The sequence below is a fragment of the Vipera berus genome (assembly GCF_964194415.1).
Source record: "Vipera berus genome assembly, chromosome: 2".
NCBI lineage: Eukaryota > Metazoa > Chordata > Lepidosauria > Squamata > Viperidae > Vipera > Vipera berus.
The window spans coordinates 221,821,643-221,893,731 of record NC_138203.1 but is presented as its reverse complement, the minus strand read 5'-3'; the positions used below and the strand labels follow the sequence as shown (position 1 = coordinate 221,893,731).

The window sequence follows — 72,089 nt, the reverse complement described above, 5'->3', positions numbered from 1 at the left end:
AGCTGGATGTGGTCAAAAAAGAGATGACAAGACTGAACATCGACATCTTAGGTATCAGTGAACTAAAATGGACAGGAATGGGTGAATTTAATTCAGATGACCATCAGGTATACTACTGCAGGCAAGAATCCCTCAGAAAAAATGGAGTAGCCTTCATAGTCAATAAAAGAGTAGGAAAAGCAATACTGGGATACAATCCCCAAAATGACAGAATGATCTCAGTTCGAATCCAAGGCAAACCATTCAATATCCCAATAGTCAAAGTCTATGACCCAACCACTGGTGCCGAAGAGGATGAAATTGACCAGTTCTATGAAGCCCTACAGCACCTATAATAATAATAATAAAGTTGGAAGGGACCTTGGAGGTCATCTAGTCCAACCCCCTGCTCAGGCAGGAAACCTTATACCATTTCAGGCTGAGCACCAAAGAATTAAGGCCTTTGAACTATGGTGCTGGAGAAGACTCCTGTGAGTCCCTTGGACTGCAAGGCGATCAAACCGGTCAGTCCTAGAGGAGATCAACCCTGACTGCTCTTTAGAAGGCCAGATCCTGAAGTTGAAACTCAAATACTTTGGCCACCTAATGAGAAGGAAGGACTCACTGGAGAAGAGCCTAATGCTGGGAAAGGTTGAGGGCAAGAGAAGAATGGGACAACAGAGAATGAGGTGGCTGGATGGAGTCACTGAAGCAGTAGGCGTGAGCCTAAATGGACTCCAGAAGATGGTAGAGGACAGGAAAGCCTGGAGGAACGTTGTCCATGGGGTTGTGATGGGTTGGACACGACCTTGCAGCTAACAACAAAAACAATGCTGAAATAAACATTCTTAGATTTGTATTAGGTATAGGAGTTGGACAAAATAAAGAAAAGGCCCATTGCTTTTAGAAACTCAGAGGCCTTTCTTTATGTTTTCTATGGAGAGAATTACAGAGGAAGGAAGGAAGGAAGGAAGGAAGGAAGGAAGGAAGGAAGGAAGGAAGGAAGGAAGGAAGGAAGGAAGGAAGGAAGGAAGGAAGGAAGGAAGGATCCAACAAGACTTCTTTATAGATTCTGTTTTAATTCATTAACAGAATAACAGAATTAGAAGGGACCTTGGAAGTCTTCTAGTCCAATCTCCTGCTCAAGCAGATAATCCTATACCATTTCAAACAAATGACTGTTTAATCTCTTCTTAAAAACTTCCAGTGTTGGTGCACCAAAAATTTCCAAAGGCAAGTTGTTCCACTGATTAATTTTTCTAACTGTCAGGAAATTTCTCCTTAGTTCTATTTAATTTAATTTAATTTATTAATATTTCTATACCGCCCTTCTCCCGAAGGACTCAGGGCGGTGTACAGGGCAAGAATAAAACACAAAGCTACAAAAATTAAAAAGTAATTAAATACATGCCCATAAAAAACAATAAATACATTAATAAAACCCCAATAAAATGATAGTAAAAACCCCACCAATCCCCCCTCAGGCCAGGCCGGCTTGTTCGAACAGGTATGTTTTCAGATCGCGGCGAAAGGAGCGAAGATCGGGCGCCGTCCGGAGCTCAACCGGTAACTGGTTCCATAGCTCCGGGGCGCCCACAGAGAAAGACCTCCCCCTGGGGGCCACCAATCTACATTCTCTGACCGGTGGCACCCTGAGGTTGGTTCTCTCCTTAATTAGTTTCCATTTTTCTTGATTAGTTTCCATTAATTCAGTAATTAATTCAGTAATTAATTCAGTAATTAATGGAAACCATTAATTAGTTTTCATTCTTCTTAATTAGTATTCCACTTATTCAGTAATTTTCAGAATTTACTTAAATTGGTTAATGATTACATTTAGTTAAATCGTGATGATATAATTCTTTAAAATGAAGTTTTTGTTAGATGTCATATGAATAGCACTTCCTGCTTTGTGTCTCATAAACTCACTTCTGCTTGATTTCATTAGATGTCTTTTAGCTTTTTATATAATAAGACCTGTAGCTTCTTTTATGTACAACATTCATGAACTTTTTTGTGCATTGCATTATGACCATAAAAGAGGACTAGAATTTTGTACAAAGCAGCTGTTGAAGCTGACTGATGAGCTTAAGTACAATATGCTAATCAATCTCCTCCTACTTTCTTATAGCTTCATTAATATTTAATATCTGGAGATTAAAGATTCATCTGCAATAGCTGCCATTACATAGGCATTGTGTAGGTCTTTTTGTGAGACAATAAACTTATAGGAAACCACTAGATGTCTGCTTAGATATTGGCTGAACCTCCAAGCAAACTGGATCATCATTTGGCATCATAAATGAAGCAGGATTCTCTTTGAAACAGCCAGAACCAAACCTGGATCTTCTCAAATATTTTTGACTGTTTTATATCTGAATTAGGCCTGAACTAATTCAATAGTTTGTTTGTTTTTTCCTGCAAAAAGAGAAAGACTGTTTTTGATTTGTGGTATACTGAATATGTCAGGCTAGGGAGGATGAAGAGTTGGATTAACAAATATGTCTTCTAGAATTAGTTCAGGCCTAATTAGTTCAGGCCTAATTCAGATATAAAACAGTCAAAAATAATGCAACTTCTGCACTTCAGTATATTATCAAGTACATTTTCCCCCCATATATAGTTGCTTTTGAAAAGTTAGTAAATGCAGTGCACTATTTGACATATTTATAGAGTGGTAGAATGGCATATACCAATTCACACTCTTCTGATTTATAAGAATAGCAGAATAATAGTGAAAGTTGAACGGTTGTATGCATCCTTATAGTGCGGGCACATATTCAAGCTGTATCGAGCACTGCAAGAGAATGTAGTGCTGCTGCTCTTCTAAGTTGTTTCTTCACTCTTCTCAATCTCGAGAAATTGGATAAGGAGGCTTGAAATTACCCATTAGTCTGTCTGTCTGTCAATGGATCAATACCTCCAAAATGGCATAGGACAAAAGCTTGTTAGTATGGCAGGAGAAGCCAACAAGAGAAAGATGGAATTCAAAACTGGGTTAGATCCCATTGATAAAAAAACAAATACAATACAATAAATATTATCCTATGTATTTCTCTAGGAGAGGCAATTGGCCAAGAGCTCAGAATATTAGTAACTCCTTCATTTCATGCCCCTTTCTGTTCATTTGGCATACATGGAGCTGCTATTAAGGGGTTGAAAGCAATTCCAGAAGCCGTGTCCTGCATGGTTTCTCTGCCTTATTTCTAAAAATATGCAATGATTATTTGTGCAGCTTTGCAATTACAGAGAAACCTGTTTTTAAAAAGTATGAACTTGGAAATAGCATTTAAAAATGGCTTCCCTCTTTGCAAAATGAACTGTATGGCTTCTAAAAGACATAGGCTGGTAAGAGTTTTTTAACTTGGCAATTTTAAAATGTGTGGATTTCATCTCCCAGAATTCCCAGCCAGCATTTTATTAGCAGAAGAAAAGGGACTAGTTGAAGAATGTATCTTGCATTGCCTAGAATCACAGGATCAGGATGAAAAATGAGTGTATATTGTTCCTCAAGAACAGTAGTAGTAATTTTATTACTGTCACAGACCAGCATTACATATAAGAAGCATTAAAAGATAAAGTCACTTTATTTTTTGAATGCTTACTTATAATGCTAGTCTGCGACTATAATAAAACCACCTCTAGAAAAATGTTTCTTGATCTTAACAACAAGCATGGCTGGGAGATTCTGGGAGCTGGTCCATAAATATCTTAAAGTTGCTAAGGTTGAGAAATGCTGGTCTAGAACACAAAATCAGAATCTTGAACAAATGGTGATCTCACTTATTTTCTATAGACAGCCATCTTTTATCAGCTATCCAGCATCCTTTATTGGCTATGTTGTTCTCCTCTGCTTGAGGTTACTGCAGTAATAGATTAACTCATGCGTTTGGGTTTCTACCTGCTACTCAAGTTATATTTCTTTTTGTGTCAAGTTTTCATTTTATAATAATCTTTCTATCTGGCATAGTTCTAATGGGGGAAAAATGTGCATGCTCCTTATATCCAGTGGAAAATAATTTACTTCATTTTCAATATTTCATTGCCAGCATAATTATACATCTCAAAGTGGTTTCAAAATTTAATTACAAAAAGTATAATAATAAATGCCATAATAACTATTCAAAAATCAGTAAAATTTAAAATAGCCCACTGCCAATCAGGTAGGGAAGTAAATCTCCATAGATTGACTCAAAATTCCATATTTAACTGCTTTTCAAAAAGAACTAAAGTGAGGAACAGCCAGAACTTGGGGAGCAATAAAGAAGCTTTGCTTCTGAACCTGCTTCCCCATCTCCACCTTTTTCATTTCCAAATTAAGAGAATCCAGAACATCTTGTTCCAAGCAGAACACAATCAGTTTGAAGGAGATGGTCCTGTAGATATTCCTGGTCTTTGTACTGTAAAACTCACAAATTAAAACCAGTACCCATGAACTGAAGTTGTAAACTGTAAAATAGGTGTTGTGTTACTTGAATTGGATTATACAGTACCATAAGCATGTGGGTTAGCTGCATTTTGTATCAACTGCAGTTTCGGTACAGTCTTCAAAGGTAGCCCCAGGACAGTGCAACGCAGAAATCGGGTCTAGAAGTATTGAGTGTAATGGTCTGTGAGAACGTCATTGACAGACGGGAGGAAGAGGAGCAGGAGCAGCAGTTTAGGCAAGAAAGTCTGAAGAATGGGTTTCAGACTTGCAAGATTCTGTTACTGTAACCGTGCAATGAACTCATAGTTTTTCATACACTTCTTTTTCCTTTTTTGTTGTTAGTGTTGGATGTTTCTTAGTCTATTTTTTTCCCTTTTCTTTGTCTTGTATTTTATCTTTTTTATCTTTTCTTTTTTTAAAAAAAAGAAACTTCCTCTAGAACCAGCAAGCAAGCCATTTTGTCTCCCCACAGTGGCTGGACAAATCATCCTCTTATTTGTTTTGTCCCATCCAAAACCTTATCGCCTCCAGATGTGGGGTGTCCATAGCATCCTCTACATTCCTGGTGGAGGTATAAAAATGGTTATTATCAGCATACTGATGATTTCTCTCCCCAAACCGCTGGATGACTCTTCCTGACAACTACGCTGGTATTCTCTCTCTCTCTCTCTCTCTCTCTCTCTCTCTCTCTCTCTCTCTCTCTCTCTCTCTCTCTCTCTCTCTCTCTCTCTCTCTCTCTCTCTCTCTCGCTCTCTCTCTGGAGATTATCTGGATCTGATTGTCAAGCAAAGATAAAGCTGAGGAGACTCCTTGGGTGGCGGTGAGCCAGCCATGTCTACAAGTTACTTTCATATAGGGGAAGTTTTTAATTATGTAATCACAATTTATGTAATCACAAATTTATAGGATGCCACAGACAAAATCATCTCTCAGTTGTAACTCTTCTGTATTTCCTTAGCAGAAAAAAAAACTATTAAATGGAGAAATACAGAATAACTGCACAATATGTTGGTTACACAAGATTTTCTCTCCTTCTGAAAATACCCATTGTCTCTGCTTGCTTCCAGATCAGCCTTTTATTGTGCAATTTCCACTTCTCTATTCATACAAATGTATTGTGCCTTTGATTTGTAAGCCCTTACCACAGAAAAAATTGATTAAGGTATTCAAGTGGAACAGCTGCACACTATCCTTTGATTGATAGCAATAGAATCTGTGCATCTGAAAACAATGGATGTGTTAGGGATAGTCAAAGCTATTTCTGTAAAAGGCATAAGATATCCTTAGGATTTATGTCTACTTATAAATATATATGAAGGAGGAAAACGTGAATTACTAACAAGAACTTTGGAACTGCTCTGAACAAAAACATGGAAACAAATATTATCTTGACATATATACATATACATACACACACACACACACACACACACACACACATATATATATATATATATATATATATATATATATATATATATATATATATATATATATATATATATATATATATATATATATATATATATATATATATATATATATATATATATATATATATATATATATATATATATATATATATATATATATATATATATATATATATATATATATATATATATACACCCTGATCAGCAATATGTTTGATGGCTAACTGGTATCTTGCAGACTTTTGGTGAGTACAACTGTACAACTCACAGATCTTTGGAGACAAACTGTAGTTTTGGATGGCAACTAATTAGGAAAAGTTGGACTACAAAGTGGAGAAAGAAAGATATAAATCTGGGTAATAAAACATTGTGCTATTGCAGGTAGTCCTTGACTTACGACCACAGTCGAATACAAAATTTCTGTTGCTAAGTGAGACAGTTAAGTGATCACATGACCATGGGGACACTGCAAAGGTCGGAACTGTGAAAAACGGTCATAAGTCACTTTTTCCAGTATTGTTGTAACTTTGAATAGTCATTTAAATGAACTGCCGAGGACTACCTGTATTGTTAGTTTTAATTATACCAACAGTCTTTAAAGAAGGCAAAACTGAATAGTTTTCTATACCTTATTTTGCACCCTAACAAACACTGAGTCTGATGAGGTTTGCAAAAGGTTCCATCTAGATCAGGGGTAGGCAACCTTGGCTCTTTTATGACTCATGGACTTCAACTCCAGAATTCCTGAGCCAGCTGGCTCAGGAATTCTGGGAGTTGAAGCCCATGAGTCATAAAAGAGCCAAGGTTGCCTACCCTTGATCTAGACCAAGCCATTTAACTACTATTCAATGCTGGCCTTTCTGTCCAATGTTCCTATTTCAGTCAAAACAATGTCCTAGACAGGGATGATTTGCTTGCTTGAATTTAAGCCAAACATGGAAAGAAGTGGCCATTTTCTGGTCCAAAGTTCCATCAGGAGAAAAAGTTAAAAGAATGAGCTTGTGCTATGCACAGCTTCTTACGAAACAGGAAGCAGAATGTTTAAGCGGATTAGGTGCTGCCAACCCAAACCCCAATATTTCAGCTATTATAAACAAATGATTTCAAAAGTGTTGTGTGCTTCAAATCCCATACACTTTGCCACTAAAGTGAAGGTCTAAAGGTCTAAAGTGAAAAATTGAGAGACCCTTCCCATGTGATATATTCCATGTGGCAAGAATCATAACTATTGTACAGAAACTGTGTACATTCAAATCCATTAGTGCATATTAGAACTTCTAGAACTCTGATTTCTAATCAATTGAAATTATAGTATATAGCACACTGGGTTTTGTTTTATTTTATTTACTCACAACAAAGTGTAAAGGTTATATTAAAATGAATTATATAATGGAAAAGCACCCACTTTTTCAGCTCATCTGACTCTTCCCCATTCTTCCATTCTTTGCTGTGGAAAGAAGGCTCCACTCATGTAATATGATCTGTTTTCTTGGATAGGCATTTGACAGATTCATTCAGTTATTTATTAGGATTTAAAAGGAAATCATGTAATATTCTTAGAGAAAGAGAGTAGAGTATAAATGTAATTGTAATTTATGTTAAGAAGATTGGAAGAAGCTTCTTTATAACTTTTCTTTCCTTTTTTTCCTATGTCTTTCTTTGCACTTACTTATCACTTTTCATTATTTTCCTTACTTTTTCTTTCAAAACTTGCATGGCTTTCATTCTTTTAAACATTTGTTGAATAAAAATCAAAAAATTCTAAAAAGGATTCAAAAGAAAAATGCAGCATGTCAACTTTAGAAATTGTTGGCTATTGGTTCAAACATCCTTGCATGTTAAAGAAACAGTGCAATAATAATGTAAATCATTTCCAGAGCATCAGTATTAATTGCCAGTTACAGAGACATCTGATTTATTTATGTCACATTGAGCAAATATTTTTCCAGAAGGACAACATTCATTCTCAAATAGAGGATAGCAAACACTTGTTAGTAAATAACCATTCACATACATTCCACACAACACTAAAGTTAAAAAAAACAAAACACCAAGAACTTTATCAGTTCTGCCAAACCATATGTCTCTAAAACATTGTTCACATAGAAAAATACCACAAGTCTCAAACAACTTTTTCTGGTTTACAGGCTATAGAGGAAGTTTTAAGTGGAGAATAAGCTTTATAGGGCTTAGTGTCAGAAATAATTTAATAAGGAGAAGCACTTTCAAACAGGGGACTTCTACATTAAGAATTGCCTTTTATAGGTCAATATGTGGACATGAACAGCTGGAATTTGGCTTGCTCACCAACCGGCAGTCAGTATAGCTCGTTCAAAATAGTGATCATACATTGGGGAAGGGGCTATCTTCACCAGCTCAGCAACCCCTGTGCCGGGGTGGGCTCAGGAATTCTGGGAGTTGAAGTCCACGAGTCATAAAAGAGCCAAGTTTGACTACCCCTGTCCTAAGCAAATCTCAAGAATAGGCCCCCAGAAAGTCCTTTATCTAATCTTGAAGATTATCACCATGCTGATTTATATTCCACATTTTCTTTTGTACAACTCAAGGTGGCATACATCATGCTAGTTCCTTATATTTACCCCAGAACAACCTTGTGAGTTGGGCTAGCTAGCCTAAAGTCCACCAGTTTCCATCCAACAGGAGGAATAGAACCCAGTCTCCTGATTTCCAGCCCAGCACCAAATGAGCTATTGTCTTATACTTCTCAGACATAGCAATGTCTTCAAACAACTACAGCTCACGTTGGCACTGTTGAGTTACAGAAACTGCCAGGACTAAAATGTGTGAGCAGTCTTCCTTTCATCATCACTAATGACTAAAACAAGAAGACTAAATTTATATCTCAAGGGAGACAAAGAGTAAAACCAGGGCTCTCTTTAGAGAAATGAAAACATTAGAGCATTGTTTATTACATTAAAAAAAGTTCTGGGCTTAGTGACAAAATAATTTCATTTTATTGATAATAAGGTACATCAGGTCTAGATTTTCAGAAGATAAATAGATATTTTAGTTGTGTCCAAGACCAGGGATTTTTTGTCAGACATAAATCTGAGAAGTTATTCAGGACATGTACATTTTAATAGCAGTATCTTTGTGAGAAATAATTTCAGAAGAGAAACAAAAGAATGAATTTTGCAAAGTGAATAACATGCAGCCCTATAGAACATGAGAGCTGAATTCAGCAGCCTCTGAAAGGGATATAGTACTGGGTACTTACTATCACATTGGCTGTAGTTAATACTTAACCATAGTAGCATTATAATCTTAATACCTAGATGGGAAAAAACTGAATGGAGCACTGAATGCTGAATAACTGGAGAAAATCCTAGATCTGCTGAGACTTTGAAGTGGGCGTCTATTAATGGCTCATGTTCTTTTTGCACGGGATAGGTCTGCAAATCTTTGAGCCAGCATCACAGGGGCCTATCAGGAGATAAGCAAGCAAAAGGAAAATAGCAGTACCGAGTATCCTTGCCTTTGAAGATATGGTTCTCTTTAGGGTATTTATGTAAAGTGCGATAAGGCCCTATAAGTAGAGCAAAGGCAAAGCGAGTCCTGAAGTGCAAGGTATCTGGATATGACCCAGGCTCGGGCCTTCTGAGTGGCAGATAAGCAAAAGTTCTGTGGTTGAGCCTACACCTGGAGGTGATTCATTCTTTAGGCATGAGATTGGACAACACAATGCATTCTCAATGAGCAAGAAACTGACTGACTCAGTTGAGAAAATAATTGGAAAGCTTAAGCTATTTTCTATTTCCTAGACGTAAGATAGAACATAGCACTACAGCACTTAGGTTTATATACCGCTCTTCAGTGCTATAACACTGTCTTGAGTTGTTTACAAATTTCAGCATATTGCCCTCAACAATCTGGGTCCTCATTTTACCAACTTTGGAAGGATTGAACTCCTGACTGTGGGCAGAGCTGGCTTGCATTCTAACCATTGTACGACCACAGCTCCTATGGTTTCAGCACTGGTACAGCTAGCTATTCTGGCTATGCAATGCTGTCAAATATTTCAAGAAATTCAAGAAATACCTAGCAGATGTTTTAATATATTTTCTAACAAACCACATAGTGCTGTATTGTAATCCATAATCCAGGGGTCTGCAATCTCAACAACTTTAAGACTTGTGGACTTCAGCTCCCAGAATTCCTCAGCTGGTTGCAGACCCCTGCCATAGTCTAGTGAATAATACTGCTGGAGGAAAGGACATAAGAGCCTTGGTGGAGCGGACTTCCGCTGGCGGCGCGGCGCTGAAGACAGCCTCCCCTGGCTGCCCGCGGCTCAGCTGTTTGTTTTTTCGCCCAAAACAGCGCCGATCAGCTGTTCGGGCGAAATTGAAGCCCCCTCCTCGGGAGAAGAGGAGGGGGTGAGGCCCCAGGTAGGGGTAGAGTTCTCCGAGGCCGCCTGAGCTTCGAGCTTGGGCGGCTGAAGGATCGAACTCCCCCGAAGCCTGGGTTGCTCCCAGCTGGCCGTCGTCTCTGCTCCGAACTTCCTGGAGCAGAGCCAGGCGTCTGCGAACCATCCCTGCCTGAAGAAAGGACTATGATTTAAAGGAGCAGGCAGAGCGGTACAAGAGGAAAAGGTGAAGAGGACTATTTTACTGTACTCTCTAACTTGTTGGACTTTTTAAACTTTAATTGAAAGTGCGTCATAATTGAGGATTAAAAGATGGCGGCTAAACCTCCCTCTAAAACTCTTCGGAGTGGAGGATCCTCGCCGGTGCAACAATCATCACTACAGGCATTGCACCCTCCTGAAGTGCTGACATCGAAGGATTTGCGAGATGCCTTGGATAAACATGCCCAGGTACTTTTGGAATCAATTAATCAATCAATTGCTGATAAATTTGCACAGATGGAGGAGAAATTGGAGAAATTTGAGGAAAGAATGGAAGAGAGGATGGAACAGAAGTACAGCGTGATGAAGGTAGACATTTTGACTTCAGTGCATAAAGTGGCGGAATGTGTGGAAGATTTAGATGAAAAAGTGGATGATTTGGCTCAAAGGAATGCTATACTAGAAGTAAAAGCACGGGAGAATGAAATTGAAAGAGGCAAGTTGGAAAGGGAGTTAAGCCATGCCCAATATTACCAGATGCAGTTTGCTGTCAGAATTAGAGGCTTAAAAGAGAATGTTAAAGAAGATTTAAAGCAGCTGATCTCTGAGGCTCTCGAAGGGGTATTGAACCAGCCAGCATCTGAAATAAGAGCAGCTATGGATAAAGTGTTTTGGGTGAATTCATGGATTGCCAGACAGAGAAAGTTGCCTAGAGATGTGGTGGTTTATTTTGCAAAAAGAGAAATTAGAGATCAAGTTATACAAGCTGCCTATGATGCTAAGGTTGTGATTGCTGAACAAGAAGTCTTGGTTTTAAAAGAAATTCCTCCAAGGATTTTAAGGGGAAGAAAGGACTATACATTTCTTGTGCAAGAGCTCAAGCAAAGAGATATAAGGTTCAGATGGGAGATTCCAGAGGGGCTGATGGTGATGTATGAAGGTAAAAGGTATAGGCTGATTACTGTGAAACAAGCACGTGATTTCTACAATAATGTCTTAAAAGCAACCCCATTAACGCTCCTGGAAGCTGGAAAGGGATCTGGAGAAGAAGAACAACAAGAGGAGGAAACAGAGGAAAATGGTGCTGGAGGAGATCAAGCTACAATCTCTTTGGATGATCCTAGAGAGCAAAGAGTGACGCGTGCTGCTTTAAAACGAGCAAAGAAAATAAAAGAACAAGATCAGCAAAAGTCTTCAGATTCTTCACATCGCATTCATAGCCAAGCTGTGGGAGGAGCACGGCCTAAAGTAACCAGTCCTATCAAAGCTGTGGTCCAAGAGCTTCTCGAGGATATACATGGCAACTAAATTTTTAACCTGGAATGTTAATGGACTAAACTCACCGCAGAAGAGGAAGAAAGTTTTTCAATATTTAAAACAATTTAAGATAGATGTTATATGCCTGCAAGAAACGCATATTAGAGTTTTGGATCAAAAGTATTTATTGAACTCGAGGCTGGGTACGCAATTTGTTGCTTCTGCAGAGAATAAGAAAAATGGAGTGGTTGTTTATGTTAAAAGTGCCTTAACAGCGGACCTAATTGAAGCAGATAAGCATGGAAGATATGTTATGATCGAGCTGTTGTTTGAAGGTAAAAAGACGCTTTTAGTTGGATTATATGCTCCAAATCAACAACAAGCTGACTTTTTTAGTTTACTTCATACAAAGTGTTAGGCATATGGTGTTAGCCTACAATGTTGGGTTGAAAATATATTAACCATAATGCTATGGCTTTAAGTTGTTAATTGGCCAATGGGTGTGTAAGTGTTCTCATGGCCATAAGAGGAAGCTAGGAACGTAGCTTCTCTCTCTCTCTGAATTCACTGATCTCTACTATTACTGTTTTTGCTCTGCTGTTGGTTTACTACTGTTGTAAACCTGAACTGTGTATTGACCTCTGGACCGGTAAGAAGACTTTGTAGTTTGGATTACTCCTTGGACTGTTGCTATTGTGTATGACTTGGACTGTTTATTTTTGACTGTGCATTTTTGTTTTTACACCACCTCAAAGTAAAATACGTTTTGCTTTCAGAACTCAGTGTATTTCTGTGTGTGACTTTTACTGCTCTCAGTGCCCTTCCTTGTCTGTGCAACTCTTTGGTAGCACAAGGAGACCTCTGCACAATAAATTCCATAACACTGGTTATGGGCCCAGGCCTGTACTGAGAGTAAGTACACACAGTATTCCTAGCTGAGTTTGTGTTAGTTTTTTGGTGTAAAATGGCACAAGAACAGTTGTCAGGCATCTCCTGGATAACCCGGTTGGATGGGACAAACTATGTTTCCTGGTCCACAAAATGCTGCTTGCTTTTGCGCAAGGAAGGACTATGGGCTGTTGTAAATAACCCACCAGATACTACTGCTTGGGATCCAGATGACGAAGAGGATGCAAAGAAGTTAGACAACTTTAAACGTAGCAATGAGAAAGCTCTTTGCATTATTGGACTAACACTGAATGACCAGCAGCTTGTCCATATTCGTGGTGAGGAGTCTGCTGCTAGGTGTTGGGATGTTTTGCGAAGGCTTTATGTTCGTGACAGTGTGGGTGCACATATACACCTTACACGTAAGCTGTTTAGGGCTCGTCTGCAGAAGAATGGAGATATGCTGACCCATTTAAATTACATGAAAGCAATTTTTCAAGAGCTTCATGAAAAGGAGCTGATTTTTTCAGAGTTGCATCAGGTCTACATTATTCTGTCATCTTTGGATGAGAGTTATGATGGATATGTTTCTTCTTTGGAAGTCCTGACCAGAGAGGAACTGACATTGACTAACATTACTGGGAGACTGCTGGAAGAGTCCAGAAGGAGGCGTGACAGAGACCAGCTGAGAGAAACACAGCCACGAGAGAAGCAGCAATTCACCACTGCTTACAACGTCAAGAAATGTTATTCTTGTGGGGCTAGAGGGCATATAGCCAAATTCTGTAGAAAGGGTAAAAAACAGAATGTGAATAGCAGTGGGAAGGCTAAGAAGTGCATTGGTTTGGCTATTTCTGGTGAACCAACATCCAGAAACAATGAATTGTGGGTTGTTGATAGTGGGGCTTCACAATGCATTACTAAAGTGAAAAAGAGGTTTGTTAATATGAAAAACAGCAACCAATATGTTTCACTGGCCAATGGTTGGAGGATGAAGGCCTCTGGTGAAGGTAATTCCTATTGTCCATGCATTAATGAACAGTTACCTATGTTATATATACCTAAGCTAAGATTCAACCTGTTATCTGTAAGGGAATTGGTTAAGGTTGGGTTTGTGGTAACATTCAGAGGGGAGCAATGCACTATTGAGAGGAATGGAACCTGTGTAACTGCTAATTTGAAAAATGGTTTATTCGTTCTCACAAGTAACCAGGTTAGTACAGTTAAAGCTAACTCAATATGTGAGAACAAGAAGCCACATGATGAATGTATACATTTATTGCATAGGCGGTTAGGGCATGTAAACTTTAACTCACTACGTAAAACAGTGGAATTAGTAGAGGGAGTTAAACTGAAGCCATGTAGTAAGTATTTGAATTGCAATGCCTGTAATCAGGAAAAGAGTAAGGCAACTCCTGTAAACAGGTTAAACGGCTTCAAAACAATTGTTCCTTTGGAAGTTGTGTTTGCTGATTTAATTGGACCCATGAAACCAAGTTTAGGAGGATCCTGTTATATTTTAAGTATATTGGACCACTACTCTAGATATGGTTTTTGTTATCTGCTTAAGTCAAAGGCAGATACTTTCCAACAATTTGCAAACTGGCTGAAGTTCGTGGAGAGAAAAACAAAGAGAAAGGTTCAGTGCATAATTACTGATAATGGTACTGAATTTACAAACAAGCGCTTTGTTGATATGCTACAATCAGCTGGCATTGAGCATAAACTTTCAGCCCCTTATAGACCTCAACATAATGCTTTTGTTGAGAGACGTGGGCAAACGTTACAAGCCATGATGAGAACCATGTTACAAGATTCTGGCTTAACAGATAGACTGTGGGGGGAGGCAGCAAAATGTGCAAACCATGTTCTGAATATAGTTGTTAATACTTCTACTGGTAAAATACCATATACTATATGGCATGGTAAAAAACCAAACCTTGATTACCTGCACACGTTTGGCACCCCAGCTTGGGTCCACATTCCTGCACAACTCAGGAGTAAAGGCCAACATAGGGCTAGGCAATTATACTTCGTAGGTTACGAAGCTAACCATAGATCCTATCGTTTCTGGGAACGAGGCACAACTAATGTATATAACAGTGCTAGTGCAAAATTCCTTGAGCACGTTGGTTGGGATAGGTTAGAGCAAGAAACTGTTAATACTGATCCTCTAGTGTTTGAGGACTCCTCTGATAACGTAACTAGTAATGATAATACATCTCCTGTAAATATGAAAGATGAAGAGGAGATAGGGGAGATAAAAAATGAATCAGAGGAAGGAAAGGAGACAGAAATTCAAAGCCCTGTAATTCCTTGGCGTTCAACGCGTATCAGACATCCACCTGATCGCTATGAAGCTAGTATAGTATGTCAAGTTAGTGTAGAGCCTTCTAACTATGATGAGATCAGGATGTATCCTGAAAAAGAACAAGCATCATGGAAAGCTGCAATGAACAGGGAGTTGAATTCTTTGCAGGATCTTAAGGTTTATGTGAAAGCAAAACTGCCACCTGGTGAGCAAGCTATAGGTTGTAAATGGATATATAAGTTAAAGAAAGGTGTAGACGGGACTGTAACCCATAAGGCACGTTTGGTTGCACAAGGTTTTGCCCAAACTACTGAGGATTATGACGAAGTGTTTGCACCCAGTCTAAGGGCAACTACTTTAAGAGCAGCTTTAGTATGGGCGGCTAAAAACCAATATATGGTTAACCATGTAGATGTTGAAACTGCATATTTACATGCTCCATTGCAACATACTATTTATTGAAGAATACCACCAGGATTGACCAATGATAGAAACCATGATTGTTGGGAATTAAAGAAAAGCCTCTATGGATTGAAACAATCAGGCTATGAGTGTAATACATGTTTAGTTAATGAGTTAAGTGCATTAGGTTTTGTAGCCAGTAATGCTGATCCTTGTTTGTTTAGAAGAAAACACAACGGAGCATTATCTTTTATTTTATTATTCACAGATGATATTGCAATAATAACAAAAACTGAGTTAGAAGCACAAACTATCATTTCAAGATTGCAAAATAAATTCACAATTAGAAATCTTGGGAAAATAAGCCACTATTTGGGGTTAGATATTGTGAAAACGAATAGGGGTTTTAAGGTGTCGCAAGCCAGTAAAATATCTCAGTTATTAAAGAGATACAATATGGAAATGTGTAAACCAGCAAAAACTCCGATGGCTATGGATTTTAAGGACACTAATGTTGAGAGTCCTGTATTTGATAAGGCTATGTACCAATCTTTGATAGGAAGTCTTATGTATCTGAGTAATTGGACTAGACCTGATATTTCTTACTGTATAAACCAATTAGCTAGGTACAACAATAATCCAACTGTTAGACACTGGCAATCAGCTAAACGAGTATTAAGATATTTGAAGCAGACTATTCACTACTCGTTATATCTAGAGCCAAATCGTGAGTTAATCCTTACTGCATATGCAGATGCGAGTTTTGCCTCTGATACAAACACTCGTAAATCTACTTCAGGGTTGGCTGTTATGTTGGGTGATTCTTTGATTGGATGGAAGTCCATCAGACAAAAGCAGATAAGCTTGTCTACAATGGAGGCTGAATTTTCATGTCTATCAGTGTTATGTACAGAACTGCTAGTGTACAAACAATTATTGTTAGATATGGGTTTAAATGTAAATGATCCATTCATTGTGTATGAGGACAATCAAGCTGCAATAAAGATGGCTAATAATGCTGCAGTAAGAACAAGATCTAAACATACTGATCTTCGTTATTTAAATGTCAGACAATGTGTCAAAGATAAATTAATACAGTTAGAGTATTGTCCATCTGATGTAAATATTGCAGACCATTTTACGAAGGTACAAAGTGCTGTGAAACACAATGCTAATTGTGAAAGAATGTGCATAAGATTGTAAGAGTTATATATTATTCTACCCAAAGGGGAGAATGTTAGGCATATGGTGTTAGCCTACAATGTTGGGTTGAAAATATATTAACCATAATGCTATGGCTTTAAGTTGTTAATTGGCCAATGGGTGTGTAAGTGTTCTCATGGCCATAAGAGGAAGCTAGGAACGTAGCTTCTCTCTCTCTCTGAATTCACTGATCTCTACTATTACTGTTTTTGCTCTGCTGTTGGTTTACTACTGTTGTAAACCTGAACTGTGTATTGACCTCTGGACCGGTAAGAAGACTTTGTAGTTTGGATTACTCCTTGGACTGTTGCTATTGTGTATGACTTGGACTGTTTATTTTTGACTGTGCATTTTTGTTTTTACACCACCTCAAAGTAAAATACGTTTTGCTTTTAGAACTCAGTGTATTTCTGTGTGTGACTTTTACTGCTCTCAGTGCCCTTCCTTGTCTGTGCAACTCTTTGGTAGCACAAGGAGACCTCTGCACAACAAATTCCTTAACACAAAGCTTACCCAGTTGGATTATAAATCCTTTATTTTTATGGGGGACTGGAATGGAGTTATGGATGTACAGTTGGATAAGGCTGGAGCCTTTAAACGCATTCCAAGTCATGCTAGACTGCCTAAATCTTTTTTTGAAATGAAGGATGACCTGGAATTGCGAGATATTTGGCGTGAGAGACATTTGCGGGAGAAGGATTATACATTTTATTCTGATAGACACCAATCTTTTTCGAGGATTGATTTTATTTTGTTGACTAATGATCTTCTTTTGAGAACTAAAAAGGTGAAAATCTGCGCAAGAATTATCTCTGATCACAGTCCAGTGTGGTTGGAGATTGATAAGGAAAGAGGAGATAGACGCTCATGGCGCGTAAATGAGAATTTGTTTAGAAATCAGAGAAATGTGGAAGAATGCAAACAGCGGATGAAGGATTTTTTTGAGATGAATATGAATAAGGGTACCTCTATGGATATGGTTTGGGATGCTAGCAAGGCCTATATGAGAGGGGTGTTGATATATATGAATAATAGACATAGACGTGCAGTGGAAACTAGAAGGAAAGAACTGGAGAATGAAATAAAGGAAAAAGAAAAGGCTTTGATTTTGAACCCAGAGGAGGTGAAGATCAAGGAGGCTATTAGACTGTTACGAGGACAATTTGATAAATTAATGGCTGATCATGTCCTGCCCAAATTTTTATTCTTATTTCAAATGATACCGATTCTTAAGAAAGACTCTAACTTGGAGGAATGGCAGCGTGGTATCAATAAATTTGTGTGGGCAGGGAAAAAGCCACGAGTTAAACTTAAGATTATGCAGGATACTCGTGAGAGAGGTGGCCTTAAAATGCCTAATTTTAAATTATATTATGAAGCTGCTGCACTAGTAGGAATAAGTGATTGGATTAATTTGACACAATCGAGGTTATTAAATCTTGAGGGCCATGATCTGTTGTTTGGCTGGCATGCATATTTGGTGTATGATAAGAAGGTAGATACTGTGTTTAGGATGCATATTTTAAGACAGGCATTGCTGAGAGTTTGGAAGAAGTATGGACATAAGTTAAGCAGCAAGATACCATTGTGGGCAATCCCAAAACACGCAATAGAAAATATACATGCTGGTTTCAAACATGATGAGACTACTTACAAGGAAATTTTAAGTTTGGAAAGGAATATTTGGTGCTTGAAATCATATAGTTCCTTGCGAGAAGAGAAGGTTGTTCAGACTTGGTTTCAATATATTCAGTTACAGGCCAGGTGGAAAGAAGACCAAAAAAATGGATTTGCAACGACTGATGAAAATTTGATAAAGCAAATTAGAAATCAAGGACCAGCACATATTAAACGGATATATCTTGCATTGATAGAGATCGATTCAGAAACAGAGCTTGTTAAGGATTGTATGATAAAATGGGCCCAAAACATTCAGGAAGTTATTACAATGGACACGTGGGAAAAGATCTGGGTGAGGAATGTAAAATTCACTCAAGCTCAAAGTTTAAGAGAGAACTTTTACAAAATGTTTTATAGATGGCATCTAGATCCTAAAAAGCTTGCAAGTATGTATCCGAATTATCAGCCTAAATGTTGGAGGTGTGGTGATGAAGAGGCAACATATTTTCACATATGGTGGACATGTAAAAAGGTCAAGGCTTTTTGGATAAAAGTCTGGTGGAATATGCAGAAGATTTTTAAACGGAGGATAAAGTTTTGTCCGCAATTTTTTTTGTTGGGAATAATTGTTGACGCTACAGTTGTGGACTCTAAGTTGATGTTGAATTTAGTTACGGCAGCAAGACTTTTGATAGGTCAATATTGGAAGAAAGAGGAACTGCCGACTATACAAGAGTGGATTTTAAAGGTTTCCGACTTGGCAGAGATGGCGAAGATTTCGGCCTATTTGAAAGATTACTCGCAAGAACATTATATTATGGAATGGAGAAAATGGATTGAGTTTATCCAGAATAAGTATAGGGTCAAGAAGTTTTATCTAGCATTTGAATAAGTCTTCTTTCGTTTTCTTTTTTCTTTTTTTATTTTGTCTTCTATATATATTTAATAATGCTAAGTTTTGTTTGATCCTATATAAGTTAGAGAGTGAGGGATTTTAGAATTTATAGTTGTTAGTATATGGTTGTTTATGATTGCTTTTTTATATATATATACCTTGTATTTAGCTCTGGGAAGTCCGGGGGGGGGAGGGGGGTTAGGGGGAGGTGGGGGGGGAGGAGGGAGGGGGGGAGGGGGGAAGGGGGGAGGTAGGGAGGGGAGGAGGGAGGGGGAAGGGGGTTTTTTAAAGGAAAACTGTATTTTTAAAACTTTTCAATAAAAAAAAAAAAAGAGCCTTGGTGGAGCAGTGGGCTAATGCCTCCTTAAGTAACACCAGCTGCCTGCAATTAGTGCAGGTTCGCATCTCAGGCTCAAGGTTGACTCAGCCTTCCATCCTTCCGAGGTAGGTAAAATGAGGACCCAGATTGTTGGGGGCAATTAAGCTGACTTTGTAATAATGCCGCTTGGGGGGTGTATGAAAGCCCTAATAAGCAGGCATATACATAGAATGAAGGCTACTGCTAAGCTTGTAAGCCGCCCTGAGTCTTCGGAGAAGGGCGGGATATAAATGGTATTAAAATAAATAAAATAAATAAATATCAGTTCAAGATTGAATTGCTATGGCCTGTTTTCTGCTTTTGAGCATAGATGTTACAAGGTACTAATAAGGTGAATCCCTTACTTAGCTTTCAGATAAGTAACTTATATAAGCCACAAGGTCTTGTTCCAGTTTAGAGCTTCACCTCTCTTTGTTTTTCAAGCTTAAGATTATAGGCTTCAATTTATGCACAGATCCACAATATTTTTCTCAGTATCTTGCTCCCAGTAAAACAGGATAGGTATCATATGTATCCTTTCCCCCCACTCTAGGATCTCTGCCAAGAGGTCCTATAAAGTAATAATGCATGGGGGGTGGGGGGATGACTTCATTCAGTCCTCTGGGAATAACTGTAGCCAGTTCATTGAAGACTAATTAAGCATACACTAGTCAGATAAAACTGCTGAAAGTTGCAAGGAGCAGCATCAGCTCCATTTTTACTTCCTCAATTAAACAGAAATGCAAATCCAACAGAGCTGTAATTGGAGTCAGATGCTTTCATTAAACAGCCTACATTGGCTCTATTGTCCAACTGTGTATCTCCTCAGCAGGAACAGTTTGGTTCCTACTGTTAGATTTAATGGGCTAGTTTCTACAGGGCAAGCAGTCAGACAAACAATGGAGATTCCATTTGCTGAATAGAGTGCCAAGAATGTGATCATCCGATGAATCTCACCAAGCTAGGAATAGTGTGGGGGGGAGGGGAGGCAACCAACTGAAGCTCAAAAATATGATGCTCACGAACGGTTGCTTTTACTCCCTAAAGATATTGAATATCACCTGACTTCAGAAGGGAAATTTCAAAATAGAAGAGGGTTGAGAAAAAGTGGATTAAGGAAAACTCAGGAAAGTCAAAACATTTTTATGATTAAGAATTACTCAAAATCACAGGAAGAGATGCTCAGCCCGGAGTTCATGAAAAAATATCACAATAATTAACCGATCCCTGGCAGATCACAAGAATGATCAAAAATTCTTCCAAAAGTAAATTTCTCTGCAAAGAAGGATAAAACTTACATTCAAAACTTGCATTAAAAGAAATTAAGGCAGATAGCAAAGGATTCAAGGAAATATTTGGAAAAGCATATGATTACATTTATTGTTTATCAATTTAAAAATGTAAATACCATGTTTTCCCCAAAATAAGACCCAACCAGAAAATAAGCCCTAGCATTATTTTTCAGGATGCTAATATAAGCCCCACCCCCCAAAATAAGCCCCGAGTTAAGATCTTCAGCCAGGTAGACACATTTAGTATTGTATTTTCCTGAAAATGAGACCTACCCAGAAAATAAGCCCTAATGCCTTATTTTGGAGAAAATATTTTATATCACAAGGAAGATGCAAGGTGACAGATAAAACCACATTTAATATGATTGTCGCCAAGAGACTCTCAATTTGAAAATCCTAATTAAAGGACAATAATTACTATTTATTTATCTATCAAATAAATAAATATTGCCCATCTCGCTCTCAGATATGTCCACAACATTAATGTCTATGCAAAAGGACTAGAAATTTTTCAACGTATTACCAATTTTCAAAAGCAATTCAGATGGCAGGGAGAATCCATAACATTACCGTATAAAGCAGGTAACATGTGAGTCTGTCCTGGATAATTATAACAAAAACATTGAAAATAATATTAGTAAGCATAAAAAAGAATAAGAACAGCAAAAGAAGAATTAACATGGTTTATGTAAAGTTAACTCCTGGTTCATTCATTTTCAGAATTCTTAAAGATATCCATAAGCAAGTGAGCCCATTTACCTAGTAAACATGATTTATTTGGATTTTCAAAGGGATTTCAAAGGGAATTCTGAGAAACATTAGTAATATCAAGCTAGGTAGAAAAGGAGATTGATTAAACATTAGAGCATAGATAGGAGAAAGTCAAGGTTCCTTATATCAAGTCAACTTTGCTTATTTAAGACAGTTAGCCTATCCAATATTGGCTCAAGAAGTTAAGCAAGATTGGACCTTCTTACTACTTTCATGGGGAACTACAAGGCAATACTAAATCTATAAGATGAACTGGGAAGTCGGGAAGGGAAAGCAAGGAGGAAGAGGAGGAGGACATGGCAGCAATGGGAAACTAGTCCTTCTTCTGACAAACAATTATGTAGACATGGACCTTAATATAAAGTAGATTTTATATTTTTTCTTTTAAAAGTGAACAAATATGAATTCTAAAAAAATCTTTCCATACTTGAGGAATAAGAAATGGCACATGCACAGTGATATATGTTGCATCAAATATCCTATTTCCAAAAATATATTGATGAGGACTGAACTACTAATAACTGACTATGGGTTGTGGCCAATACAGAATTCAGTTGCTGTTGAAAAGGCAATTCCATATTGGGAACATAAGGAAAAAAATAAATAAAACTGCAAACTTTGTAAAGTTTTATACTAATGTATGAACGTTGAATGAAATGTAATACCTTTACTGTTATAAGTTATCAACAGATGGCACTACAGAGATACTAGAAGCTCTGATATATTCTTTACCATGCAATGTTCTTTCAATACAGTTAGTGGAAAGCTGTGAGACACGTTGTCTTTCTGTTGATCACAAAATGAAAGCATGCAGTGAGAAGCAGCAGTACATTATAACCAACACCCCCATGATCGATTTTTTGTTTACCAATGCAATCCATTGAAATTCAATGCTTAACACAGATTATTTATGGTGATAACTGTGTTGACATGAATACTGTGCACTGCTAGGCTCAAAACTTTAAAGACGACTAGCTGCAAAGAGCTAATTTGTGTGATCAAAAACAAAGTGGATGACCTTTGCGGAAAAACTGGTGAGTTTTTGAGAAAGGTTGGTGAACTGATTAAGGATAATCAACAAGCCACTCAAATGAAAATTGCTATTAAGTTTGACATTTCATTGGAACATGTAAAAAGTCACTTTAGTGATATTCTTCAACATTGGGAAGTTGGTGCTAAATGGACTTACACACTGATAACAGATGAAAGCTTCAAGAAGTGAAATTTGGCAGCAGTCATTGTCATAGAATAGTGTGAAGTTTCTTCACAGCATCATCACAGCCAATAAAACTGCCAAAAATAACAAAGGCATTCATAATTTTAAATTGTGCCTGGGATCTAGCTTAATTTTATAATTCCAAACATTGAACAAATGATAATTTTTATGTAAACATTATCTGAGTTGTTCTGGAAATGATAATATTTGTATATTTTAGCATACTCCATCATTTAAAGTGCTTCTACTATGTGTACTATATATATTTAACTGCTGTTAGTTAGAAGTAACTTATATTATAAATGTATAGTATCCAAATGTATAGTATCTTCTTTTAAAAGAAGAAAGGAGAAGAACAACAAGGGGATTCAGTTATTTCCTTAATTATTATAGAATAAATAATTTAAGAATATTTCAGAACACAAATTATTATATACCTGTGACATGACCGAAAGAGCTTTGACTGCTCTAATAGTAAATGGTCAGGGTGTCTTTTATGTAGCTTATATGACATCAGATACTTCTCCTTTATGCAGAAAGTAAAATTATTTTTGGTTCATTTTTTGTCTCTATCCTGCTTTTATTATTTTTTTACAAATAACCTAAGGTGGTAAATATATCCACACCTTCCTCCTTCTTATTTTCCCCACAACAACAACCCTGAGAGGTGTGTTGGGGTGAGAGGGAGTGACTGGCCCAAGGTCACCCAGCTGGCTTCCATGGTTAAGGTAAGATTGGAACTCACAGTCTTCTGCTTTCTAGCTTGGTGCCTTAACTACTAAACTTAGGATAGTTAGTAGCTGAATTCCTCTGTCCAATAATTCAAATGTATCTTATCCTCTGGGTATTATTCTTCCCCCTTGGCCCTGGACCCTACTTTTTGCTATTATGTGAGAAAGAAAACAAATGTTCAAATTTATTAGCTGCCCAGTTCCAGTGGAGTCTGAATGGCTTCTTCATGGAGGGAGTCAGGATGCCATCTCCAGCATACAAAAAGAGATGGGCTTCGATTGTTTAGTCATAGCCAGTGTCTTGCTTTTTCACCTACCCACCCCCTGTGGATGTCCTTGAATGGGGAAAAACCCATAGAAAATAATTCTACCTCCATAGTGAATATCCAGAACTTGTCTATTCACCAGGCTTAAAAAAGCATTTCACCTGATATATTTTGGTCTGATCCAGGGAAGTAATCTGAGAAAGAACAACTTCCCAGACAAAAGCAGGAGACATCTTTCTCAGTCATTTGCTCCCTAGTACAGTCCAAGACAGCAGATCTCTTTGCTCATAGCAGAATTGACGTTCTTCGCAAATTCAATACAGGAGGGACTTAACAATCAATTGGATCAGGATTTGTCTAACAGTGTTCTGTGGAATCCCAGAGTTCCATGAGAACTTGATGGGAGATTCATGAAAATTCAGGGCAAAAAAAATCCCCTTCACTGAAACACAGCCAATGGTCTGTGGATCACTGGAGTGTTGCCTCAAGTTTCCAGGTTTGGGGGCTTTTTTTAACTTTCAGACTCTACAGCCTGGAGAAGTTTGAAAACTCCTGTGTGAGACACCTAGTAATTGGCAAAGCAACAGTAATTGAGATAGACCCCTTAATTATAAATCAGGAGGTAAAAGCCACCCAAAGACTGCACTTTAGCAAGGCCCAGGTTTATCCACTCTGATCCCTTTAAATGCTGGGTTCTCTTTCAAGAAAGACTGTTTGTTGCTTAGCTTAGATCTGACTGTACAACGTAACAGATTCAAACTGTATAGTAAAGCTCTTCAGCTCCTGCTTTTGCCACTAAATAATAATGACAAAATCATTATTTCGGCATTAGGCTATCATGTTCTGAGAGCAGTGAACATGATGAGCATGGAATGAATGGCGGCTTATTTCTGTCTGGAGCCAGTTGTGGGTGCTACAATCACATTTAAAAACAGACAGATCCTCAACAGGATGAATTAACACTTATCTTTGTCTACCATGTATCTGTTTTATCTGCCCTCATTGACTTTGGAAACTCATTTGTCCTTTTTAAAATCCAGTTTTGCCCTGCTGCACTTGTTGACAGCCTTAAGGGCTGTTATGGGATTATGATGTAAAGAACTTTATTTGGATTGAGAGAGAAATGAGGAAGCAGACACTTACAGTGTTAGACTAAACTGCTTTAGACAACAAGCAGGGATTTAAAGTTTTAAATATTCACTACACTATATCTTTTTTTGAATCCCTTGAGGACAATGATTTTAGTTCAGTCCTTTTTTCAATATTGTACATTTGTAGGAAAATTTTCAGAGTAGCAAGTCACTCAAAAAGTATGATTGATCCCACTTGACAGCTGAAGTCGCATGGACCATTGTATAACTTTATAGAACTGCCCAAACAGAGTAAGAATTCACCTGAATCAAACTATTTTATTCAATCCAGCTCTGTATGCTTTGGCTCTCCAAATCTCATGCTCTCCCAACTCAGCTAAAGATCAATTAAAATGAAAAGAAACTTCCTCCTTTAAAAAGCATAATTAACTACTAAGAATTAGCTGTTAAAACCCTTTTAGAAAGCTCTTTAAATATACAGGACATTGTTATGGACAATCATTCATCATCTTTCATCTTTTAAGTCCCACCAATCATTCTCTAAAAGAAAGTGGGGTCCATCAAAATAGAAACAAAAAGTTCCCTTTTATGAGAAAGACATAAATATATTTTACAGATCTTCTGTTATTCTACTTATAAGTTACTATAACTTGTAAGAACACTAAATATTTCAGTAACACTGTTGAGAATCAGTTTTACTACATACTGTAGCTATAAAACAGAAAGATATAATGTAATAACCCAAGGAAAATGTGATACTAATTCAGCATCATTAGTGAAAAACTGTGGTTGTATTTCACTGACAGGCATCTCAATTTTAAGACTAGAATTTGAAACATTGACACACACCCCCACACACACACACACCCAAAAAGCTGGTTTGAAATGAAAATTTGTTTTAGCATTTCTTTCTTTTAAAGTTAAGTTGATGAAATAGTAAAAATGCTGTGTTGGGGTGTGTCTATGTGTGAGTGTGGGTGTGGGTGTGTATTCAAGTGGATTTGCTATTTTTAAGCCAAAAATATCTAATAGTAGATACTTAATTATTTTAATATTGAGCATTTGGCAATTTAATATAGCTGCCTTCCTCTTACATTGTATAATTATAAATTAATTTTAAATTATCTGATGTTTAGACCAGGGGTTCCCAACCTCTGGTCTGTGGACCAGTACCAGGCCGCAGCATGCCAGCAACCAGTCTGCACAAAAAAACAAAACCCCATCCGTGGGATGCAGGCAGCACACAAAATTATGCACCCTCTGGTCCATGGAAAACCTTTCTCCACGGAACCAGTCCCTGGTGCCCAAAAGGTTGGGGACCTCTGGTTTAAACTGATTATCTGAAATAATCTATGCGATGTAACAGTTGTTGTATTTGTTGTTCCCATTTCATCTGAAGCATAATTAAATCTATGATATGTATTTGCAAATTTGCAAAGAGGAGGACTTCACTTTGATGAAGGGATGAATGAGATTTTCCTTTGAAGCAGCCTGAGAAAGCCAAGAGCCAGCTCCCTTCTATGAAGGAAAAGAAGCTGCCAAGTTCCTTCCCTCAGCTTTGCACTGGCACCGAAGCATTTATAGCAGCCAGAAAAACCTTTGCCAGCTTTTGTAAGTGCTGGAACACAAAGAGGTTCTGAGTTGTGTCGAGAAAGATAAAGAAAAGAAGTAGAAGATAATGCAGCCTTCAAAGGGTTTTGGAAAAGGCAATGGGTTCTACTAATCAAAGAATACAGCAATATGTGTTACTATGTCAGAGATTTTGTGATATATTTTTAGTAGTCATATTGTGGCAGAGAATTCATTAGTGAACCAGTGACTATTGATGCATATGAAACATCAGGTAGATTCCCCCCCCTTTTTTATGTATATATAAACTTATAATGGAGGTTTCCCCCCACTTTTTCTCTTTTTTTCTACTTTTGTTAAAAAAAATTCTAATTTTTTTTTGTTTGATTTAAAATCGAAAACATTGTTTAAAAATTGTTTTGATTAAAGAATGTTCTGTTCATTATGTATTTTAAGAATATATTTTTAAAAAATAAAAGGAAAAAAGGAGAGGAGGCATTGTGTTTTGTTAAAACACTGGCATTACCTCTATCCCCCTGTGAAGAGAATTACATTGTTTCTGATGCGTGGACTTTGTCAAAGCACACTTAATTTCCCTCATGGCTGCAGAAAAATATGCTGACATAATTTATGGTGTCTGAAGGATTACATTGTAATCTACCTCAGTAGCAGTGCTGACACCCATCTTGTCCTTGAAGCTTTACTGTAGGACAATGTAAGAGATAAGATTGGTTGATTCCTTGGTTTATCTCCTTTCTGAGTCATCTTCAAACAGCTGTGAATTCAAAAGGATCTCAACATCATAGACTACTGTTATTGGGAAATGCAAATTCATCCAAAACTACCATGGGAAAAAGTCAAATGAGATGAGGTAAATAGTAACTCCACAGTGTTCAGATTCAGTCAGAGCTTGTTTTTTCCCACCAAGATCCTTACAGCCATCAGATCTAGTCAGAACTCCAGCCTAGGGTAGAGATATATAAGTGTACATCATCAGCAGATTGAAAACACCTCATCCCAAACTGACAGATGACTAGTTCTAGGCAGCTTTATATAGATATTAAACAGTAAGGGAAAAGAACCAGGCCTGTGGTCAAAGTCTCAATGGTTCATCCTCCACCAAGACTGATTAGGACCAAGCAAAACCACTGGAAAATAACACTAACCACTCCCAACCCTCAAAGTTGATTTATAATGGATAATATAAAAAAAAACACTGAGTAAGCGGGCCTAATTGGACCAAGGAAACCACACTCCCTACCTTCAGGCTCCAAATTGTCCTTATTTTGCAAGATGTTTGTGATCCGAGATGCAGTCAGTATCAGATTTTATGAAGACCATCTTCCCTATTAGCAGTCTGTTTCCCATACATTCAGGCTGAGTGTTCCCATTATTCCAGATACCAGATTACTTTCAAATTTAGCATTCCGGTCTCCTATAATTAGTATATCTTTTGTGTGTTTTGTACCTTGTTTTAACAAAGTGTTGTTGCGGGTTGCCATTCCATTCAGCATTAACTTTCTCTACATATCAGTTAGTGAACCATACACTTAAATCCACACAAACTGATTGGCTTTCCTTGGATTTATATTAAGGTTATTTTATCTTTGAGTGAGTATCTGAGTACTGACTTCAATGCTCTTTTGTTAAAAGTAATGTCTACTCTATTTTTTTTAATGATTTTCTTGTATTCAGTAAAAGATCTGAGCTCTTCACATCAGTCCATTTTAGTTCATTGATTCCCAGAACATCAATGTTTAATCTTGACATTTCTGTTTTGACAACCTGTTTACTTTGCTTCATGAGTCTCACATTCCACATAGCAATGATAGCCACATCTTTGCAGCACTGATTTTCCCCCCCTTTGCCTCACCTTCCTCTTAAAGGCTTTGGTGTATTCGTGAATGGAATATCCCTCTAAGATTTTGTTTGAAATCTCCAGAAAGTAACATTAAATCTTTCCCAATTCTTGCCAACTCCTTATTTTAGGGGAAGTAAATATATAACACAACATCGACCCAGCTTCAATCATAAATTTAAATTCAGTTAAAACTAATGCAAGGGTTACTTTGCCAAAATAAAATAAAATGTATCTGTACATTGGATTAGTGCAATGTAAATTTTCTCTTCATACTGAAGTATTAAAACACCACAAAGTGTTTATCTTAGTCAAAAGAAAATTATCTTTCTTCCTGCATGGGAAGAATATAACACAATGGAGATTCTGTTCATCTCAGTCCAAAGAAAATGTTACCCCAGCTCAGCAGCTAACCTGGCAATCATCCAAAGTCTGGACACATCAGTGGGTACCTCTTGGGTTGGGCAAAATGGCATGCACAAACAAGTGATCAAGGCCCTGATTCTTCTGAACATGCATTACATGGAAGTATAGAGAGGCAGGGCTGGGATCTGTTGTGATTCAGGGTCAGCCTGTGGGTTCGGCAGTTGGGTCGGACGACTCAGAGGAGGAGGGGGGTGTTGAAGACCTTGCTGAGGGGGTTGAAGATCTTGCTGATGAGAGCCCTCAGCCAGGCCCCTCCCACTTGGTCACCACGGAGACCCAGCTGTGTGAGCCTGACAGCGTGGATGAAGATGACCCACAGCTGGCCCTGTTCAAGGACGCCCGACGCAGGAGGCAGTCAAGTAGGAGTAAACAGAGGAAGGCAATGGGGCTTCTCGGAAGGAGGCAGAGAGAAGCCACGCCCTGAACTCTATATAAGGGGAATGTCTGGGAGGGCTGGTTTGCTGAAGGCAACCGCTCGGATGGTTCATGTTTCTTAAAGCTCCTGTTTCTTGGTTCGTGTCTTGTTTGTTTTTGTAGCTATAAATTTGGCAGGCATAATTCCAGCCTCTTGCCGGTTGTAAAGGGGTTGTCCCTGCCTTTTCTGCAGGGCCGGTAGCAGGCTGGTACAGAACAGGATCGTCCAGTCATGCCCACAATTTTGACATTGTTGATCTCCCTTGAAGATGGCCCTGACCTCATCTCCCTCTAGTTGCTCCCACATCTTCTCTTCTCTTCTGTATCCATCTCTTCCTAATTCTTGCCAAAGGGAGCAGAAAGAAAATGCCTCCAATAAGTATAGCAGAGGAACCTTGAGCGTATGCCTCCTGCCCACTGGAATGTCTCCATCGTGATCAAGAGTTAACCGGTTTTGGTGCACTAAGCTGTAGATTGGCTTCTCAGCTTTCTTTTCTCCTACCTGCATAATTGGGGAGGTTTATCAATTCTCCCTCCCTACCTCGTGTACTGTACTCGTGGCACCAGTAGAGAGACACAGTTCTAGAAAAGAGGGGAAGAGAGACAGCAACTTGGCTGAAACATTTTAAATGTGTGTGAGTGGAGTTGGGGGTGGGGTGGGGACTGGAATTAGAATCACAGGAGTCAGAAGAGGTCTTGAAAGTAATCAAATCCCACCAGGTAATTAGTGAAGGATCCACTAAATTACCTGTGGCATATGACCATCCAGTCTTTGAAAACTTCACTGAAGACTTGTAGGGAAACAGAACTCAGCATTTCATGTGGTAGCCTGTTTCACTGGCTAGCACCTCCTGCAATCAGAAAGTTTCTTCTGATATCTAACTTGAATTTCCTTCCTGTAATGTTCATTCAGAGGTTTGGTCCTGTCCTTTGGGGCAAAAGAAAATAAGTCTACTTTTTTCTGGGTGAGAACCTTTCCTTTCAGATGTTTGAAGTCTATCACATCTCCTCTCAGTCAATATTGTTTCACCATTTCTCATTAGGGTTGTTTGCAGATTCTCCACCCTCTTACTAGTTTTTCTATAAATTTGCTCCAATTTCTTACTATCCTTTTTGAATTCTGGTATCCAAAATGGAACATAATATTCCAACAATGGTTTAATCAAGGCAAAGTAGAGTGGAACAATTATTTCCTGTGATTAGAACTTTATGCTTCTGGTAATAACCTCAAGCCAACACTTGCCCTGCATCACACATCTGATCATATTTGACTTAGGGTCAAACAAGGACACCCTATTCCTTTTTATATCTACTACTCCCAAGCCATGTTTTCTTATCCTATACCAGGGGTCTTCAAACTTGGCCCTTTTATGACTTGTGGACTTCAACTCCCAGAATTCCTCAGTCAGGCACGCTGGCTAAGGAATTCTGAGAGTTGAAGTCCTCAAGTCATAAAAGGGCCAAGTTTGAAGACCCCATCCTATACAGTATTGTGTCACTGTTAGTCATTTACTTGACTACTGTATTATGACCATATTTGGGAACTTCAAAACTGCAGGATCCCAATCAATGCCCACTAATTGGACCCTTGTGGTTTGATTGTAATAGAAGACAGAGCAAAACAGAAATAAAGAAAGAGCAGAAAATGGAGAAACTTGGATGACTTGGCTTCCCAAACACCAAGATCACTTCCCAGCAGCAACCCACTCACAGGTTTTCAGTAAGTATTTATTATATTTCTTCCCATATTATTTTGCTTTCTGTGCATCTTTTTTTATGCTATCAGCAACCTCATCATTTAAAAATTATATGGCACCTTACTTTTCTGCAGAGACAGTTATTGATCTCTCAATCCACAGCCTTCCTCAGCTGAAATCACTCATTGTTGTTAGTTTTAGATTTGAAGAGTTGCCGACTTCCCTACTGGCAAATGGTTATTTTGAAGAATGCCCTTTTAGCTGCTGCTTAATAATTTCAGGAGACTAGACCTAAGTAACTGCTATTCTTTTAGGTCTAGATTTTAATTAGCTAGTAATGCTAGAAGCGGACCCGGTGGTTTGGGTTAAGAGTCACCTGACATCAGCTGCAGACCATTCCAAGCCCACAAATAGAGGCCAGCAGGTAAAGAGAAACACTTATTTAGCAACAATTGTTGGATCTGTCTTTCAGAAACCTTTTTGGTGCAGAAAACAGTGCACCTAAATTAATCCCTTTCCAACACATTTGTGGAAAAATCAATCCCTTTCCAATAAATTTGTGGAAAAGTCAGTACCCTAAATAAAAGCATTTTCATCAGGAAATGAGTCAGTTTCAAGCCTGTGGAATAGTAACCTGATTAAAGAGGGTTCATTACTGAGACCCACAGCAGGTGCTGTGTTGCCACTAAGAGGAACAGCTAGGAGGTAGGCACTGAGGCGCTAGCATCCACAAGGAAAGGGAAGAACTTCACCATTTCCTGAAGCAGTAGATGTCATAGTTCCGACTGAGAAGAGACAAATAAAGCAGAACACGGAAGTTTGCAAGTTTCTCAAAGAACATGTTTATTGATATAAAGTATCGGCATGTCGAAAGTGAAACCAAGTCTGAATAGACATGTAACAATCCCCAATACAAAGTTAAGAAATCCCACCCCTAAAGCTATGCAAGCTACTACATTCCCCAATACATCTCCTTGGCAGGCTTTTCACGAAATGCCCAGCCTGCAGTCCCGGGAGCAGCTGATGACCTTGGTTCCCAGGGGAGAAAATCTGTTTAGTCTAGTGAAGCACCTGGTAAAACCCCCCCCCTCCCTCCATGCTATGTGTCAACAGAAAATGAGTAGGGAAAATGGCTGCAGCCACACTCATTTTCAAAGTTGAAATAGAATCAAGTGACACAGCTATGGGTAGTTTTCGTTTAAAGACAAGTGTGTGTGTGTGTGTGTGTGTGTGTGTGTGTGTGTGTGTGTCAAACTAGTTTCCAAAGCACCAAAAGACAAGAAACAATGGATGGAAACTAACCAAGGAGAGAAGCAACCTAGAACTAAGGAGAAAATTCCTAAAGGCTAGAGCAATAAGCCAACGGAATAACTTGCCTTCAGAAGTTGTGGGTGCTCCATCACTGGAGGCTTTTTAAAAGAGACTGGACATTTGTCTGAAATAGTATAGGGTCTCCTGCTTGAGCAGGGGGTTGGACTAGGAGACCTCCAAGCTCCTTTCCAATTCTACTATTCTATGTACTATGTTCTACTTGTTTAGCAACCAGTTGCAGCTATGTAGTGACAAAACTGTAACTTTACAACCAATCCTCACGTTTATGACTTTTGCAGGTCTGTAGAGCAAAAGGAAACTGAAATAAGATTGTAAGCACAATCTTGTTGCTTCCCTTAGCAGCTGCTTCATTTAAGGACCAAGTTGCCAGTCCCAATTATGATTGCTAAACAAGGACTACCTATAGAGATCTTTTGAGGCAGCCTTTCCAGCCCTGCCAGATATTGAGACAGAAAAGGAGCACAATTTTGAGAAAGCTGGATGGAAGCCTACTGTAGAAGGGTGGAGAATTTTCCAGTCTTACTTTTGTTGAAAGCAGCTTGTTGCTTTCAAGGATGAGGCAGCTAGCCAGAAGTGGAAACCACCATACTGCTGTCTTGTGTCACAAGGGTAATTCTGCATGAGGCATATGGAACAAGGACTTCCCCCATTGTTGCAGGGATGTGGTTTGGAATGCCACATATTGTTTTTCTTTTTAGTTTCCATTCTCTAGCATAACAAATGGAAACTTTCAGCTTTTCATTAGGGTTTCCCAATTAACTATGATGAATTCAGCTTGAGTGGAAATTTCTGTAGCAGAACGTCTATAGAGCAGAGGTCCCCAAACTTTTGGGCACCAGGGACTGGTTCCGTGGAGACAGGTTTTTCCGTGGACCGGAGGGCGCGTGGTTTAGTTTTGTGTGCTCCCTGCAACTCGCAGATGGGGCTTTGCTTGTTTGTGTGGATTGGTTGCTGGCATACCACAGCCCAGTACTGGTCAACGGGCCAGGGATTGGGGACCCCTTCTATAGAAATTTGTGCATCAGGTATGTAATGGTGTTGTAATGTGAAAAGTTGCTCAAACCCTATAAAAAGCCATTCATAATACTGTAGGATAATTTCACCAGGGTCTTGAGTTTAGATGCTATTTTAATGTAATCAGAGCACAAGGAAATCTCTCACCATTGCCACTGATCAAGCCAGTGGAAAATTCTGCAAGATCCCCAGGTTCTAAGTGCATATATTTAGGCAAGTCGTCTGATCCACAGTTAAAACAGTGTGAAGGGGTATTAACATGTACTTATACGGGATCATAAATTGAAAGGTAGCTTTGTAATTTCCTTTTTAAATTTTTGTAGCTCCTGACTTAGTTTAAGGAACAGCAACGTGACCCTTTCCCTGTTCCTCTATGTGTTTGCCCCTCTGCTTGTTACACCTCCTTGCGTATCTCCATGTTTTCTTGTGTATTCTCCCCAAACTGTTCATACACACCAAGAAATCCTGAATCCTGTGAGTCACAGGGGGTCCACAGAGCACAGAGGATCAAATCTGACCATCAGCATCCAAAACCTGACATGTCAGATACTGAGTCACTCATCATCAAGATATTTCTGAGAGGACGAAACATGTTGCTCCTGGTGTCAACTGAAGCCAGGGATACAGCGGGTCCTAGAGTTGGGGGTGGTGGGGGTGGAATGAGACTTTTAAAACTCTGACTGATCATTTCTCCATCCTAGAATATCCTGTCAATTCTCCAGTTCCAATATAATCAGGGTATGCAGTATCTGTTGCATACAAATTAAAAACTATGAAACAATTGATACAAAGGGGACCTTTTAAGCCATCAAAACCACCTTTCCACTTTGAGGATCTGGGAATAGGAAGCCAGACACTGGGGTGAGCCAGAAGTTCCTGCTGATGGGCAGACTGCCTGCAAATTCAGCAACATTTCAGTACTGCAAACAGAAAGGTTCCCCCCCCCACACACACACAGTTTAAGTTACACTGCCATTAAGCAAGAAATAAATCAGCTCAATTACCAAAGACAGATGACGGGGGGGGGGGGAGAACATTGAAGCATGATTCTGGAATCATGCAAAAAAAAAAGTATGAAGAACCTATTAGCTGCCGAGTGACACAAAAACAGACACCAGTGCATTTCCAGGAGAAACTGTTTCAAAGGGCAGATGCTGCAACAAAGAAGGACCACTTCCTGATCCATATCTGTCAGAATAGGACGGGCAGTCCCTGTGGAAGGCAGGCAGACTCTCAAAGAGTCGTTAGAATGAAAAACCCTTCTGTCTTCTCTATCCCCTGCCCTGTTCCCAATTTTGGCTCTAGAGATTAATCCAGTTAGTTTTAAACCAGGGTTCTTGGTTTCTGTCTTCAAATAAGTTACTACTGTGTTGTAATAATTTACTATAATTATGTGCAGATATGCCACTATGTATGTGTAGTTGTCCAGCTTATTATTTTGTACACACTGGGGCAGTGTTTGTGATTTTTTATATATACTGTATACTCATAACGCTGAGTATCTCAGGTATCCTGAAATCTTAGGGCTCCAAAAGTAGATTCTAAGAGCACTTCCAAGTCTTCCTAACATCTTATATGAAAATCAGTTTTATCCCATATATTTTTGTAAGTTCCATACTGATATGCAAACTCTATTAATCTTAGATCAAAGTTGGTCTTATTCCACATCATTTTTACTTTTCATGATCTATCAGCAAATGTATTAACTTTGGCATTTGTATGCTCTGGACAATCTGGAGCTTCCAACATTGAAGCTAATTACTCACTGCTTCTTTGCTGACTCCAGCTTCCTAACAGATGAATATCCTCCTTACCAAGACCATCAAGAGTCCAATAATTGCAAATTATTTTTTTAAAAATCCTGTACTCCCCAAATGCAATCCATTTATAAAATTGCTAGTACTCCCTCTGCACACACAACCTGTATACATTTTTTAATTTGATTGGTGAATTTTTTAAAAAAAGGCTTCCTAGAGGCATGTATGACAGGGACTGCAGGAAAAAAAATCAATCTATAAAATAGATGTCCTGAAAAGCTTAAAGAGCCTTCATTAATGATTGGCCCAGCATTCCAAGCCACAATATCAAGTGGCATCTCTGTAATGAGGCAGCGACATTTTTTCCATTCAGATGTTTTTCCCAGGAACATTTTACTAAGCTAGATAGTGTAGTAGCAGTAGATAGCAGTGCTGAGGAATGAAGATTATTATTATATTATTGTTGTTGTTGTTGTTATTGATGATGTTGGAAGGGACCTTGGAGGTCATCTAGTCCAACCCCTGCTCAGGCAGGAAACCTTATACCATTTCAGACAAATGGCTGTCCAGTTTCTTAAAAACTTCCAGTGTTGGAGCATTCACAGCTTCTGGAGGCAGGTTGTTCCACTGATTAATTGTTCTGTCAGGAAATTTCTCCTTAGTTCTAGGTTGCTTCTGTCCTTGTCTAGTTTCCATCCGTTGCTTCTTGTCCTGCTTTCAGGTGCTTTGGAGAATAGCTTGGCTCCCTCTTTTTTGTGGCAGCCCCTGAGATATTGGAACACTGCTATCATGTCCCCCCTCATCCTTCTCTTCATTAAACTAGACATACCCAATTCCAGCAACCGTTCCTTGTATGTTTTAGCCTCCAATCTCCTAATCATCTTTGTTGCTCTTCTCTGTAGTCTTTCTAGAGTCTCAACATCTTTTTTACATCGTGGTGACCAAAACTGGATACAGTATTTCAAGTGTGGCCTTACCAAGGCATTGTAAAGTGGTATTAACACTTTATATGATCTTGATCATCTTTAAGTCAAAAGCTTCATTGAAGTTATTATAATTGCTGGACAAGACTAGAAGCTTGGGGAGAAAGGATAAATATCCTCTCCTATATAAAAACAAATTGTCAGATGCACCTCTTCTTTTCCATCACTTGCACATTTTCATCTTTGCAACTGATCCACTTAGAACAAGTGTCTATGGTTTACTTAAATGGATTAAATGGATAAATATGGTGCATTAGGCTACAGTGAGTCAATTATTTTTATGTTTTGTCCACTTTGTGCTCTGCTTTCTCTCAAAAACCCAGAAAAGGATGATGGCTGTGAGAGGAAAGATGCAATGGAGTTAACAAGTTTATAAGAGGAAGGTAATAAAGTTGAATGATGGTGTTATGGAAAGCAAATTATGTTTGTCGATTTCTGCATTGGTCATGGAAACAAATATATTTTGGAAAACCAATCCCAGTATACAACTCAAAATAGAATGACACTATTTTTCAAGGGATATTAGTTACAGTAACTTGGGTCGGAGGGGCAGGGTAAAAATATCAAGATGAGTGAAGCCCTGCCCCTTTTTATGTGCAGTCACCCCCAACAATAAAAATATGGGGTTACACTATTTAAATCTGTCACAATATATGAAACTATTCATCACATTGTTTTTTCAGCATTAGAAATGGACCCACTGACTCAGCTTCACATTAGACTGTTATTTATTCTAAGAAAATTAATGTTCAAATCAAATTTGTCAGTCTGAAACCAGGAACCTGAAACAGCTCAGGTTGTTTTTACAGTACTGAGGTGAAACTCTAATCAAAAAATTCCATCTCCCATTTTTCCCACAGAACAGCCATCAATCCTAGGACAAGCAGCAGGGTCCCATCTTTTATCTGGGTTCAGGGCTCAGGAAATTGAACTGTGGGGACCTGCACTGACCCATCCCATCCTCGCTGGACTGCCAGCACAGCTACTCACTGGTGATCTTCTATCAAGGAAGCATCTTTGGGGGGGAGGGGGGCTAGAGAGAGCTCTTGCCTTGGAATAAAATGGATCTCATTTATGAAGAGAGGAAAGTTCAGACCCAAAACATAATATTTTTGCATCTCCTCTGATTTCAATTTCAACAGCTGCTTTAAGCCAGCTTGCTGCTTGCTGTTGTGTTTTGAGTAGTGTGGAGACAGCAGGGCGGCAGAGTAAGAGGCCTCGGCAAATGCTGGCATGCAACTTCAACAGACTGTGGTGGAAATGGATCAGCTACCCTCCCACTCCCCAAGGAGAAACCATGCTGCTTTGTGTGATGCCCTCTCTTGACTTCACATTGCACCATGTAGATATTTGTACCGGGATGTATTGTGTACAAAGATGTTAAAGAGCAGACTTGACACTCCACACCTGGCTTGATTTATCAAATGGGAGAAAATGACCTATTTTGACACTCAAAATTTGAAGGCTGAGTCAGAGCCAGGTCAAATCCCAGATGCATCTAGGCTGTGTTTAACTCAAAGTTTTCCTCAGATCTCTGTCAAATATCCAAAGCAGTACAGTAGCATCCTGGTTTACCTCTTTTTTTCCTTCCATTTAGTCATGCCTAATTCTCAGGGACTATCTGGACAAATCCCTGCAGTTTTCTTGGCAAAGTTTTTCAGAAGCGGTTAGCCACTGCCTCCTTCCTGGAGCTGAGAAAGACAAGAGTGACTAGCTCAGTAACCCAGCTAGCTTTGTGCCCAAGGTTTCTAGCCTGATGCCTTAACCACCACACCAAAGCAGCTCTCCAACTGGTCTACCTACAGATTCAAATGCAAGTAGCTTTACTGGATCAAAACAGCAGGCACCTTTCTATTCTGGGTTTTTTTCTGCTGCCAGTAACAGAATACATTGGAGCAGCACAAAATGGCTCCATCCCGTGGCTCCGTTCCAGTCAGACTTTTGTGATAGCTGCAGCTAGTTGGTGGGGATGGCTTCCGCAAGCAGACCAGTTATTCCAGGATCTTTTTTTTCCTTCCTCCAAATATTTACAAGAGCTAATTCAAAACCAAACAACAGCCATTTTTTCTAATGCAACTATTACTAGGTTTCTTGTTACCTCCTGATCAATATATACGGTCACTTTCCTCTTGTCATTTTGGTTTCCACTTTTTCAATATGTGATTATTGCTTTCAAAAGAGCTATGCTGTCTTTTGTGGGTGCATTTCCCCCCCCCCCCCAACTTGGTTTTCATATCCTTTTTCATGTTCTTAATAAACTTTGTGCATTGCTAGAGCTGGTCCAATGCATTATGCTTCCTTAAGTGATTCTTTGCCTCAGAGTTGCATAATATTTATGGCTAATGATAGTATTTGACAGTGCTTTTTTTGTAAAAGAAAAAGGTGCCGGAACTCACACATGTCATACAACCCACCTTGCCTACCCTACAAGGTTCCATCCAAAAAAGGTGCCGGAACTCCGTTCTGAGCGTTCTATGAGGAAAAAAGCCCTGGTATTTGAACCCAAGACTGAACATTCACACAACTTCCTACTCTCTTCAGTAAAAGATAATCATAAATAACATTGTGTTCCTTCTTTAAGGACATCCAAAATAGATAGCTTGAGATGGCTTTCTGCTGTAAAATTAGTCATTTATATCTGGGGTTTTTTAAATAACTGATTCAGAAAATCATTTTATGCTACCTGTATGACCACTTCTGCCCAGGTTCACACGATATGTTAAGTCATATGTTATGTCTTAGTGCAATAATGTAGGAGCCAAATCCCTGACTAAAGGAAAATTCTTTTGTAAAAGTTTTGCTGGCTCTTGCAGAGTTTGTGGTGCAAATGTAACAGTGTATTAATGTTTATTCTATGAAGTAATCACTTGAGTAATTGCAAAAGAAAATATTATCACTTGTCCTTAATCACTGTCCTTCAGCTAGCAAAGTTCACACACTGGGCTACTATGTTTGAAATCATCACCCCTCTATGCGCCCTCTGATAAAGCTGGCCTATGAACTGAGAATGAAAGACTCATTTTGCTTCAACGTACATAATTTAACTTTTAGACTATTGTTTATCATGCTATTCTGTTGTTGCAAAAATATTTTTAATATTTGTGCATCTTCTCCTTTTATAAATCAATCCTTTTTAATTATTTCCCTGTGTTATATCCATATATGCATTATTGCATCCCAACAAACATGAGCAAAATCAACAGTATTAACCAATATTTGGTAGTTGTTCCATATGTTGAATTATTCCATACTGGAGGATTTTTAGGTGCAGTTCGCCATCTAGTGGAAAATAGTTCCAGGCAATTACTGTTAGGAATAAAAATGAAAAATCTGAGAGAAGCTGTAATTACTGGTATACAGGTACACTTCCATTTATGAACATCTGTTTAATACCCATTTGAAATAAAAAGGGTGCTGAAAAACTGTCTTCAATCAGTCCTCACACTTATGACCATCGCAGTATCCCACGGTTACATGACTGCCATTTGTGACTTTCCCAGGGGGCTTCTACAATGCAAAGTCAATGGGGAAGCCGGGTTCACGTAACAACTGCGTGATTCACTTGACCCCAGCAAAAAGGTAATAAAATTGGGTCCAATTCACTTAACAAATGCATTTGCTTAACAACAGATGTTCCAGTCCCAATTAGGGTTATCAGTTAAGGACTACCTATAGGCACATTAGTTTTGTAAATGGTTTGCCACATCCTTTTTTGGGAGAGATGGTTTTCAGTTCCCAGACAAACCTTGTTGTTGGTTGCAAAGTCGTGTCCGACCCATCGCGACCCCATGGACAACATTCCTCCAGGCCTTCCTGTCCTCTACCATCTTCTGGAGTCCGTTTAAGCTCATGCCTACTTCTTCAGTGACTCCATCCAGCCACCTCATTCTCTGTCGTCCCCTTCTTATCTTGCCCTCAACCTTTCCCAGCATTAAGCTCTTCTCCAGTAAGTTCTTCCTTCTCATTAGGTGGCCAAAGTATTTGAGTTTCAACTTCAGGATCTGGCCTTCTAAAGAGCAGTCAGGGTTGATCTCCTGTAGGACTGACTGGTTTGATCGCCTTGCAGTCCAAGGGACTTGCAGGAGTCTTCTTCAGCACCATAGTTCAAAAGCCTCAATTCTTTGGTGCTCAGCCTTCCTTATGGTCCAACTTTCATAGCCATACATTGCAACTGGGAAGACCATAGCCTTGACTATACGCACTTTTGTTGGCAGGGTGATGTCTCTGCTTTTTAATGTGCTGTCTAGATTTGCCATGGCTTTCATCCCCAGGAGCAAGTGTCTTTTAATTTCTTGGCTGCAGTCCCCATCTGCGGTGATCTTGGAGCCCAGGAAAATAAAATCTGTCACTACCTCCATTTCTTCCCCATCTATTTGCAGGAATTGAGAGGGCTGGATGCCATGATCTTCATTTTCTTCAGACAAGCCTACAGCCCTAGAATTCCTCATTAGGCTCCTAACAAAATGGCAGCCAGGTCCAGTCCTACTTTTTGGCTTCAAAACTCCACTAAGGTCAGTCAAGTGTTACCAACTGCTGAGTTCACATCTCCCAAGGTAGCACACAAATCTAACTTTAAAATTTGAGTAAGTTTTCATTAATTGTATTTTTTTCTTAAAATCACCCCTGGGGAAAAAACATTTCCGAGATGGAATAAATTTATATCTATATTTAGATAGGAAGGACAGCAAAGAACACATGATTTAAAAAAGACCAGGAGTTCCTTTTAAACTCTCATATATGGCCATTCATAGTCTGCTGAGGAAAAAGACAGAGTGAAATGATAATGCTAGCTGCTCTTATATTTCTGACATATAAGTTTATATAGCTGGTTTTCTCAACATTTATAGAAACTAGGAATAGTTATACCGTGCTGAAAGCTATAAGTGTTGTAGGTTTCTGTGCTGTGAATGAGACATATGAAAACCAGTTTGTTATAGTGGTTAAGGCACGAGACTAGGACCAGAAGACAGGTGGACATTCTAGTTACGTCTTAGGCCCAAAGCCAGTTGGACAGATGATTCTCTTTCGGCCCTTGAAAGCCACTTTTGAAATCTTGCCAAGAAAATTTTAACATGGGGAATTCTGGGACTTGATGTCCACACATCTTAAAGTTGCCAACTTTGAAAAACATTGCTATAATACATGGCATGAACTATTTTGCTCATGTGGGCACAGGCAACTTAAATTTATGTTAGACAAGATGCCCCCCCCCATTGGTTGTATTAGATCAAAGAGCATTGAAAGCCTCTTGGAAGCCCATAAGCAGCTTTTTCTTCATGTTCCAAATATAGAGTTATGAGTTATCAATCTAATAACCACATATAGTTCTGTTATTTCTCTTTTCAGCCAAACTTAACTAAGAGAAGGAATTCATCCAGGAACATGGCAAACAGAACAAACAAAAAGCAATTCTAAACAAAATTTGATACTATAGTCTTATGTGGAAGTGTCATTTCCCCAAAGGAGAAATGTTCATCTAAAATCTCCACAACCACGTACGCAACAATTCAGTGGATGTTTACGAAAAGACAACAGAGCACAACAGGACTTTCTACCAAGTAAGATTGTACCAAACTATACTGTAAAAATGCACGAGTTAGCCTTTTCCCCTAGACTTTTAAAAGAATCCTGATTTAGCCCCATTTTGACACCTGAATATTTTGGGTCACAAGACTTTACACAACGTTTATATTTTCACAGTAAACTTCACAGATAATAGACAAATCACAGTATTGTTATCTGTGCTTCAGTTTCGTATTAAAAATCACCTACTGTATAGTTAATAGACTATTAATAAAGGGGAGAAATTTCCATATTCTCCCAAGTATGTGTTGCTCTATGACACTAGAAAATATGAGCAAAGTTTCTAACAGATCTTATCCAATATGAAAAAGAGAAAGTGTACCTGACAGTGTATATACAGTGGGATGATCTTGCATTAAAGCAGTGTGTGAAAAATAATCCTTCTGGAAGAAATTCAGGTTTTGTTACAAGTGACAAGTTTGATGAAGAGAACCTGAGATAAAACATGTCAATATGATATCTGGAGAACTTCTCTCACTTTCCGGTCTCAATCAAATATCTTGTATAAGACTGGGCAAAATAGCCTTTTCATGGAATGGTTTGCCTTTTGCAAATGCTGTTAGTGGGAGAAAGATAGCTAACTGTCAATGCTGCTAACATCGAATGTCTTTGCATTAACAACAGATGGAGATGCAACCATTTTCTTCTTCTGCTTTTAGAGTTAGATGATGCTGGAGGGAGGAATGTGCATGAGAGTCTAGCTAGACATAATAATACTGAACCCAGTGTGAGGACCAAGGTTATTGAAATAAGAGATGATAAAGAATTGGCAGGCTGGAGAGCTGGAGGGGAATCCTGCATTTCAAACTATTTGGGGAATGTGATTTATGATTGTTCACTGGAGGATGGAATTGTGCTTTGATACTATGTGCTCAGGGGAGGAGAACTCAGTTTTCGGCTTCAATTATGTTAGTGCAGGTGCTATGCTACTCAAATAAAGATTCTTTAAGGCAAACAATGCCTCAAAGTTCTTTGAAGAGTTTCATCTGCTGGAACCATGACACTAACATTCAAGAGGCAGGTGTATGTTAACAAATTATTTAGAGATTGGCATCCTATTCAAGGAAATTTGGCTGAAAAATTCTCCTTAAACCATACACCTATACTGACTATCCTTAATATTTCAGCAGAATTCCAGTTACAATTTGGAAAAGAATGCCTCAAAGGAAAGGATGCACTATTCTGATAATAGTGCCATCCCCAAGTGGATAGGTTCAGTAGATAATGAAGGCAGTCAGCTGTACTGCTAGTGAATCCTCAAGGAGTGAAAATTCAGGGACATCCCCATCTTCCTGTGGGATAAGGTAGTACAGTAGGGAGAAAAGTTCCTAAGCAGGTTGTATTAGTTCTTAACTCCTCCTTCAAGATCTGGGTCTCTCTCTATAATTAAACTTTATTTAATTAAAAGACCCATGGTGGTAGAGTGGTTAGAATGCGGTATTGCAGGCTAATTCTGCCAACTGCCAACAGTTCAATTCTCACTGGCTCACCCTTCCATCCTTCTGAGATGGATAAAATGAGAGCCCAGATAGTTGGGGGCAATATGCTGACTCTGTAAACCACTTAGAGAGGGCTAAGCACTGGGAAGTAGTATATAAGTTTAAGTGCTATTGCTATTGCTATTCCTTCATTTACTTTCAAAAACATTTTTTCTTTGAAAGAACTCATGGGGCAAAGGTTAAGTGTCATACTTGATTCTCCTTTATGAATAGGAAAACTAAAAAAACGCTCAGTATTATAGCAGAGTTGGGGAAATTTTCTCCTTGTTAGAATTCTATATAAGTACTGAAATGATCTTCCACAGTAGTATTAGGCATGTCAGAGAAAGTAAAGAAAAAAAATAACTCCATGGCAATCCCAGCAGCCTAAACAGCAGTCTCACCTGACCCCAATTTCTCAAGATTTCAGGCCCTTCATCTCTATTTTACTTTTTCCTTAGGTTTGCCAATGTGAATGAATTCTTTTCCTTAAAAAAAACCAACCACATAGCAAAATGATATGGTAGTACCAGGAAGACAGTTAATTTGATAGTATCCTTTTCCTGTTCAACTGTGTTTCAATAGTGAGAAACCTGTCCTTAGAATTTGCTAATTTAGAAGCCGTGAAGAGTATACCCTTTTATCCCCAAATGGAGAAAATGATAGTAGATAAAAAAGATACGGTTTTTCATCTGGAATTGTAGGAAGGATCTCTATGTTCATTAGTATACAGCAGATAAAAAGTCACTGACTTCAATAAGACCCTAATTGTGGTTTCATTAACTAAGGCTGCCAGTTTTCTTTGTCTCTTGTGTAACATCCAGGGGTGCTGGAATTCTACTTCCTCTTGGCCAAACACAGATTATCAGGCACCATAAGCCTTCAGTCACAATATCACAGTGTCCTTTCTCAGTTTCTTTGGTTTTTCTCCCCCAATTCCCATCACCACCCCCACCCCCACCAGGCACCCCAAATCACTGCCATCTGCTAGGACCTCAGGCTTCTGCTTGCAGAGGAGGGACACTGGCCAGTGCCGGGATGAGGCGAGCATAGATCTCAATTCCACGAAGAAAGACCTGCTCATTCAGGAATTCATTGTGGTCATGAAGCAGCACAGGTGTGTAGTTCATGGGAGAAAAGCCAATTGCAGGGCGACCTGCCTGAAATATATTGGAAGGAGAAACAACTGTCAGAAAGCAAGGCCAGAGCAAGTGAGTAGAAGATAAGCACTTCACTGGCCAGGTGCCTGTAGGAAAGACATCTATACTCACTGCTCTGATGTAGCGGCTGTCAGTGGCAGCAGGGAAGATCTCACACTTCAGCTTCATATTCCTGAAGAGACAGAGACACAATGGCAGAGAAGCTTCCCGTTGCTATTTAATTTGGTCTTTTTGCAGCTTCAGAAGTTTCAAGCTATCCAAAGGTAGAATTTATCAGCGGAAAAAAGGGGATCTGCAGGCTTCTGGGATGATCCAGAATCGGAGTAGTTGAGAAGGTGGAGTTTCCATGCTTTTCCCAACTTGTAGCAATCCAGACATCTTACAAACACTCGGTTGGTTTAGCCCTTGCAATCTCTGAATGTAGACAGGTGGCAGCCTGGGAACAGCTGGTCTATACTAGGGGATATCCAGGTATACATACCAACCTTTTATAAAATGCAGTCAATAGCAACTTCTCCACCAAATATAACTATAGTCTGCTCCTATCTAGCAGGTGAACCTACTCCTATCCCAAAATGATTAAGGAAAAAGGAAGAAAAATGAGAAAATGCAAATGTAATAACATACTCACATGTCTTCGCAGGTGTCACTGAATGCCTTCCACCAGGGATCAGATTCCTCTGTGGAGGTAACTGTCTGATCCATGTATTTCTAGCCCAAGGGAAAAGGTAGAAGTGAAACTTGTAGGATTCTCAAAATCCAGGAATGTCTGGCAAAAGCCTGGCAGAAGCAGCGGTAGGACTAAGAGAGACTGTGGAGCACAGGGCACCCTAGAAAGACAGCCCTGTGGAGATAAAGGCCCAAGGAGGAAAGGGAGAAAAAAGACAATGGCAGCACCTCGGAAAGCTATAAGCCCAAAGCAGTTTAGAGCTTCTAGAACTAAAGGAAAAGTAGTTGGAATGAACCCTCATTTCCCAGGTACCTGCTGGAACTCATACGTAACACCTTCTCCAGCTGCTTTGCACCATGATGCGAGCTGCTCCTCAAATTCCTGCAAAGCAAAGACAAATCAGTATGTGATATTGAGAAGGTGCTTTGTGTTCTGTACCAGCCTGCTACCGGCCCTGCAGAAAAGGCAGGGACAACCCCTTTACAAACGGCAAGAGGCTGGAATTGAGCCTGCCAAATTTATTAAGATAAAACAGAGCAAAACAAGACACCAACCATGAAACAGGAGCTATGAAACAGGAACTAATCAAGCGGTTGCCTTCAGCAAACCAGCCTTCCCACGCATTCCCCTTTTATACAGTTCAGGGCGTGGCTTCTCTCTGCCTCCTTCCGAGGTGCCCCATTGCCTTCCTCTGTTTACTCCTGATTGACTGCCTCCTGCATCGGGCATCCTTGAACAGGACCAGCTGTGGGTCATCTTCATCCACGCTGTCAGGCTCACACAGCTGGGTCTCCGTCATGACCAGGTGGGAGGGACCTGGCTGAGGGCTCTCATCAGCAAGATCTTTAACCCCCTCAGCAAGCTCTTCAACACCCCCCTCCTCCTCTGAGTCATCCGACCCAACTGCCGAACCCACAGGCTGACCCTGAATCACAACACTTTGTTTCGAGTAATTCTTAGCCAGATACTCTACTTTTGATCATCGCATTGTTCTGTTCTACAATTCTCTGCACTCATTCCTGGCTGACTTAACAATATTTTTCCCTCACAGATAAGGAACCATCAAATACTGTAGCTTCAAAGCTACATCTGGATCAAAGGTCTGTATGGCTTATGATAGATACCTGACATTTCTCTCCAGGGCAGCTTTTGGGGGAATGTGTTGCAAAACACAGTTGATCTTTCATTAAACAGACATAGAACACGAAAGCCCTCAAGGCTACCAGTATTTGGGACTTTTGAAAGCAAAGGAATTAAGCTCTCCAATTCTTTCAAACATCAAGAAAAGTTATTAAAAGCTTCCATATTAACAGCTACAAACACTGCAAGATTTTCAAACAAACTAACAATATTTTATAGGACAGTTTAACAAGTTTTGTTTAAAAAAAAACCATCCAGAAACAGTTTAAGATTTATAAGATCACTCATCTTAAACAATAGGTGGTGTACAGCAAAAAAAAATAACAATAAAAGAAAAAAGGAGGAAAAACAAACCAAGAAAACCATATATAACAACAAACAAACTATAAATATAAAATGTAAAATGGTGACAGGCACACAATAAAACTACCACAGGGTATCTCCCATACAACTAGCCCCGAATACCTGAGGGAAGAGCCAGGTCTTAACGGCTTTCTTTAAAGGCGAGAAAAAGTTGGGGCCTGTCGTATATGCGGGGAAGGGGGGAGGAAGAGACATACTTCCAGAGAATAGGGCCAAACACAAAATGGCACCCTTCCTAGGTCCTGAAGATGAAAAGATTTAAAAGAAGGAACCTGGAGCATGCCCTCCCTGTGAGAGAATGTGAGGCAGGCTGATGTTCTTAGGAGAAGGAATTTCCTTAAATAATCCAGTCCTATGCCATGTAAGGCTGTAAAGGTAAGAACCAGCATCTTGAATTGCACCCAAAAACCTATTGGGAACCAGTGTAGTTCATCGAATAGTGGTATGACATGGGCATAACAAGATGTGCCCATAACTACCTGCAAATAACTACTGTACATTCATTTTATAATAAATAAATAACTACAGTTGCTGTTTCTAGCATGGGTGGGAAGAGCTAATATATTCGCTGGCCAGTTATGATGAGATATTCAAGGCAAATCTTTATGGGATGAAAACTGGTAACCTTCTCCTTCTCTGTACCTTTAGGTCCACTGTGGGAGGGATCCGGATGTCAAAGGCAACAGAGAGCTCAGAGGGGACCACATTGAATGATACGCCTCCATTCAACATGGTCAGGTTCACGGATGTTACGTCTCCTAATGTGAGATGCTCCTCTGTTTCCAATCTGCGAGAAAGAACAAAAAAAAAATTATACACCGTTTCTTTGACATTTTCAAATCAGTTCATTGCTAAGTCCCTGATAGGAATCACTGCCCGACAAAAACTGGAATGCAGAAGATACCTGATTCTGTAAATAAATAAATAAATAATTTACACATTATCTTTAAAACACACATACAAAACACAACCTCTATCACTGGACAGTACAGATGCCACCACAGTAAAGCATCCCTGCCTTTATTAAAATTGTTATTTTAATCTCAGACGTGTTGCTCAAAGTTCTCAGATTCTAACCAAACATATTACTAGTGTTTCCAACTGAAAATTATGAGAATGGCTCCTTCAAGTGGACCCAGCCATATTTCTGAGGATTAGCTCTTAGTACATGACAAATGGTAGACAGCATAATATCCAACTATATAGTAACAAATGTTATCACACAGATAATTTTCAAAACTAAATGTCCTTTGTGAATATAATGGCATTCTGGATTTACAAAGCATCCCTTATCAGGAATTCTTAGGAATTATGCAAAGTGCATCACTATATACAGTATTATATATGAAAGCAAGGATAGGTTTTGTGAAATTATTTTATGAATCTCATCTTAGTAGAATTATGGCAGAGCTGGGGTTTGAAACTTGTTATTCAACCTCTTATCATTATAATGAAAAATTCCCAGTTCCATTTTAGAGCATCAAAGGGCAATCAGAGATATATGTCATCTATATCTTTCAGTCCAGTTTAGAAAGAAAAAGCTGAATTGCTTTTCATATCACAGCTGAAGGTTCCAATGGACACTTGTGATAACAATCTATTTGTAATAAAAGATTGGGAGAGTACTGCTGGATCACCTTGTATATATTTCATGTCTATGAAAGCCATGCCATAATCAAATGATTTTGAGGTGACAAAATCGTCTTCTTTTGTTGTACTTTTATAAAAAAAAAACAGAATGGGTAAATGCAGTTACTCAGTCATGAAGGTCAGGCATTGACTTATCCTATCTTTGATAGGCTTCACCTACTTTTATTTCTTACCTTTGTTTTTCATGTTCTCTGAATTCTAGGAAAGAAGTGATCACTCTGTGCTGTGAACAGGAAAATCAAAAGTAAGCGTAATGATAAGCATTCGCCCTACTGCCAGGGCTTCTACATCAGTTTCTGGGCAAGGTGGGATTATATCTCTTTTAGCGAATTATGATAAAAAGGAAAAAAATATTTATAAATCAAAATTCAGCATCCTCTATCTCTCTAGAAACTGATGGGCTATAACTTTCATAACTTCTGACCATAGAGGTTTCCTGGCTGAATTTCATAATCAACTGTTACGGCCTAATGAAATATGAGCACTGCAATTTGATAATCCTACTCTACACTGCAAGATCACTCCTACTCTACAAGATCATGGCAACTGGCCCTCTCAATTCCTGGCAAATAGATGGGGAAGAAATGGAGGTAGTGACAGATTTTGTTTTCCTGGGCTCCAAGATCACTGCAGATGGGGACTGTAGCCAAGAAATTAAAAGACGCTTGCTCCTGGGGAGGAAAGCCATGGCAAATCTAGACAGCACACTAAAAAGCAGAGACATCACCCTGTCAACAAAAGTGCGTATAGTCAAGGCTATGGTCTTCCCAGTTGCAATGTATGGCAGTGAAAGTTGGACCATAAGAAAGGCTGAGCGCCAAAGAATTGAGGCCTTTGAACTCTGGTGCTGGAGAAGACTCCTGCGAGTCCCTTGGACTGCAAGGCGATCAAACCGGTCAGTCCTAGAGGAGATCAATCCTGACTGCTCTTTAGAAGGCCAGATCCTGAAGCTAAAACTCAAATACTTTGGCCACCTAATGAGAAGGAAGGACTCACTGGAGAAGAGCCTAATGCTGGGAAAGATCGAGGGCAATAGAAGAAGGGGACGACAGAGAATGAGGTGGCTGGATGGAGTCACTGAAGCAGTAGGCGTGAGCTTAAATGGACTCCAGAAGATGGTAGAAGACAGGAAGGCCTGGAGGAATGTTGTCCATAGGGTCGCGATGGGTCGGACACGACTTCGCAGCTAACAACAACAACTCTACACTGCACATTATATCCAGCACTACAGCCAGTTCATATAAAGTGTCTGATTTGATTTTTTTTTATTTATACATGTTGATATCAATAAGCAGTTTTACCTCCCACTCTTCCTTAGCCCTGTATATTATAGAAAATGGTATTTTACCATCTTTTCAGCAGCTGTATTCTCAATGAATCTGGATCCATGTCCCGGATTCCCTTGTACTTTCACTTTAATCCCTGAGGTCGTTTCAAGAAAGGCCAAAAATGTAAATGTAAAAATAAAGCAAAGCAAAGCAAGACAATTACATTTTTAACTACCATAGCAAACAAAACAATTCAGCCCAAAGGGTATCAGCTTAAATGTACAACAGGTGCAGTTAAAAAGTACATCAGTCTCCTGGTAGTTTTGTATGAGGTGGGATACTTTTAATAGTGAGAAAAAAAATAATTTGCACAACTAACTTTGGGTTAATCAGTTATCCTCAGTGTATCTTCCTGTAAAATACAAGTGTGGACCAGTTATCTTTGGTTAAGTTATTCTGTCCCTCTGTAGCTCTGACAAGCTCAAAAAATTGTTCTAGACTCTTTTATCAACAGTAATTCAAATGTCAATGTGCATTTATACAGCATATGGCTCCTGGTGCATTTATACAGTGTACAAAATAAGATACAGCAGATATTTGACATGATTGCCATTAATTTGTATATAAATTTGAGAGAAAGAGAGATTATTTCAAGCTAGATCCCAAAGTTTACACATTTTCAGTAAAGTATATATATACAATATATCTTTCTCTTCCACTTGAAAGTATGCCATATTCCAAAGAAGTAACAGTACATTGAAGGACAGGACTATAGTTAAGAGATAAACTATTGTTTCAAAGAAGTGAACAGCTTTTCTAAAAGAAGAGGAAGTGGCAACAAATGATTCATAAAACAACCTCTATCTGCATGTACCTTTTGAAGAGAAACCAACATTTTCTATTTCTTTTCTTTCTATTAATCTTTTTTCTCTGTTTAAGTTTGAAGATTATCTTGTTAATTGTGTATGTTCTTTTTGTTGCTTTTTTTTAAAAAATTACATTTTACATATTTTCTTGTAATTTATAAATAAAATTTGGGGGAAAAGATAATGCATATATCCTCTTTTATAATAAAATAGAATATAATAAACAAAATAATAAAAACAATAAATATATACATACCATACACACACATTATACATATGATATATATATAATTTGCAGATACACAGGCAAAGGCTAATAACTACATTTAATTGCCAACATCAACTGCAGTATTTTTGAGTTTTCAGAGAATCAGTTTTTAACATTTGTATTAAATTAAATTGCAGGCATATACTATAAAATATCAAAAAGTTTCAGAATGCCTTTAGTGAAATTACAAACTATAAAACTACAGGCATCAGGGGAGGTCTAAAATTCTACATCAATCCAGTGATGTAACTGGGACTACAGTTCTACAGAGGGAAAACCGGTGTGGCAAAGAAATGCAGTTGCAACTAAGAAAAAATATATAAAACTGACAAAAGTCCAGAAACTGTTCAAAAGAATTCATGCATTATCTCTGACAAATATACGGCAGATGGTTTTCAGTATAGATCTTTGGACAGAGGTCTCCAAACCTGGCAACTTTAAAATGTGTGGACTTCAACTCCCAGAATTCCTCAGCCAGCCATGCCAAGTCCACATATCTTAAATTTACCAAGTTTGGAGACTCCTGTTTTAGGATGATGCAGATTAAAAAGAAAATAGATGAGAGGAAGTACATTTCAGATCTTACTTACACCATGGGCATTTCTCACCATAGAATACAGTGAAAGTGTCTGTTGGGTTTGCCAAGCCTAGGAGAAAACAAAATAACAATCGTAAATAACAAATGCTGTTCAAATATAGAGGCTTTCTTCAAAGCTTTTTGGCAAGTGACTATAGCATCAACTAACTGGCTTTGTATTCATGTGGGGGGGAGAACATTATTATTATTGGCGAGTAAAGAATCTGCATCAAGGCTGCATAGGCCTCCCTTCTGAGAAACAAGCCTCATACAGCTTTGAGAAAAAAACTAATTACAAAGAATAACTTTATTAAGAAAAAAAGGAAAATGATTTCAGTTACAGGATATTTTTCAATTCCAAAAGTGCTTTCCAAGTGCCATACTATGGATTTTCACCTTCATCCAAGGCAAAGCCAACATTAAGCGCTGCAAACTCAGGAGTCTTCACAAACAATTCCATCCCTTTGTGGCCCCCAATCTCTTCATCTGCATGAAAAAGAAAGCCCAAACAGTTACTTCTTTTGCTTTGATCTCCAAACCAGCATTTCAGAGTGGAAATATTTGAAGAGCTAATTACAGTGCGAAGTTCCCATAGGATCCAAGAAAGCTTTTGTGCTTTGCAATCTGGCATGCAGGGGGCCTCTTCTCTTTGTACTAGCACAAAAGAACAAAAAAATGCTTTTTCTCCAAAACCCATTCATCAGATTTTTTGTGTGCTTGCCCCAAAATTTGTAACGCGCTAATTGTTTCCTGCTATTAATCAGGAAAGCAATCACTCTATTTAATAGAACATGACATCACATTTGAGACCACAAGTGTAGTCTCACTGGGATGCGACAAAAGAACAGAGTGGAACCACCTTAGAAGATCCCAAATGGTTTATTTGCTCAAAAGCCTCTGCATCATTTTTCAATTTTTCCCCAAAGCTGCTGTAAGCCCTGGAGCACACACCCCTAGTAGTATGCTGCCTGATTACAGGAAGAGACAGAATGAAGAAAATGAATTATCAAGGAAACCACGTCAAGGTAAAGGGTTGGTCTCTCTTCCCCAATGCCAAGGTCCTAATCCAAATTTGGAGGCAGTGTGATTTTTTAAAAGTATTATTATCATTTTTAAAAATGGCATCATGATAGTGTTGTATCTAACTATTTCTGAATTTAATTATCTTCTCCACATGCCATCTAATATGATCCAAAGACAATATTGCAGTAAATGAAGATGAGAACTTAATCAGTGAATAATTTCTTTCTCTGGCTAAAGAAATCCATCTCCACTATCAGAAATTTCTCATTCCACCCAGTTGCTGCTACTTCTGGGTTATCTGCGGAACTAGCAGCCAGGAAATCAAGAGTCATCGTTCTTCGTTGGTTACTGAGAGGCAACACGGACACTAAACAGAGAGGCTTGGTATAGAATAGTTACAGAGTTATTAAAGCTATAAATTATGATTTGATAGAAGTATTAAAGGAAACAACTGCTGCAGTTTGTGGGGTTTTTTGAAGTTTAATCTTGACATTACAAATTAGTAATAAAAACAGCTAATCAACGTTATGATGAAATTTTAACCAATCTTTCATTCTTTACATATTTTTCCATTCTAAATATAGCTTTGTGTTCTGACATAAAACATGTATGTTTTATGAAATCCTTGATGCTGAGCTTGGTCATTTTCTTGCAGATATTTCATTACACAATTAGGTGACATTTTCAGTGCTCTCTGTATATGTACTGTGGCTTGCCCTTTAGGTGTTGGTGGGAATGTTGTTTCCTTCTTGGTAGTTTCTTGATTATGGTATTGTTTGTCTAAGTCAGACATGTCAAACTCATGACGTCACGTGACGTTGTGAGACGTATCGGGACTATTTTGCCATTGCCGGCAATGCGGTGGATGTGGCTTCCGGATGACACGTCCGGCCTGTGGGCCAGCAGTTTGATACCCCTGGTCTAAATTGATAGTTCCTTAACTGGAATATTTACTGTTTCACTGTTGGTCTACTATTAATCCTAGTGTTATTCCCTGCTTATTTGAGTATTGATTGCTGGCAAGGAGGTTGTTTGGGACTTTTTCTTTCCTTTTTAGCTTTTTTATTTCAATGACATGTAGATGCTATTTTTATCTATATGCTGTTAATGGCTGATCTGCCTGAGTCCTAGGCTTCCAGGAATTCTCCAGCATATTAGATTTAGTTTGGTTTAGGCTACTCACAGATTCTCAGTTGAAACTATGGTTATGTCTATGTGTTGTGAAATTAAGGAGTTTTCATCATGACTTCTGACTGCTAGTTAGCATTCATGGATGCACTGTGCTAGTCTTCTGCTTGTCTGTCCTACTCAGTGGCTGGAACAATGCTTATATTGTATGTTGTAGATGACTCCTGTTTTTTCTTCCAGAGCTATTAGGTCTTTTGGTTTACTTACAATGTTTTGGAGGGCTTTAGTTGATTTGTGGGCTATAGTGATGGCATGTCATTGTAATATTCTGTTGGTTGTTTTTGATACATTTTTGATGTATGGTAGTGCTATCTCTTTCATAGCTTGTGTTGGTTGGATTAAATGGTCAGGCACTTTTTGATAAAATTGTGTGGATATACCTTTTGCTGTAAGATCTGTGGGTGATCTGTAAAAATTCAACCTGAGCTACAAATATTCTCTTGTATTCTATATGTTTTACTTAATCTCCCCATATTGTTTAACCAACAGTGATAAAAAAAATGTGGTTTTGAGGTTTTCCTGCAGAAATGAAATCTATGTGTTTCTTCCAAAACAATATACTGAAAATATTCTATTGCAAATCCATACTGAAAATGTTTTAAGTACTTTATTGGCTTCTGTCAGTTTTACTAGGCTACTTAGCTTGCATGTCGTTTGCCTGGGGAAATAATGTAACCAACCCTAGACAAGAACTTCTCAGCACATCCACAGTCATGGCTTCTGTCCTGAAGTCAAAAATATGACAGTGTAAAAAGGTTTCAGAGATGTGGCTGGATGAGTTACTTCTTCTCCCTTTTCCCTTCCTTGCAGAATTATCTATTAGGAAAAATGAACTGCCAATGGCTGTCCTTGTATCTCTACTCCACCTGGCTCTGACGCTTCCCTGGAAGAGTTGCTTTGAGTAACTCTGAAAGCCCTTTTTATTGAATTTGACCCAGCACTGCATGCTTAGAATCACAAGCTTCAACCTTTTAATTATTATCAGGGCTTTGAAAATCATGCAGTGGTTTTTAAACCCTAGCTATATATGCATCAATTTTTGGGTATTCTTGTAGACAGAACTTTTAAAAAACAATGTGTGACTCTTGATTTGGAAGAAGAGAAGCTCCTAGATGAAGGAAATCCTTGGGCTCAAGGGGGCTGCCACATGCTAAGATTTTAGTTTTGCATCTCAATGGAAACACTTATCTTGTGGAAGACCCAAAACACGCTCCGATGTTTGAACAGTAACAAAACAGGAAAAGTGGGTCAATATGGCAACCAGAGCAAGAATGGCAGTAGACATGAAACACCAGACAGTTGGGACAGGGCAATTCTGGAGCAGGCCAACAGAAGCTAGTAGACTGTTGATCTCTGAAGGTTTCTCCTCCACATATCCTAGATAGAATGTCCACATGAGAAATTTTCTGCCAGCATACCATTATTTTCATGCCACAATATCTTAGCCTGACTTTGGGCTGCTGCTGAATGGACACACAAGAGATGCTCTGTTGTGAGAATATGTCCTCAGCAGAACATTAGGGAGGCCTCTTTGCACATGAAAGCAGAATGAACCCTATGGTGCTGAGTTGCAATATTTTTTTCCTTCTATGATCTATCATTTTGAGCAAAAACTAGGAGACAAGTGATTATATGATGTGCCTATTTAACTCACCTGGGACAAAGCTCATATGAATGGTTCGTGAAAAACGTCTTCCTTCACCTTTCAGCCTCCGTATGGCTTCTAGGTATCTGAAATAAAAAATGTCTTATTTAGTGGCTCATTAAAAAGACAACATAGTGTTTGTAAGAAAAAGGAGTGTGTATGTGTTAATGATGGCTGTTGGATATTGGAAAGGAGCAAACACTTAGCTGGAGTCTGGATCAAAATTCCCTGAATTCTAAAACGTGCCTTGCAGGGCAAAGCAGAGGCACCTATTTTCTGCTTGCAAGAATTAGCCAGGTACCAATCTTCTGAATGCAGCAGCAATCTCCCTATTCCAGCTTGCTGTTTTTTGGCTAGCAAGATACAATTTTTATTTAATTGCATTAATAAACAGAATTGAAGGTAAAAAGATATAAAAATAAAAACAAACAGAAAAAGAAGAAAATATGATAAGGGACAAAACCATTACAATGTATATTGTCTTTATACAAAGCAGCTCATCTTTTAAATATGCATTAAACCTGAGCAAATGGGGTAATATTGATGCGTTTTATGTTGATGGGCAGCCAGTTCATATGTAGAAGGAAAGAGAAGAGAGCAATCAACAGCAAGGTGGATGTACTCAGTAACAGAGATTATGAATTACCTGAAGGACTAGGTTAGGGACAGATTATTGTAGAGAAAGTCTATGTCAGACCTAGATATTTTACAATCCCTGGGCCACCTCTGACCCTTTGGTTGTCTCTGTCCGGCCCATGTGAGGTGAATTGGAAATTAAATATCGCTTAACAGCCAGAAGTTCCAAAGAGGGGGAAGTTAACTGCCTCGGCAAGCCTGGCAGGCCAGCCCCTCTCACAGGTGGGTGAACCCAGACCCTCCTTGGGCTACTGGAAGCCCAGTAAACCAGTGCCACCTAAGCCATGTATGCAATACAAGTGCATTGCTTTTATTTTGAAAGTGAATACTTTTTTTCAATTTACATATGTGCATGTGTCTCTGCCTATATACCTATATACCTTGGTTTGGCCCTCCTCACCATCCCAATTTCCCCATGTGTCCCTTGGGAAAATACCGTATATACTTGAGTATAAGCTGAATTTTTCAGCCCACTTTTTGGGCTGAAAAATTCCACTTCGGCTTATACTCCAGTCAACAAAAAAACTTACCGAGGACTTGTGCACGGCCGAGGCTTTGGTGCTTCCGGGATCGCGCGCACCTCTCCCAAGCCACCGCCGTCCGAGACCTGCCGAAGTTTGGGGAGGTTTGGGGAGGTGCGCGCGCACCTCCCCAAACCTCCCCAAACATCGGCAGGTCTCCGGACCTCCGCGCCTTGCCTGCCTGCTTCTTTCCGCAGCGGAAAGAAGCAGGCAGGCAGGGCGCGGAGGAACGGAGACCTGCCGACGTTTGGGGAGGTTTGGGCGCCTCCCCAAACCTCGGCAGGTCTCCGTTCCTCCGAGCAGACCTGCCGACGTTTGGGGAGGTTTGGGCGCCTCCCCAAACCTCCCCAAACCTCGGCAGGTCTCCGTTCCTCCTGCCGACCTTTGGGGAGGTTTGGGCGCCTCCCCAAACCTCCCCAAACCTCGGCAGGTCTCCGTTCCTCCTGCCGACCTTTGGGGAGGTTTGGGCGCCTCCCCAAACCTCGGCAGGTCTCCGTTCCTCCTGCCGACCTTTGGGGAGGTTTGGGCGCCTCCCCAAACCTCCCCAAACCTCGGCAGGTCTCCGTTCCTCCTGCCGACCTTTGGGGAGGTTTGGGCGCCTCCCCAAACCTCGGCAGGTCTCCGTTCCTCCGCACAGACCTGCCGACGTTTGGGGAGGTTTGGGCGCCTCCCCAAACCTCGGCAGGTCTCCGTTCCTGTTTGGGGAGGTTTGGGCGCCTCCCCAAACCTCCCCAAACCTCGGCAGGTCTCCGTTCCTCCGCGCAGACCTGCCGACGTTTGGGGAGGTTTGGGCGCCTCCCCAAACCTCCCCAAACCTCGGCAGGTCTCCGTTCTTCCTGCCGACCTTTGGGGAGGTTTGGGCGCCTCCCCAAACCTCCCCAAACCTCGGCAGGTCTCCGTTCCTCCTGCCGACCTTTGGGGAGGTTTGGGCGCCTCCCCAAACCTCCCCAAACCTCGGCAGGTCTCCGTTCCTCCTGCCGACCTTTGGGGAGGTTTGGGCGCCTCCCCAAACCTCCCCAAACCTCGGCAGGTCTCCGTTCCTCCTGCCGACCTTTGGGGAGGTTTGGGCGCCTCCCCAAACCTCCCCAAACCTCGGCAGGTCTCCGTTCCTCCGCGCAGACCTGCCGACCTTTGGGGAGGTTTGGGCGCCTCCCCAAACCTCCCCAAACCTCGGCAGGTCTCCGTTCCTGTTTGGGGAGGTTTGGGCGCCTCCCCAAACCTCCCCAAACCTCGGCAGGTCTCCGTTCCTCCGCGCAGACCTGCCGACCTTTGGGGAGGTTTGGGCGCCTCCCCAAACCTCCCCAAACCTCGGCAGGTCTCCGTTCTTCCTGCCGACCTTTGGGGAGGTTTGGGCGCCTCCCCAAACCTCCCCAAACCTCGGCAGGTCTCCGTTCCTCCGCGCAGACCTGCCGACGTTTGGGGAGGTTTGGGCGCCTCCCCAAACCTCGGCAGGTCTCCGTTCCTGTTTGGGGAGGTTTGGGCGCCTCCCCAAACCTCCCCAAACCTCGGCAGGTCTCCGTTCCTCCGCGCAGACCTGCCGACGTTTGGGGAGGTTTGGGCGCCTCCCCAAACCTCGGCAGGTCTCCGTTCCTGTTTGGGGAGGTTTGGGCGCCTCCCCAAACCTCCCCAAACCTCGGCAGGTCTCCGTTCCTCCGCGCAGACCTGCCGACCTTTGGGGAGGTTTGGGCGCCTCCCCAAACCTCCCCAAACCTCGGCAGGTCTCCGTTCTTCCTGCCGACCTTTGGGGAGGTTTGGGCGCCTCCCCAAACCTCCCCAAACCTCGGCAGGTCTCCGTTCCTCCTGCCGACCTTTGGGGAGGTTTGGGCGCCTCCCCAAACGTCGGCAGGTCTGCGCGGAGGAACGGAGACCTGCCGAGGTTTGGGGAGGTTTGGGGAGGCGCCCAAACCTCCCCAAACAGGAACGGAGACCTGCCGAGGTTTGGGGAGGTTTGGGGAGGCGCCCAAACCTCCCCAAACGTTGGCAGGTCTGCGCGGAGGAACGGAGACCTGCCGAGGTTTGGGGAGGCGCCCAAACGTCCCCAAACAGGAACGGAGACCTGCCGAGGTTTGGGGAGGCGCCCAAACCTCCCCAAACGTCGGCAGGTCTGCGCGGAGGAACGGAGACCTGCCGAGGTTTGGGGAGGTTTGGGGAGGCGCCCAAACCTCCCCAAACAGGAACGGAGACCTGCCGAGGTTTGGGGAGGTTTGGGGAGGCGCCCAAACCTCCCCAAACGTCGGCAGGTCTGCGCGGAGGAACGGAGACCTGCCGAGGTTTGGGGAGGCGCCCAAACCTCCCCAAAGGTCGGCAGGAGGAACGGAGACCTGCCGAGGTTTGGGGAGGTTTGGGGAGGCGCCCAAACCTCCCCAAAGGTCGGCAGGAGGAACGGAGACCTGCCGAGGTTTGGGGAGGTTTGGGGAGGCGCCCAAACCTCCCCAAAGGTCGGCAGGAGGAACGGAGACCTGCCGAGGTTTGGGGAGGCGCCCAAACCTCCCCAAAGGTCGGCAGGAGGAACGGAGACCTGCCGAGGTTTGGGGAGGTTTGGGGAGGCGCCCAAACCTCCCCAAAGGTTGGCAGGAGGAACGGAGACCTGCCGAGGTTTGGGGAGGCGCCCAAACCTCCCCAAAGGTCGGCAGGTCTGCGCGGAGGAACGGAGACCTGCAGAGGTTTGGGGAGGCGCCCAAACCTCCCCAAAGGTCGGCAGGAGGAACGGAGACCTGCCGAGGTTTGGGGAGGTTTGGGGAGGCGCCCAAACCTCCCCAAAGGTCGGCAGGAGGAACGGAGACCTGCCGAGGTTTGGGGAGGCGCCCAAACCTCCCCAAAGGTCGGCAGGAGGAACGGAGACCTGCCGAGGTTTGGGGAGGTTTGGGGAGGCGCCCAAACCTCCCCAAAGGTCGGCAGGAGGAACGGAGACCTGCCGAGGTTTGGGGAGGTTTGGGGAGGCGCCCAAACCTCCCCAAAGTTCGGCAGGAGGAACAGAGACCTGCCGACGTTTGGGGAGGTTTGGGGAGGCGCCCAAACCTCCCCAAAGGTCGGCAGGAGGAACGGAGACCTGCCGACGTTTGGGGAGGTTTGGGGAGGTGCGCGCGATCCTGGAAGCACCGAAGCCTCGGCCGCACGCAAGTCCTCGGTAAGCTCCGGGCGGTCACTTGCTTCGCGTCTCCTGAGGGAAGGGGGGGCGACTGGAGCGGGCGTGTTTCCTCGCCTGCTGGGCGCCGCGATTTGCCCGGGGAACGCGCGGGCCCCGAATGGCAGCGTGGAGCGAGGAAGCGGACAGCCAGGGCTTCCCCGAGAGCCGCGGCCACACAGGGTATTCCTGTGTATTCAGGCTTGCAAAATGGCGGATCGAGCCTCTGCTGGCGGCAGAGGCTTGCAGAACGGCGGATCGGCTTATACTCGAGTCAATAACTTTTTCCAGGTTTTGGGGGTGAAATTGGGGGTCTCGGCTTATACTCGAGTCGGCTTATACTCAAGTATATAAGGTAAATTGCCAATCCCTGATCTACGTTGTCACTATGAAACAATATGGCATAATAACACATAATCAAATCGGACAGGATTAACAAATCTAATTATGTATTGATTGCTACCAGTTTCACAGCCCTAACTAAAAGGCTCTTTGTGAGAACTATTCCCTTGGTCACATTCCTTCACTTCCATCATTTGCAAGACAAAATGCCAAAGTAGCTTTCCTTATTAAACAGATGTCTTTTGTACTGTCTAGACTCTAGAACATAAGTAGAGGGATAAGATAGGTTTCACGTACTGGATAGATACACATTTCATATCTTGAGTTCCCCGTCCATAGATATTTCCCTCAGAGTCCTTGAAAGCTGAAAAAGGATCATACTGCCAATATTCCTGTAGGAAAGAACATGAAACAATCAGAAAAATGTGAACGGATGAGAAATGAGACTTGCCCTTAGGGCAGCCTGCTAAGACATTAAAGGAAAAGTCTGACTGTGTTATTTGAATTAATTGCAGTATACTATATATCTCCTTCTGAGAGGTATTTATATTTTCTTAGTATGTTCTATCTACTTGTCTCTGATCCATGATGGCCAAAAGTTGAAGTTTTCCTTCTTATCTGCAAATAGCTTTAGAGTCACGGTTAAATAGATATTTGTAATCCAAAGAGTTCAAAAAAGATTTTTTCCTACAGTTTGTAATTCTCTCTTTGTCTGCAGCCCAGATTGTTGTCCTTTTTTTGTCACAGCTGTTCTTTGTTATTAAAGCTTTGAAGGTCACAAACACAGATTAGCTTTTCCCAGGTTTTGGCAATTTCTCCATGAAAATCATAACTGTCATAATCTTCATCCACCACTAGGTGTCAGCATCTATTTAGTTTTCAATATGAACAATAGTCTTTAAAATGAGTCTTAACCATTCAACAAAATTTTAAATTTGTCCAAAGTTTAATTTTAGCTTTCAAGTTTAAAAATTTATTTGACTACCATATATTTTGATCCTCCATGGAAATTTTAATTTGCCGCTTCCATTAGTATAAGGGTGGGGCAGAAGTCCCCCTCCTTCACTTTTGGAGGTATTTTGCTTTTTGGGGATCTTTTCCAGGAAATTAAGTGTAGAATAGAAAAGGGAAAATCAGATTCCCTCATCCAGTTTCAAGCACGCTATTTACTGTTGTGCTGGTTAGTTCTTTTGGACTTTGGTTGCACGTAGCTTGGGCTGATCGGTGAAATACAGCCTTTTTCCTGTAGGGTTAGAAGGCTTTCCCCAAGACGAATGGAGCAACCGCTGTCATTCCAGAGTCACCCTTCTTTCTTTGCTGCCTCTCTGGGGTGGCTTGGATCCATTAGGGTCTCCAGGCAAGACAAAAATTAGCCACGGGGGTGTGGCAGTACCAAGCCCGCGACCAGTTGCTACCATGCAGGACCGGAAGTCCTGGAAACATGCTTTTTGGATTCTCTGTTTTTGTAGGAAGTAGTTTTTCTGGGAAATGTTGCAAAGCATGGAAACTGCAAGATAACCAGGAACAAAATAATCATGAAGGCATCAGGTGAATTGCCTCCTTTTATCATTGCCGAAAGTTGGTGAGTCTGTAAATCTTCTATGGTAATTTAATTGAAGCAGGGAGCTTCATTTAGAACTCTCCATCATCTAGTTCCAAATTTTGCAGCAGGTTTCTAGATTTGCAGTAACATTTCACAGAGCTTCCTCTCTCAGAACCACTTTTTTTAAACCAGAGTTTTTATGCTAACCAATTCTACTATTTATACCGCAATAAAATCTCAGCAACTATGGAGTAGTTAGTTTTGTAGCAATTTGCAACTATAGTAGTAGAACCAGTGGTGGGATTCAGCCAGTTCGCACCGGTTCAGTAGAACTGGTAGCTAATTTTTTGTTGCCCAGGCCCAGAATGGACTTCCAGAAGCGACATCCACACAGAGAACTGGTTGTTCATATATTTGAATCCCACCACTGAGTACAACTGTAATACAATCTCAAAAGATTTCTCTAGAACAAATATGCACTCTCTTATACTGCATATGAACTACAATTTTAGAGTCAGACTCATGGCTGGAAAGAAAGCAATGTCATTTTTCTCGAATTATTGGGTTGTTTTTTAAAAAATTTATTCCCCCAGTAGATAATGCACCAGCCTAATGTGTTGGGTTTAACTATTTCAGGAGAGTGTGCTAAACAAAAGTACACACTCTTAAGTGATATTTCTTTCTTATCTCGCTCCCCTAAGCTTTGTGTTTGTATTCTCCTCTGAACAGTTAGGATCTGAAGCGCAAACTTTTTATATCCTGTGTTTGTACTATATTCCATACCATGTTTCAGTGAGGAATTCTGGAGACCCCTAGAATGACTTTATCAGTCATCACTGCTTTTCTTTTTGCTCAAGTCTTAATATTTTGGAATATTTCAGAGTAGACGCGAAGAACACCAGTCCTCCTCTGAGAACAAACTCAGGATGCCAAAGAATTAGGATCAACTAAAGTGTAGCCCTTTGTGCTCTTTTTTCCACTGAAACCAAAAAAATATACCCATTTTTTTACTTTCTTTGCTTATTACGTTCCTTGCAGTTTAATCTGAAATGTCTCTATACAAATGCACTTAACGCACAAATGGAAGGAATGAATGGGCTCCAGTAAGAGTCCAAAAGCTTGGAAGAACGAACCTCTGATCCCAGTGACTGAGTCAGATTGGATCCTGCAACATTATCCTGGGACACGTGTATTTGCCTTCATTCACAGAATGAATGTCTGTTTAGTCTATTAAATGCAAATTTATGTAACTGAGATAATTTATGTTGCTTGGATAATTATACAAATTGATGCAATGCCATAAAGTTTGTGGACTGCTTTGTAAACAATGTGAAGTAAAATAATCTACTGAGTGGAGACTATATTACATCTATCCATTCTGGGATATACTTCTAGTCACTGAAAATATAGATTTCCTCTTGGCTTACATCCTCCCTTGCATCCATCATCTTTTTGTTTGCCATTTGACAGCCTATAATCATTAAGAATTATTATTCATATAATTGTTGTTGTATACCATCTTGACATAGGGACGCGGTGGCTCAGTGGGTTAGGACGCTGAGCTTGTCGATCGGAAGGTCGGCAGTTTGGCGGGTCGAATCCCGAGTGCCGCGTAGCAGAGTGAGCGCCTGTTACTCGTCCCAGCTTCTGCCCACCTAGCAGTTCGAAAGCATGTAAAAATGCAAGTAGAAAAATAGGGACCACTACGGTGGGAAGGTAACAGCGTTCCGTGCGCCTTTGGCGTCTAGTCATGCCGGCCACATGACCACGGAGATGTCCTCGGACAAGCGCTGGCTCTTCGGCTATGAAACGGAGATGAGCACCGGCCCCTAGAGTCGGAAACGACTAGCACACATGTGCGGGGGAACCTTTACCTTTACCTTTACCATCTTGAGTGCTTATATAAGCAGCATCAATTTCCTGCTCCGATAGTAAGTAAATAAATAAGCAAGTTGTTTGATTTCCCTTTACTCCATTGTTATTATGAGGAGTTGCCTGCTGGTGCAATATTATAAATAAATATACCAAACAATCACTTTTTCTCTGCAAATATCTACAGTAAAATAAAATTTCTTTATTAAACAACCACTAGTTAATAAGATTTTTATTTTCCCCCATAGTGTTTCAGTTTCCATAAATCTAAGAATTGAAAATGCTATAAAGTGCAGATCTTACCTTGATTTAAAAATCAAGAGATTCATCCTATAATTCATCTTTTCATTTCCAGAGAGGAAAGGAATTTTCATATGTTATTAATGACCCACATAAGAATTTCTATCACCTTCATAAAAGCAGTATAATCTGTTTCTCGTGTATAGGTAGCAATAGCACTTAGACTTTACAGCCCGCTCTAAGCAGTGTGAGCATATTACCCCCAACAATCTGGGTCCTCATTTTACCGACCTAGGAAGGATGGAAGGCTGAATCAACCTTGAGCTGGTGACACTCGAACTCCTGGCAGTCGGCAGAATTAGCCTGCAATACTGCATTCTAACCACTGTGCCACTACGGCTCATAGTCCTTAACTTACAACCATACTTGGAACCATAAATTCATTGTTAAACAGTGAAGTAGCTAAAAGAGGAATCAAATGACCACACCTGATTTTATGACCTTTTTTGTTTTGCTGTGGTCATTAAATGAATCACCACGGTCACTGAGACATCACATGATCTCAGTTTGCGATCTTTCCTTCCAACCTCCTCATTAACCTGGCTTGTCAGAAGCTGGATGTAAAGTGCTGGAAGGCAAAGGGTGATCACTGCCAACTATGGTAAATGCAAGCCAGTTGCAAAAGTGCCTGGATCACGATTACGTGAGCACGGAGGCATTGTGACGATTTTAAGTTGAAGGATCAGTGACAAGTCACTTTTTTCAGTGTCACTGTAACTTTGAATGGTCACAAGTCGAGGACTACCTGTAAATTAAAACAAGGAATAACAAAGAGGAAGATAAGACCCACCACTTCTCCCCTAGAATAATGTTGCCTGGCTTTTGCAAGTTATTTTGAGGAAGGAACCCAATCATCCCTCAACTCTCTTTTCCAGCAAGGTTAAAGTTGCTACTGAATCCCCAGTGTGATCTCCTAACCTCAAACACGGGCACAACATCTGTATGAGAATTCAGTAAGATGGAGCGGAGTTGTGGGTCTGTGCCTTGCCAAGTCAGAATGGTGATCACACGGTCAGGGCAGACCTGCAACAGAAAATTACATTAGATGGGATTCTTCTTTGTGTCACTTTGGAAAGCTAGTCACTTTGTGTAGCTTTCAGTAACTGCACATGCTATATAGATCCTCCTCTCTTTTCATGGTGAGAAGAAAATTTTATAAAACAAAATTTGAATTTGAAAAGTTTTATTTTAAGAACATGGCAAAATAATTTATTAAGTTTAATTTTAAAAAAAAGCAGACAGTATGGTCGCTAAGAATTTCAGTTTCATTTCAGTTTCCCGATACTCCCATGTAACACCTCTACTCCGCAAGCTGCATTGGCTTCTGGTTGCCCTCCGGGTGAGATTCAAGGCGCTGGTGATGACCTATAAAGCCCTAAATGGCTTGGGTCCGGGATATCTGAGGGAAGACCTGCTGCCGGCATCAAGCTCCCTTCGTCCTGTGCGCTCCCACAGGGAGGGTCTTCTCAGGGTACCGCCGGTAAAAGATTGCCGGCGGACAATACCCAGGGTGAGGGCCTTCTCTGTGGGTGCGCCGGCCCTTTGGAACCAGCTACCTGTGGAGCTGAGGACTTCCCCTGACCTTCGCTCATTCCGCCGGGACCTGAAGACCTGGCTCTTCGAGCTCTCTGGCCTGGACTGAGAATATTAACTGGGGGTTTTAATTGTATTTTAATTGTTATTGGGGTTTTTAGTTTCAAGGTTAGTTTAATTATTTTAATTGTTTTAATTTATGTAATTTGTTGGACTGTTTTGGAAGACCTTGTGAACCGCCCTGAGTCCTACGGGAGAAGGGCGGTATATAAGTTTAATAAAATAAATAAATAAATAAAATGAAATCCTGACTTTTGCTAGATAACTTACATCTATAGCCCAGCATCTTGCTCAAGACCCTATTATTCCATCTTAGTGTGCTATGTGAATCCGGACAGTGAAAACAATAGTAGAAGTACACACACAGAAAGGGGAAACAATAATCATTACATACATATAATATTTATACATATAAATCTGCTCTTCAGATATAAGCAACTGCAAAGAAAAGAATTCAATGGGAAGTACAAAATGATCCTCGGCATCCAAACAGATATGCCTTCTTTTTCTACTGTCTCTTCAGGCAGCTCCAAAGTACCATGTATTCAAGATCCATTTACTGCTGGGGTCTTCAAACTTGGCCCTTTTACGACTTGTAGACTTCAACTCCCAGAATTCCTCAGCCAGGCACGCTGGCTGAGGAATTCTGGGAGTTGAAATCCACAAGTCATAAAAGGGCCAAGTGTGAAGACCTCTGATTTACTGCTTCCCAATTTTAGTTTTCTGTTTAGAGAAATTCCAGGTGGCACTAGAGGGAGCCACAGCAACTCCAAATGGCATTGGGAAACTCTTAACAGTCTGGAAGTCGATTCAGTTTTATAAAACTGGTTCTGATGACCATAAATATTGAAAGAAAGGCAAGCTCCAGTTCTTGAAATGATTCATTGACGTAGGAGTGTTTTAACCCTTTCAGCTCAGCCAACCTGGGGAGAATTGGTTTTAACACAGGAACAGAAGAGGACAGCCTAGCAAAATGATATTTCTTGCCTTTTCCTAGTAAAAACATTTTCCATAGCGTTCATTTGTAACAAGTATCAGTCTAAATGCGGCACATAAAGCTGAAAAGGTCAGGCTCGGTTATTGGACATAGATGAACCTGTATAACAGATTAACTGGATAGGAGGCTCTTCAAAGGATCACAGATCCAACAGGTTTACTACAAACTATAAATAATAATCTAAAACAAGCCATAGTATGATTCAATCAGACACCTGACAGTAAGCCTGAATCAATTATCTTCATGTCATGAACTCTAATTAACCAAAATTAGCATTCAATGGACCCTAATTAATCAAAATAAAAAAACAGTTAAAAAAACCTGTCAGTGGAACTGTTTTACTACATGTCTATTTTGCTTTTTGTCCAAGATGGTTAAAGTAACCTAAATGGGTCCTTGCTTGTATTATTAGCTCATTTTCATCCTCATAACTAAATGCTGGTATGTGAGGCCAATCAAATCGGTTCCATGATTTTTGTAGATTCAGATTTAAATTTCTCCAACACTAGTAGATTTTTTGAACATTACATCAGATGATAATATAGAATGCCTAACACTTTCAAATAATATTGTTATAGTTCTGAAGTCATTAATGAACGATTAAAAATAGATCTTTGTTGAATCAGGCCAAATATCTATTTCATCCAACATATTACTCATACCCAAATTTATCTGGGAAGTTTACAAGCAGGGCATAAGGATTATTGGTCACCAGTAACTGATATTTAGATAAATTGTCTTTGAAATTAGAAGTAAGATACAGTTATTAAGATAACAAACTTGGATACCTGTTTCCTCTATAAACTTATTTACTGCCTAAGTAGGCAGCTTACACTATAGCTGGAAAATAACATGATCTAAGTGATTTTGAATAATGATCATTGTCTCAATAATACGCTTCTTTGTATAGACACATGGAAACCACTTCCCCATGTTGTAACCCTAGACAATTATATGTGAACGATGCAGCTGCTTGAACCAATTTTAGCAGCATGAATTTATTCTCTGTGACTGACGAATGCAGATTTCATGGAAAACAGCTATGTGAACTGATCTATTGCCCACATGTGTGTATCTCTGCATTTCCACCACATATGCCATTGTAACATGGGTACACATCTCGCAACTATACAGGAAATAAAACTTTACACAAGAAAGGAAAAGAAACAGGTGAGAAGCACAATAGCAAAAACATATGAAAGATGTAAGTTGTGAAAAATAAAATTCCACCAATTGTCCATTTTATCCTGTGGATAATTAGTATGTGCTATTAAAGAGTTTAATTTTGATAAATGTTCGGGTCACTATTTTTTAAATATGATTCTAGTTAGCAAGCCTTTATTCTGTTCTACTGAACTATATATAATATTTCTCTGCCCTTATAGGGGGAAACAATATCCTCTGCAGCTATATTTGACCACAAGAATAAGATACTGGCTGTCAATGAAATTCAGTGATTCTCAAACTTCTGAATCCAAAATTATAGTTTGACAACAGACTTACACTTTTTTCCTCCTAATTTGAAATGAATGCCATCTTATTCCTTATTATTAACTCAGATGACAGAGTAAAGCAACAATGCACAGAAATATGTCTTTGGAAAATTGTCCAAATGAATATTGCCCAAATGTACTGTTATATCTATTTGAACAATGGAATGAAATTGAAATCCTGAGCTGTAGCAGTAAAATATATGACAGTACTCCTTTACTTTGACTCAGCAGATAGCAGTGTCTAGCTGACATTTTTATAAGCTATAAAGTAGATTAGATTAAATCTGCATGGTACTTTAATGGGAGATTTCCTGATAATGTTAGATAAGGAAATCCTCCTCCCCCCAACTATCGTTGTTGTTGTTAGCTGCGAATCGTGTCCGACCCATCGCGACCCTATGGACAACGTTCCTCCAGGCCTTCCTGTCCTCTACCATCTTCTGGAGTCCATTTAGCTCACGCCTACTGCTTCAGTGACTCCATCCAGCCACCTCATTCTCTGTCGTCCCCTTCTTCTATTGCCCTCAATCTTTCCCTGCATTAGGCTCTTCTCCAGTGAGTCCTTCCTTCTCATTAGATGGCCAAAGTATCCTTGTAGAAAGCAATAACAAATCACTTTTCTGTTGCTATCAATAACAATATATGCTGGTGAAGTTTTATTTTTTTAAAGTCCTTATCTCAAAGCTTAAACCTGCAAGACAAAGATTAATGATGCTGATTTTCTTCCTAAATTATGAGTGCAAAGAGGCCATGCAGCAACAAATCAGAAACCAACAGAATCCACATAAGTAAAAGGGTTTATGTTATTTTACCTCCACTTTCAAACACTGTAGACCAAGTTCAGAAGCTATTCTTTCCAGGAATTTTATTGCTGTGTCTGGAAGAAAATAGGAAGCCATCATGAAAATTACACATGTCAGTGACACACTTTCTCTTTTTATTTCAATCAATATTTAATTTTTTAAAAAATGGCAGTACTGTACAAGTTTTATAAAACTTTTCCCCATGTGCAGTATTTGAATTAAAACTTTGTCCCAAGGATAAGGTATTGGACAAAGTTTGAAATCTTGGGCCGTCTTATCTCTTCAAGCTGTGTTAAAGCTCACTTGTCAGCTATTACATGTATAATTTAAGTATTCTACGAATATTTTTAAAGATGACAACCATTATTGTGGAAAGACATACAGCAAATTGCCCAAAGCCATAAATGAGTCTTAGAGACAAGTAGTACTTCCAGCACTCCGTCAACTAAGCCACCATTGCTTTTTACTTTACATTTCAAGGTGGTGCATTTCAGTTCTCCCTGACACGCATCACCCCTTCCATAAACAATTAAAATAAAAGCATCAACTATTAAAACTATCAAAATATTGACACACTGAACATTCTATAATTAATATGGGGGGGGGGCTTTCAGATTTCAGAATGTTATTCCAGGTTTGTTTACAATGAAAGTTCTACAAATCTATTCAGTAAAAACATTTGCTTCTCCACAATGAAAACGATGAAGATCTAGATGGAGATCAGCCTTGCACTTTACACTGATTTTCTATATGAACGCAACAGGCACTGGGAGAAGAAATCAACTAGGCGGACTTGTATTATTTTATTTATTTATATGGCCATCCAAACAATATGAACCCTTTGGGAAGATAACAATCAATAAAATAATCATAATGAAACATGAAAATCAAGTTAAAAGATAATTAGACAAAGAACAAAATAAACAAGCAACCATCATCCTACCGGTAAGTAGGCTCACTCAAACCTGATCCTTTCTTCTGTTTGGGACCTATTCCTTAATATAAACTGATGGGTATAGAAACTGTATAGAAATCACTGTGAGAATTAAATAAATATATTCCTCATTCAGTTTATAAAAGTTCTTGAGTCTTGTCATTTCCATTAATTCCTTTATTCAATTTTTATACAGTGCAACTCACAATGGTCTCTGTTTCTTCCCCAGTTAGTGCAAGGTCAACCCTATGCATAGAAGAGGCATTCTGAAGAGTTACACTTCCACATTTATCCCGCAGATGAAATCATTAAGGATTTCGTCTGCATATTTAGTGACAGGGAGGCAAATGTTGAAACTGCTTTTTTGCAAAGTCTCCTAACTCTCAGGAAAGCTTATATAGGTTATATATAACATATTGTATAGATTTCTGGCTGTATAAGTTTATATGGCCAGAAAACCAAAATGCAAGAGGGAAAAACTTTAGTTTTTAGGCCTAAGAATTTTGTTAGCCAAACAAACACCCAACTGATATTTAGCTTTTGAGGGATTTTTCTCCTGAAGGAACTCCTTCAAACCAAATGTAAAAGATAGGTAATAATATTTTCTTCAGGGCTTGCTGGACTGTATGAGTTTAATCTTCCTTTTTTGGACATAAGGAACAAGTCTCACAACATCATTGTGTCATGAAGCAAGTCCTTTTCTTTACCAAGAATTATAATTATAATTAACGTAATGTAATATAGGACAGTGTGATCATAAATTTCTCTCAAAATAAAAAAAAACACCATGATATAACTTAAAGGCAATTCTTTTCCCCACTCATTTTGTAATACGTTTTAGGTACTGAATGCTGATTATCAGTGCAACAAATTCTTAGACTTAATACCATAATCAGGCTGAGGCTGGACTGTCTTGATTCTCAGATATTCCCGGAAGAGAGTGACAGATGGGTCTTCTTTGGGATCCCTCTCCCCAAGCTTTTTAGAGTCTTTCTCTGGTAGCATCTTTAGCCCTCTGGACTCAGGAGACGAGAGTACTATAACAAATACAGTAAGGGGAACAGACAGAAAGCGAGGGTAAAGAACACAAGAATTGCACTTTTTTCAATGGGACTAGGTGAGCAGGAAGTTCTCCCGGTAATAATGAATGAACTTACGGTAGAGTTACGTTCCCCACTTCTAATTACCGTACCGTACAGTATGAAGGTACCGCACTCGGTTACCTTCCAAGTCCTCACTTCAGCCAAAAGCAACTGGGTATTCAAAAGGGGCAGAAGAGTTTATACGGGATAGAACGAAACTGCCACTCTCCCCCGACATAGGACTTGTATGTCTCCATTGCTGCAGTCAAGGCAGAATTTCCACAGCTGCAACTGCAGAACTGTGAGAGTTACACCCCGGTCATCGGAAGCGGGGGCGAAAGTCCGGCAGACTACCGTGCACTGCGCAGGGCAGCTTGAAACTCCCCAGCTATGGCCCTGGCGCCAGCCAAACAGTCCCCTTTAGGGCAGCGTTTCCCAACCTTAGGAACTTGAAGATGCGTGGACTTCAACTCCCAGAATTCCCCAGCCAGCTATGCTGGCTGGGGAATTCTGGGAGTTGAAGTCCACGCATCTTCAAGTTCCTAAGGTTGGGAAACGCTGCTTTAGGGGGATTTTTTTTTTCCCTCTCCCAGATACCGCAGTCCAGCGCGCCCGCCTGCCTCCCTTGTAGCTCCTCGCCCAGCGGCAGCAGAGTAAACAAGTGATTTGGCAAGCACCTTGGGAGGCAACGGTGGGCTGGCCTTCCCCCTCGTTCCCCCCACCCCACCCCCCCGAGTGAAATGAGCCGACGGTCGGGCGAAGCGACAGGGAAGCTTTCCTGGGCAGCGAAGGGGGGCCCCCCCGGAGCGGTAACCGGTGGCGCCGGGCGCTCTTCCTCTGCCTCCTCACCCACCTCTTTGCTCGTTGCGGAAGCCACCGCCTCCCTCAAGCCTTGCTCGCCTCGAGTTGACTCCACCGCCCTCCGGGGCGGCGGTAGCAGCAGCAGCGCTGGGCAGGGCCGAGCGCAGAGCAGACCAATCTCCAAGGCGCGCGCCGGCCCGCCCGCTCGCGGCCAATCCGACGGCCGCCGTGGCTTGCAAGCCCTACCTAGTCAAGGAGAGAAGCAACCTAGAACTAAGGAGAAACTTCCTGACAGTTAGAACAATTAACCAGTGGAACAACCTGCCTCCAGAAGTGGTGAATTCTCCAACACTGGAAGTTTTTAAGAAGAGACTGGACAGCCATTTGTCTGAAATGGTATAGGGTTTCCTGCCTTAGCAGGGGGTTGGACTAGATGACCTCCAAGGTCCCTTCCAACTTTTTATTATTATTATTATTATTATTATTATTATTATTATTATTATTATTATTATTATTATTATTATTATTATTATTATTTATTATTATTATTATTATTATTATTATTATTATTATTATTATTATTTACCTTGCTCCGGCCCAAGCCGGCGGGGACAAACCGGAGCTGCGGGACTTCGCTTGGAGAACCAGCAGCGCCTAAGTTACCGGGGTGTAACTCTCACGGCGTGCCTGGATGTCTTGTTTTTCTTCTGCAAGCAAGGAAGCAGAAAGCTGAGAAAGCGGCTGGGTGGGGCGGGCAGAGAGTCAGTAAAGAAGCGCCGACAGGACTTTGGCAGAGGGAATGGGTGGGCTCAAATCTTACCTATATAAATGTAGGGGTTCCTCAGGATAAAGGGGGATGGCCCCTCAGGAAAAAATATAGTTTGGCTGCCCTCCGTAGCGGGCCCAGTCTTAAACTACCATGCTGTCAAGAGTCGCCAAGATTTTAAAAAGATGTTGAGACTCTAAAAAGAGTGCAGAGAAGAGCAACAAAGATGATCTGGAGCCTAAACCATATGAAGAACAGTTACAGGAATTGAGCATGTCTAGTTTAATGAAGGACTAGGGGTGACATGATGGCAGTGTTCTAATATCTCAGGGGCTGCCACAAAGAAGAGGAGGTCAATCTATTCTCCAAAGCACCTGAAGGCAGGACGAGAAGCAACGGATGGAAAGTAATCAAGGACAGAAGCAACCTAGAACTAAGGAGAAATTTCCTGACACTTGGAACGATTAATCAGTGGAACAACTTGTCCGAAGAAGTTAAAAACCTCCAACACCGGAGGTTTCTAAAAGGAGATTGGACAAGCATTTTTCTGAACTGGTATAGGTTTCCTGAGCAGAGGGTTGGACTAGATTAGAAGATCTCCAAGGCCCTTCCAACTCTTATTTTGT

General features: G+C 40.2%; 1 protein-coding gene across 4 annotated transcripts; it reads right to left on the bottom strand.

The window, feature by feature from the left end:
• Nucleotides 1–38,904: 38,904 nt before the first annotated feature.
• ACY1 (aminoacylase 1) lies at nt 38,905–70,865 on the bottom strand. 4 transcript variants are annotated; one of them, XM_081320730.1, is made up of 15 exons: nt 70,750–70,865; nt 69,702–69,851; nt 67,890–67,954; nt 63,913–64,017; nt 59,577–59,671; nt 54,666–54,742; nt 51,197–51,286; nt 50,814–50,870; nt 49,170–49,243; nt 47,995–48,044; nt 46,814–46,958; nt 44,981–45,049; nt 44,630–44,709; nt 44,110–44,170; nt 38,905–43,998 (listed from the first exon to the last, which is right to left on the bottom strand). In XM_081320730.1, the coding sequence occupies exons 2-15, from the start codon at nt 69,817–69,819 to the stop codon at nt 43,834–43,836; spliced, it is 1,251 nt and encodes a 416-aa protein (XP_081176856.1). In that variant the 5' UTR covers nt 69,820–69,851; nt 70,750–70,865; the 3' UTR covers nt 38,905–43,833. The 4 variants fall into 4 exon arrangements, 3 of the variants coding, with proteins under 3 accessions (XP_081176856.1, XP_081176857.1, XP_081176858.1); XM_081320731.1 differs by having other exon boundaries at nt 70,574–70,813; XR_014025545.1 differs by having other exon boundaries at nt 43,821–43,998; nt 44,630–44,842.
• Between the last annotated feature and the right edge of the window lie 1,224 nt (nt 70,866–72,089).

Excerpts from the sequence above, each read along its gene's own strand:
- ACY1 (XM_081320730.1), bottom strand. The coding sequence starts at position 69,819 with ATGCTACCAGAGAAAGACTCTAAAAAGCTTGGGGAGAGGGATCCCAAA. Across the intron at positions 67,955-69,701 it reads CCAGCCTCAGCCTGATTATG|ACACAGCAATAAAATTCCTG; the intron begins GTATTAAGTCTA and ends ATTTTCTTCCAG. Across the intron at positions 49,244-50,813 it reads TGGTGAGAAATGCCCATGGT|GGATTAAAGTGAAAGTACAA; the intron begins GTAAGTAAGATC and ends AAACGACCTCAG.